This window comes from Papilio machaon, chromosome 26, assembly GCF_912999745.1.
Source record: "Papilio machaon chromosome 26, ilPapMach1.1, whole genome shotgun sequence".
Taxonomy (NCBI): Eukaryota; Metazoa; Arthropoda; class Insecta; order Lepidoptera; family Papilionidae; genus Papilio; species Papilio machaon.
This window is the reverse complement of record NC_060011.1, coordinates 4,886,390-4,948,093: the sequence shown is the minus strand read 5'-3', so window position 1 is coordinate 4,948,093 and position 61,704 is coordinate 4,886,390. Positions and strand designations below refer to the sequence as shown.

Here is a 61,704-nt window from a genome sequence, read left to right as displayed (position 1 = left end):
TGTTGACAAATATGGCAACATTAAGCGTTGTCAAAGACGGAATGCATAATCTTTGGACGGTCGAACCACGGACCAAAAAGCTGTGCTTTATTTTTTTCAAATAAAATAAATCCAATGGACAGTTGTTTGTTATTCCTATTTTGTAAAATGTTATTATTCAAAGATAATGCTAAAACAAATGTTTGTTTCGTAGCTTTGCAGATTTTTGGAGGGAGTGTAAGACGCCAATAATTATTTATATTGTTAATTATTCTTTTGATAGTTTACGAGACATAAAGAAACATGGATTTGATACGTAATATAAGATGATTACACTGTAACACTGATTTCAAAAGCCTATAATTAAATGACAACAAGAAATAGTAACCTTAGAGGAATTACTAACACGTAATACCTCTATGAAAGTAACGCTACATGCTACAACAAAATAACGAAAAAATATTTTACTACACTACATCTAGTAATTGAAAATACAATCTAAATAAAAGTCTTCATAGAAAAATTTGAAATACTTTTAAACAAAATAAAAACAAAATTAAACTTTAGAAAACCTGGTTATGTACGTTATAACTTTTTAACTTTGAAAATTAAGTAAAAATGTGAGTCAAAATTTAATATTTGAATATAAATTAACATTAAAGTTATTTAAAAATGTTTCACACTGTATTTCACAAAATCACATATTAATCTAAATAAATACTTAATACCCAACTTTTTTCTCAAATTCATTTGATTATAATAAATAATAGATACTGCAAATATTTCTTTTCTTTGCCATTTCTCTTAATTGACTGTGCAAAATGGCTGTTATCAATAAGGCCGAAATTCGCAACATTTCTTTTCCTCCCTAGTTGTGTACACTTCTTTTCTATAAAATGCATACCTATATTTTTGTAAGTAAATAAATAACCAATAATACAAGGTACGAAATATGAAAAATAAATGTAACAATACTTATCTATAGATATGAGCTAAGTTGGCGTTAGTCTCGGGTTTCGCGGGCACTGCATGAGATGGCGCTGCCAGGGGAGGTCCCGCGCGAGTACATTTGTTAAGCAATAGGGACACTTCCATTCATCCAAGCCCAGTGCTAGATAAATTAGTAAGAAACAAGTTTTTAATTACTAAAGAATCTTTAAGAAGCGGCATTTTATAAATCATATCATTTCATTATGTTTACCTCAATTGAAATTAAAAAATTTATTTACGCTAAAACGGGCTTTGTTTACGCAATATTGAACGAACTCAAGCTTAGGACAAAATTCAACATTGTTTAAAATACAACGACTTTGCTGCTAATAGATTTTTTTTCGAAAGGAAAAATAAAAACAGCAAACGCTTTATAAAATTCACTGCTTGTTTATACATAATTAGATTCCTGTGCATAAAAATATCTACGTTTTCTGATATAATGATTCAAATAATCATTATTTATGTCGCATATTACAATAAACAGTATTCAAATATAATTATTAAATGCTTAAACTGCGGTGCAGAAAAATATAGCCCGGTGTTGATTCCTACTTCCAGACCCTTTGGCGAGGCCCATTTCAAGAAGAGTGATTACTGGGCCGGATTCTCGTGAAGCCTCGTAACATGAGTGTAGCCGTTTTAATTAATATTATCTTGAGAAAGTTTAAACATAAATTAGGACTTACGTATACAGTTGGCGTGGTATTCACTCTCGTCAGTGCGCAGCGCAGCGCCGCACTTCTGGCACGCCTTCCACAGTCCTTCGCTCAGAGAACATTCTTCTGTAACGAAACAAATACACTAGTTTTACCACGACCCCAGTCAAAACAGTGATGTGGTCTAACGATGGTGCGTGTTAATGTACTAAATACTCTATGTTTGAAGTCACCCATCATAACGGACTCCGATAACTGCTTCCAATACTTAACTGTACGTATTAATAAAGATTAAAAAGTTTTAGACGTAAACTCTACACCGGTAACCTCTAAACTATGGCACCATGTTCGGAGCAGATCTAGCTACATCTTTCAATGGTAGGTTCTACACGAGTCTGTCCATTTAAGATACGCAGAGGTCAGTTAGCTATTTTAGAAAAGTAAAGCGGCCGCTTCTTAGATTGCCGTCTTATACTATTAAAAAATTACGTTGGAAGGTTCACCTAAGAGATGTGGGTGCAGTCCGCGAGCCTCCAGTGCCAAGCGGCAGTGCGGACAGCGCGCCAGCAGCACACAACGCCGCCAGTAGTGCGCCTCCAGCGCCGCAGCGCGCACTCGTCGCCCGCACCACGTACACGTTGTACTGCAACACGAAGAAGGAAGATGAACACGAAAACTGATTAAGAAATGTTTCACTCCCGTTATCTATAACATCATTTTTATGACGTGATAATAGACTATCGTATACCACAAAAATATTGATAGATTCTAACTTGCAGACAGGCTCCGGCGTGGTCTCATTGCTGGCGTTAACGCCGACTCCCTCGTAGTCCTCGTATTGAGGCTCGTTGATCATCTGCTGTCTTCTTCCTGTAATAAACATACTCACTAGTAAGAAGACAATAAAATAAACAGTAGGAGACTTTTCATTAACTACAACTCTTTCGTTATTCCGGAAGTTTATCATGTCAAAATCTTGAAGATTTTCAAAAAGGTCAGTGAAATTTCTTAGTGAATTCATACCTGGACTGTAATAACCACTTTCGTCCATTTGACTGCTCTCTTCCAAATGTAAATTCCTAAACCCAGCGACTAACTTTGGGGAATCCAATCCATTATCTCTAAAGAACTCCGCTTTGATCTTCGGAGAATCTAGACTCCTGCAATCTGAATCCGATCTCATATCATTCCTAGACATTTGTGGAGAATCCATAGGTAAAGAGTCCAGACTTCTATCGTTTTTGGTTGTCTTTGGTGAACCTATGGTCGGGGAATCCCGATAGTCGATGTGTAGAGGTTCATAGACTGTGACCGGTCTTTCTTTTAGCTCCGGTTTCGAAGGATCGTGGTCGTAATGGATCATAGAGTGGCGGTTCTCGGTGTTACGATTTGTTCGACGATATATCACTTCTTCGGATTGATTTTCTTGGAAATGTACCTGAAAAAAGATAAATGGGAGCAAATAATAATGGACCTTGTACAAGACGAATTGATATGGTCGATGTTGCGGGAGTCTATTTTTACACGATGTCTTTATACTTAAAATCATAGTACAATTTGACAACTAAGGTCATACTAGTCAAAGACAAATACCTTTTCATTGCCGACTGTTGAGGATCTGGGTGAGTGTTTCGGACTAACAGCGCTGTCCAATCTGAGCTTATTATAACCCGGATAATTTGAAAAGTCTTTTGCAGTTCGACTAGGTGTGTATTTTTTAGTAGGCGATTTCTTCAGACTACTCTTTGTCCGTGATGTAGTCAAACTGCCGCTTAAGCTGGACGGAGCTAGCGTCGCGCCGCTGGCACTCGACTTGAGGCTGTACGATGAGGCGCCGATTGATGACGTCATTAGGGACGACGTCATGCCGGATGGCGTCATCCCGGAGGCGGTTGTGCTCGAGCGAGTGGATTGAGTAACACTTGCTGTTTCGTGGCTGACGTCGGCCACAGACTGGTCCGTACCGTTGAGAAGTTGCTCTTCTGTAGGTGCTTGGTTGAGCATTTTCTGTTACAAATGATATATGCATTGTAGTTTCAGATTTTCTATTCAATATTTGTTTTTATAATTGGTCTACAGCCGACCTGCATGTCAATCCTATCAAACTGCTGGAAGAGATGCCTATAGATGAGATTCCGACGTGTGACCGCGTCGTCGGGGGGCAGCTGTGCGCGCACAACGCGTGGCGACCGCGTATACGCCGCGAGCAGTATCCGCTCTGCCGCCGCGCGCACCGAGCCCGCTGCGTGTTGAGCACCCGCCGCGCCGCACTCCGCGAGACGACGGACTGTTAGACCACTGGAAAATGATTTAACAATAAAGTAAGAACGGCTAAAATCGCGTTTTTTAGTCTGGTGTAGGATCAGCTAGTTTCGGGCTCATCAACGTCCGGACACCGGACATCAGGAAACCTTTAACAGATGGCTTTCAACTTAGTAGTTGTAAATAATAATATTTGTTGCCGTTTTTCAACAAATTCATGTCCTAATTTCATTTTTGTCGCGGACGAAAGAGAAAGCGTGCCAGTGGCCTCGCCATCATGCGTTGCAGGAACGCAGGGGTTACTGCAGAACGCATTTGCTGGGTATGCTCCCTATCGGGGAGAGAATATGACGTAACTACACTGTCCCTCCCGGGGCGCAGAGTATGCATAAAACATACCCCTCTGAAAAACAGCATATCATCTTACACTGCAGTAAAAAAATCAAAGGTGTTATACTATATTTGAATTTTTTCGTGGTTACTGAAATAAATTAAGTTAACAAAAGCTGACAAATGTTCTTCTAATGGCTAATGTTTTGCTTTTAGAGAAGTTAATATAAATCAAAGTATGAGTAATAATGATTCAACTTTCCATAACTAGATAAAGTCGCCTACGTGTTATTTCACAGCCAACGTTATCACTTGTTTTGTGAATAAAATTCTGATCTAATGGTTTAATTTATAATATTGATATAACGGGGATATAGCTCAGTGGTAGAGCAATCGACTGCAGATCGATAGGCCCCCGGTTCAAATCCGGGTGTCCCCTGAAATTTTCTTTTTTCCTCCTTCCACAATCGTGGCCAAATAATAATTAAATGCCAGCTTTGTCTATATAACATTACATTTTTTACTCTAAATTATTGTTTATTTTCATTTACATTATAAAAAAAGCCTTTTATTTGATCAAAATTCAAACGAAAGAGCATAATGTGACGAAACATGATAATAAACTAAGGGTCTATTTTGCTAACGTAATAAGTAGAAATTAGATGTTTTCTTTATCTCTGTTAAACTCACCTGTTCTTGTCTGTAGATATCCCGTGGCTAAGGATGAGTTGTTCGAGGATCTGCAGGCGGGAGAGCGCGAGACGTGGATGCATAGACGCCGCCACAGGCCGTACTAGCTGCTGCGGGATGATGTGCAAACTCCTGTGGGATTGTACACGTGTAAAAATAAATAAAACGAGAGTGAATGTCGCTAATAATTCTTGCCTTTTCTTTCTATTATCTTGTTCATAAGACTGGTGTTATACGACTTAAAAAATAAGGAAATCACGTTAGCTCCCCCTGGCTCTTCTTTTCTATCTCACTTTCTTACAGAGTAATGCACCCTCTAAAATTGGTTATAATTTTTATTTTTATTTTGTTTTACTAACATTTTATGTAATATTCCAAGTAAATTCAAGGCTTTTGTTTGGATAAAGATTACGTGAATAGTTCAATTGCGTGATTCGAACATTCAACCACGTGATCGGAAATCCGTACCTTTAACCATTTTGCTACGCGAGGCGCTGCGATATAATACTAATTACAGATAATGTCTGTAAAATGTATCATTAGCTGGCATTCATGTTACTGGCACGTGCTTGTCACAGATGCAATGTGGATATATTTGCAAGTTACTTGCATGCCCGTTACTTTCAAGACAACAACATTCGAAGTTCGCTTTAGTAGCGTCTCCGTCCACAAAATTAAATGTCGTGCCATCCACTTGCATTCCAGTGACAGGCATGCCAGTTAGCGTTGCAAGTAGCTTGCATGCAAGTGTGCCAGTTACAGGCTATTAATCGCGGCTTTCATTTAGAATGTGCAGCGAATCCTTATACAATATCTAATTTGGATGTACTACGAGTTTGAAATTGAACGTTTCCGTCAGTGAAGGGATAAAGTGTACCTGACTTGCGGGCACTCGGCGACTGTGAGCACAGTGTGCTGCGCGGTGGAGTGCACGCGGGGTGCGGGGTCGCCACAAGCGCGTAGCAGCTCCGGCAGTAATTTGTCGATACAGCGACCCACCTCTGCTGCACACACCCTGTAACACTTCCTAAGTCTATACTAGTTAAGGGTAAGACAACTAAAATTGATGACCTGCAGAACAGCGCATGATTCACATGTGTGGAAGATCATTGAACAAACTCGCAAATCAGCTTGCAACTCATCAGCTCACAGAGTTATGGTACATCGCGATGACCTGAGCTGTAAATTTATTTGTTGAGCCACAGCTCAACGGTCCAAATCTGTATAATGACGAATGAATTTGACTTTTGGCTCCAGTATTTCCACAAGTAATGTCCATAATTTGCTACTTGGGTTTGTTATAAATGCAATAATAATTAAGAGACGTGGTACAATCTTATTTATATAAGTAAAATCTTTACACATTACCTATCTGGAACAAATTCTTTAAACAGTGCAATAACGACTTCATTGGCCAGACTGTAGACAGAGAAGACTTTGTCTCTCAGCGCCCTCTGTAACAGAGTAGCGGCCGCACGCGCAGTTTTATTTGGCGACGTCTTACTACTGCCATCAGATGGCGCGGTTAGTTCTGCACGCAGACGTGCCAATCCTTCTTCTTTGTCTAGATAGTTCTTTGAATAGAATTTTTCAACCTGAGAAAGATATTATGACTAAGTACTTAACATGATTTACAGTGGATTAGTTTAATTAAAGTTATTTAGTTTTTACCAGTGGATAGCCGAATATAATAATGGGCAAGGCAGCTTGTTTTCTCTCTCGCTCAGTGAGGCGGTGTGTGTGTCGCGGGGGCGCGCTGCCTGCGCTGCCTTCTTCCTCTCGCGCCTCTCTCGCTTCCCGCAGGAACTCGTTGGTGTGAGAACTGTCAGACATACTTCACGTGGATTGAGTTTTATTATGTTAGGTTATGTTTGGATGTGTTAAGTTAGAGCCCAGATATTCGCTGATTATTTCGTAGATCACTAATTTAAAAACAGTTAAATAAGGAAGTTTCTAATTGAAATATGAAACTGTATTTATGATATTCTGTATTTAGATACAGAATATAAACTATCACTACAGGATTAATAATTATCTTTTATTTCTGCAATATTCGTCATAATATAGTACACTAAACATGGAACGGATACAGAATATAACTATGTAATTCTGTAGGTTTTCTGGTAAAATATTTTTTACCAAAGCTGCAACAGAATTCTACAAGCAACTGTACACAAAGAGAAGCGAAACAATATCGGCGAGCGAAAAGAATGATGATAATGATGACAAAGAAGAAATACCAAGAATTTTAGAAGCTGAAGTTGCTATAGCGATCCGAACGCAAAAAAATGACAAAGCGCTTGGAGATGATAAAATTTCAAACGAATTACTAAAAAACACATCACCCGCGATCATCAAAGTCTTAACCTCCCTATTCAACGAGATTATAAACAATAAGCAAATTCCCGTTCAATGGACAAAGTCTACCATAATCCTGCTACATAAAAAAGGGGACAAAAGGGACATCAACAATTATAGACCAATATCCCTTATGTCAAATATATACAAAGTGTTCTCAAAAGTCATTCTTGGAAGAATATCCCAAACCCTAGAAGCTAACCAACCTAGAGAACAGGCAGGTTTTCGCTCCGACTATTCTACTATAGACCATATCCATGTTGTAAAACAGATCATAGAGAAATGTAACGAATATGGCCAGAACTACTACTTAGCATTCGTCGATTACGGTAAGGCCTTCGATTCCCTGAGTCATAGTTACATCTGGAAGACGCTAATTAGTCAAGGTATAGAGGACAAATACATAAACATTATAAAAGAAATATATAAAAATTCAACAGCAAAAATACAACTTGAGCGGTTTCGGAGAAGAATTTAAAATCGAAAGAGGAGTAAAACAAGGAGACCTAAAATATTTACTGCTGTACTCGAAAACATATTCCAAAACATCAACTGGGACATGTTTGGCATAAACATTAACGGAACGAAATTGAACCATCTTAGATTCGCAGACGACATAGTCCTATTTGCTGAGACATCAGAGACACTAAAAACGATGCTGCAACAACTAGACCACGAAAGCAGAAAAGCAGGCTTATCTATGAATCCAATGAAGACAAAATTAATGACAAACGCAGAAAAAGAGAACATAGAACTAAGACATGAAATAATAGAATATGTTGAAGAATACATATATCTAAGGCAAATTATATCGACAAAAAATCAATACTCAAAAGAAATAGACAGAAGAATAAGTAATGCCTGGAAACGCTATTGGTCTCTGAAAGAAATCGTTAAAAACAGGTCTATGCCGATATCAATCAAAACCAAAATATATAATACATGCGTTCTCCCATGCCTTACATACGGATGTCAAACTTGGCCTTCCACAGTCAAAAACAACTTAAAACTTGCAAACTGTCAACGGCATATGGAACGAAGCATGCTTAATATAAAGCTACAAGACAGATGGAGAAATGTAACAATAAGAAAAAAAACAAAGGTAAACGACGTCTCCAAAAAAATTAAAAAAATTAAGTGGAATTGGACAGGGCAATATCATTAGGACAAACAAAAGAAAATGGACTAAAGACATCATAGATTGGTATCCCAGAGAAGGGAAAAGGCAAAGAGGACGACAAATAAAAAGATGGGAAGATGACCTCCCAAAAGGATGGAGAAGATTAGCGCGCGATAGAGAGGTGTGGAAGAAACTAGGGGAGGCCTATGTCGAAGGACATCCTGACACGCAACTGGATGCGGAATACTAAAACTGTCCAAATATTGTTATACAAATTCTATGTGTAAAGTATTCTTAGAATGTAAGTTATAAATATTGTAAAGTGTAACTGTCAGTGAATAAAGGCTTTATCTATCTATCTATCTAATTATCTAGGTTTTCTGGTAAAATATTTTATAGCCAAAATAGTTGTAGTCCAAACTCACTGTCGTAGTGCGGGCAGCAAACGTTCCTCGTAAGCCTCGAACGTGGACCTCGGACCCGCGCTCTTATTTCTACGTCTTACTAACGTACCTTTGAAATTGAGAAAAAAATACTTTAAATTATACCTTAATATTTATAAAAAGTTTTTTTTTTCTTAATAGGCTTTTGATAAATCTTAGCTACGAAAACATAAAGCGGTGTTTCCTTCTAGTTCACTTTCTAAAATGTGTTAAAAGAAATTACCATTAGCAGCATTAGGAGTGATACTTCTACGTGGGCTATCAGTCTCTTTTCTTAATTCTTCTTCTTCTTTCTTCTGTATTTCTAACTTATCTTCTATTGGTGCAGGAGGAGGTTGTGCGACTAACTGTATCTCTTCTTGAATTATTTTTACGGGTGACTGAAAAAAGCAAATTAATCTTCAAAAGAAATTCTGTGAAGCGTTTTAGTACTATTAACATAGAAATAGCCCAGCGTTATTTTCATACTTTTTAACTAAGTCCTTGGACAATTACTTCTTTTAAAAAACTTATATAACTATTTGATTTTACTGGATTCTGATTTGTGGATCTTGTGACAGAATTGTTTTTTTTATCGTCAGAGGGCCGCTTTTGAAGTTTAGAGAAGTTTGTGGGACTATACTATTTCAAATAAACGTTGCCTAGAACATTAAAGTATACTCACACTAGGAACATTAATATCTTCGTCTTCCACACCGTTAACAAACTCCTGCATGACGGGCTCAGTGTCGTTGTCTACGGGTGGCACAGGGGAGGGTATGTCTAGGCTGAGTGTGCCCGCTGCCACTGAAGGTGACAGGTGGTGTGAGAAGTCGTATGCCTGGGGCATTGACGAGTCGTTACGAGAGTCTGGCTGGAGAATGTAAATAAAGAACGATTAATAAGTGAATAAGAAAGAGGTACATGATTTAATTAAAACTTTATTTCAAACAACTATAGGATGCAAAGCAAATTACTAGAATTATAAGGGCAAGGAATGGAGTCAATTATTTATCAATGATTTTTTAATTATAAATACAAAAGAATCTGATATTGATTTTGGCCGTTTAATAGGTAAATCTATACTAATATTAGCAATCTAATCGATCTACTAACACCATCCTCTTCAAAGAGCCTACAAAGCTGGGGATCCTCTTTAACTCCGACTAAGGCATCAGCAATCCTGTCCCTCATTCTGCGCGCCAGTTCGAAGTCATCCCGAGCTGCAGCGGTGCGTTTTCTCAGCCTCCAGCGACCTATTCTAATTCCTGCGGCTGCCAGCGCCGATGACGCGGACTTCAGACGTCTGGCGTACTCGAAACGTTCCTCTGAAGATAAAGCAACATGTGGAATACCACGACCACAAAGAAGATACGTATCAAGTAAAATTATTTTCGCATTTCGTCTAGTGAGTGTATGTGCCAGAAGTTAATTCCTCTTCTTTCGTACTCTTTTTCTAATATTGTATTTCTGTACGTTTCTTTGATTTTTTTATTATTAAGTAGCTACATTCTCCTAAATTAGTATAGCATTTTTAACTTTTAACAGATTCGTAAACTAATGTTCACATTTTAATTCTACACTCACCAGCTACGGCATTTTTCTTCTTCTCATCAAGATTTCTGACCAGATCAGCTATCTCGTTATCGACGTACATAACAAAGGCTAGATCGTCATACGGAGAGTACGTTGGCTCGGATTTGGGTGTGGCTGGAGTTGTTTTACCTTCGTCATCTATTTCAATACCGAGGACATTCACTGCCATAAGAGCCACCTGTTATAGGTAAGTAGTACAAGTTCAGTACCACAATCGAAAACACTGAGGTGAAAAAAAAATCATTAAATATTCGTTTGTTCCTTCGCGCCAATAAATAAATATCATGGCCTACCTGATCGTTGTCGTTCGCTGGTGGATGTGGACCTGACAGGCGGAGTTTCACGAAACGCGCGATGGTAGGTTCTGGAAGGGCAGCGGATCTATAAAGGAAAATAATTTTGGCATACTAACTGACGTATTAAATCCACATAAACGAGACCATTAATCAACTCTGTTAAGTGTGCCTCGGTGATTTAATCTGTCTCACTGTCTCTCCCTATAGTACCTGAGCTCCCTGGTGCGTGCTTGTGGCGCAGGCCTGGCGAGCGTTACGCGGCCGACGCTTGTGTAGGTGGCCCCGCACGGTGTCGCCGCGCCTTCCGAAACCAGCCCACCTGACACCAGCACTTCCACACATGCAGCTGGACATTAGAAACAATAACAACATTAATATTGTGCGTTTCATCTTTTGAATATTTCACACATTGAATTTTACATTAGACTGTCGCTTTTGACCAAAAACAAGTGACTTACGCTATCAATTCTTTTGAAAAAAAAACGAAATTTTTGGCACAATGTTGATGAAGAGCAATATATTGCTATCTGCGTATTACAATAGAGATTAATGTCAGAAGTTATGATATATTGTGTTTATATACGTATGAGCTGATGGTGCGCCAGTAGCTGAAGCTTGTGTACGCTGGTCACGCTGGCGAGGCGCAGCAGCAATTCGTGCGGTGGTGCGCCAGCACTTCGCCAGCCGCGCGCCGCCGGGCCTTGCGCGTTCAGCTCGCATGCCGGGTAGCAGCTGTCCTCACCTAACACATTATAACCAAGTAAGAAGTACGTAAAAGTGTGAATATTGACACCAACGAGGAGAAATGGATCTAACTGTACGTCGTTTGATATTTTATAATTCAAATTAGACCGTACCGACACTTCCGCGGACCCAGCCTGTCTGCGACGGTATGAATTTAAAATCGAACGAATAACGGACGATCAAATTATGCCCATTCGTAATAGACTGTTACAAAGTTTGATGCCTATCAAAATTTTTTCAATCCAGAAAGTGTATTGGTAGTTATTTGTTTCTTTATTTCCACTAATGCTATGTACAATATAATCTTATTATTTTATTTTGGTTGATATACTCCAAATTTGTGAACCTATCTAAGTAATGCACTCTGATAGTGCTTTTCTGTATTTATTAATGAGGAAATTATCAAAAGATACTTTGTAAATTCTTATTTAACGGGAACATTTGCCTGCTTCCTCTAAAAAAACATTCATTTCGTACTCAATCGCATGTAATGAAAGAATGAAGTTTTAATTGCATGGTTTACGTTTCTGTGATGATTGCCGACTTCAATTAAAGTGCTCGACTCGCCGTCTGCACCTAACTTTGTACATAAACAGATTGACTGCAATGCGGCAAAAGGAAGTTGAAAAGTTAAAAATTAATCAAAAATTTGCAAATGAAAATTTATTATCATTTGTTTAGTCGGAATTCAAGTATTCGGAGATATGATAGTCAAGATTATCATTTCTTTAGTAGAAATTCAAGTATTCGAAGATATGACTTAAATAACTTTTCAAGTATTTTTAACTTATTCCATCCAACTAAAAAAAAAGTGAAAAAGTTTAACAGATATCAAAATCAGTTGAACAGACATAAAATAATAAAAAAAAAACTTGAGAGGTGTCAAGGGACACCCGGATGGAACGAAGATCCTTTCGATTAATTAGTGAAGGAACCAATGTTTATTCTATGAATAAAAAACTTAAGTCTTCACAAGAAGTACATTTTATTTCTATGAATTTTTGTTATATATTGTCACGTCGTTGCCATGGCGATATAGCAAAAAGTGTCGTGACAACTTTTTATAAGAATTTTTTTCCGTCTAGCCCCCTTTCACAACGCGCGATAAGGAACTTCGTTCCAAAAAAATACTTACAATGAAACAAAACAAAACATTTGTTATTTATGATAGAAATAAGATTATTGGAACTAAAATGATCAATTAAACATCGGTAGCTAGAACAGAACTAGCCACGACCGAAACAAACCTATTGAACATAGCTATTGAATTATTCAAGCGAATCGATCGAGACACGGCGGCTAGACTGTCTGGCTCCGTTCTCAGCATTATGAATCTTTTATCTTTATATCCAACTATATCTTTTGTCCAAAGACAAACATTTCTTATCTTTACGCTTGCTGTTACGACTCAATAGCCTTGTCTTATTTCCACAAATGTATAACATAACTTGTCTTAAGAATTTAGAATTTAGAGGATTAAGGTTTCCTTTAATAGTTCTACTTAAAATGAAAAACAACAATCCTCGGAATTGGATTAGGTGTCGAGACGCAAAATGTAAAAGATAACTTAACGATATGTCGTCGTTGTAGACTTTTAGAAACGTTAGAATTTTGGTGCCCTTGATACCATGCCACGGCACTTTACTCCTAGACACATAGTTTGTCTAACTGTCAATGAATAAGCGAGAGTCCAATGGAGCGCAATATTCTTCTCACTTTTAGAGGTTTCTTTCTAACCCGAGTTTCACGCTTACGGCCGTCGTCCGTCGAGTCCGGACAATGACTCTCGCTTATAGAGGTTCGACCTTATATCTGTCTCAGGAAATATCATATATAGAAAACATTTCGATTACTTCTTCGCTATAATTAGCGAGCTGGCGGCGCACTTTGGACGCCCTCTGCCCCACTACGGGGACATAGGACATTAAATCAAGTCAAGTACTATAAGAGTACAGCCTATTCCTGTAAACAACTTTATATTATTCTGGCTTCGCTCCAAATAGTCTCATTGAAATTCTGAATTAATTCACGGTTTCGAAACTCGTGTTTTTTAAGATTAACCTCAAAAAATTGTATCAATAAAACTTTCGAATTACGGCCTCTTTAAACACCAAGAATCAAATCAATAACCTTGGTATTAAATTATTCACAGAGAGAACGTACTTCTTTATCTTATATTTATTTTACACGATGCTAGCCTACCTTTCTTTTACATACTTATATTTGTACACATTTCCTTTTTTCCTTTTATTTTTTACCATATCCACGCGGCATATATTTACAGGAAGCTTTTTTTGGAAGAAGAAAAATTATATTTGCCTAAATATTGAAATTATAAAAGAGTACAAAAATACTTGTTTTATAAAATACTGCCTATTATTTATTGATATTAAATTTAATACTGGTTAAGTACCTGTGTATTTTTTAAATTAACTGGCTGTTTGAAAATATTTATTTGGAAGGTTTTACTTTGTCTTCTAATAAGTAAGTCTAGGTTGTAAACATCTATTATTTATCAGCTTTTACTTGATAAAAATATTAAAGCTTAGTATTTAAAAACAATAAAAATAATTATAACTAAATATTTATATTTAGAATACTTACTTGTTGCGTAAACGATATGAAAGGGAATGCGTTTAGGCATTATCTGATCACTACCTTCCGGCGTCATGTAATATCTTTATATTCACTTCCATTTTCTAACAAATTAATTTATTGTTTAAAAACAAAAAGATTAAAACACGACAAATTAAAACACATTCTTGTAACACTAAATGTGAAGTTAACTACATTTTCTAATATAATTGTTGTTATAAATAAAATATCTAATAAGAAATGATGTTGAGAGTTGAAACGATAGTGTCGTCTGGGGGCTGGGGATGTTTAACGCGCAGTCGGTCTGTGGGCGGTATCAAGAAAATCAATAGCCGTTACCAGGCGCTCGTCGCTGCCCTTCCTCGCTCGGGAACGTTTTTCCTTTATAGCGCCATCTATTGTCCAATAGCGGAACAAATGTCTGATAAAATTCAACTCTTCTATTTATCTGACTTCTTACTAATATTATAAATGCGAATGTTTAAATGGATGGATGTATGTTTGAAGATATCTCCGGAACGGCTGAACAAATCTTGATGAAATTTGTCACACATGTAGAGCATAGTCCCATAGTAAAGTTTTTTTTTATTTCCGCGTCGACGGAGTCTCGGGCGACAGCTAGTAAATAAATGAAATAAGTTTGTATAAGGAAAAGGGAAAAAGTAGGGATAGAAAGAAATGGTCAATTTTTATGAATTCCTTTAATAATAATCTATTATATCCTGCAGAAATCAGCCTGTGTGGTTGCAACGATCCAGTCCAAGAATAAGGTGACACGTGTGTTGACAGCGGGAGAGCCTGACGCACAGAAAGTGCCGTAACTGACGAGACCAACGCCGTATAGAAGACCGTTAGACGGGTCTGTGTATAGGAGAGGACCACCGGAGTCATCCTGAGAACAAACATCTTTATAAATCATCAGCTCACTATACGGCCTCGGAGCCTACTCCAAGTTAGGGGTGACTAGGACATAGTTAACGCTGACCAAGTACGGACTGACTTCACACATATCATTGAATTTCTTCTCAGATATGTGCAGCGTCACGATGTTTTCCTTCATTGTAAGAACGTCGGATAAATGTACATATGTAAATCGAAAAATACATTGGTACATGACGAGATTCGAACCCAGGACCTGCAGATTGCAAGTCAAGTGCTTAACCCCTGAGCTACCGACACACTTTATAAATAAATAGTTTTAACTTATTTCGTTTGATAAATACTAGGAGAGGCTCTTACTCTAGGAGAATGGTACTAGGATAAGGCCCTACTTCCAATAACTCTTTATGGGCTCAGTCAGTTAGTATAGTTTTTGATACCTGACAAGAGTCCTTGCCGGGCGTGTAAGTGCACATCTGTCGTGGTGTGAGCAGAGGCTCGGAGCGGCGGCAGGTCGTCTGACTGATCACATCCAGGTCCACCTTCTGCAGCACGTTGGAGGTCGGCCCGCCGGGGAACAGCGTGCCCCAACCTGTACCAATATACGTGTAACTATAAGACGACTCGTCCTTAATCCAGAAGAGCAGAAATTACTAATTACAATTCGGTGTAGTCCTGACATGCCTTGCGTTTTTCATATTCGAATATTGTGATGCGATTATTGACACGCGATTCAATATTTCTGGCATGTCACTTATAACATAAATAATATTGCACTACGAAAAAAAAGTTACAAGTTTGTACGTTCTCAATATAATCTCAGTCAAAATTGTTCTATGACACTTCTAAGAACTTATTACACTTTTTTTTTAGAAAAATGCCACTTTGATACTTAAAGTGTTAATCTTAGATCTAGTAGTAAGTACAATATATTGTGAATATTAAATTAATATATAAAAAAACTTATATGTTTCAATTGAGGGCGCTGCAATGCCATCGAGAAGATCTAAGCCGAAACATAGTTTTCTCAAAACAAAGAGTACGTTTGACATCTTCGAAATTTTGTTGTATAATTAAGCAAAATAAAGCAAACGATGAAACAATTTAACTGTAAATTATAAAATATTAAAAGATAGTACCTAGAACGGTAACTTTGTCTCCAGCAAAATTATTATTTATGAACTTGAATGGCAGACAGACAGGACCCACGCGGTCGCTGAACACTATGTCCTGCTGCAGAGTGAGAATTGCTATATCGTTGTCGTAGTTTGACCTGCAAATATAATAGTCAACATTCATAAACGAAAGAAACACACTACTATAATGAATGGAAGCGATAATAGTAAACGACATGGATATATTTTACTAATATTATAAATGCGAATGTTTAAATGAATTTATATTTGTTAGAATGTATCTTGAAAACGGCTCAACGTAACTCGCTGAATTTTGGTATAGATCATAGTTTAGATTTAGAAGAACACATAGTCTACTGCACGGACGGCCGATGAGGCCGCAAAGTACTGGAATGGCGGCCACGTACAGGTCGACGCAGCATGGGCAGGCCCCCCGCAAGATGGACCGATGATGATCTGGTCAAGGTTGCGGGAGTACCATGGATGCGGGTTGCACAGAACCTATCATTGTGGCGATCTTTGGGGGAGGCCTATGCCCAGTAGTGGGCGAAACGAGGCTGAATGGATGGATGGATGGATAGTCTACTAGTTTGACTTTTTTAACTTTAATCGAACATAGTCGCGGGCGACAACTATTATTTAAATGAACAATAAAAGTAAACTATATTCAATAAGCGAGACAGATAAATATTTAATTGAATCAAAGAAATAAAGTTATTTATTGAAAGAAACACATAATTTTTGAATGAATGAAAGAAAATAAATTCTACAATGATATAAACTTACAAATTGTATAACGGATGTATCCTGATGTCAACGACCCTGAAGCCCTGCGTGGCTGGCGAGTCTCCTGGAATGTAGCAAATGTATCACAGGCTTCGTCTTATCATTAAGTAAACAAGTGTAGTGTAGCTGTAGTATGATTTCAAATGTCTTTTACAATTATAATTCAACCGTTCACATTCAACTAACATTTCAGCTGTTAGCTGTTAGCATAGACATCTAGCAATAATTACGTATACTTATCTATATATATAAAAGAAAGTCGTGTTAGTTACACTATTTATAACTCAAGAACGGCTGAATCGATTTGACTGAAAATTGGTGGGCAGGTAGCTTAGAACCAGGAAACGGACATAGGATAGTTTTTACCCCGTTTTCTATTTTTTATTCCGCGCGGACGGAGTCGCGGGTAAAAGCTAGTTGAAGATAAATGATACCTTAATTCCTCAATAGAGATAACAAATTCAGGGACTTTAACTTCTAGTACTTGTTATTACCCACCAGTATTAACGTCATGTTCTCCGACAACAACAGCAATATCATTGACAGTTCTTCTGATGACGCAGTGAGCTGCTGTCAGCACATGCCGGGCGCTGATGATGACTCCTCCGCATTTAATCTGTCTGATGTCAGCATACACCACACCAGCCATCATGGGGAACTCGTTCACGCCTGTTTCCTGACCTCCCACTATACGGTTCTGGAAGTCGGATCTGTGTTAAGTCTAGACCTGGACTAGATTTAAATTAGAAACTAGTAGAGCAGGGCTTAGATTTATCATAGGATGGAGATAAGAAGATGCTGTTGTATAATTGCCGAGTTCTAAGTAGATGTGTTTAAATCAGCTCTAAAACGGTTCAAAAATTTAGGGTCACATACGATTGCACTGTTGAGCTGCAGCTCAACAACTAAATTATCAGGTAACAGCTCATCATGATGTACTATAACTATGTGAGCAGATAAGCTGTTAGCTACCTGATGACAGTTCTCAGCTGAAAATGCAAATTATAGCTCTATGCAGGTACAAATTGTAATGAGCTGCCAGCCGGTTCATTGATCTACTTCACACGTTTGAACCGTGCGCTGATTTACAGGTCATCAATTTTAGTCGAGGTACCCAAGTGTATGGTTACATTTAAACTGCAGTTCGTCGTAGGATCATGTTTGGTCATCTTACCGACTTCTTGTACCCGCAGCGGCAAGGTGTAGGTGTTACCGCGGCTCGCTGTGCTGTCAGCTGACAGTAGAAACGTCCTCCAGGACTATAGTACGACGATATCAAACCTATTTATAGAAATAATAAAATTTATTAGGTGTTAAATTCTCGTTTGGATTTATATTTTTTTTTTTTATAAGAGAAGGGGGCAAACGAGCAGCGGGAACACCAAGGTGTTCATCGACGCCCATGGACATCTGCAATACCAGAGGAATCGCAGATGCGTTGCCGGCCTTTGAGAAGATGATACGCTCGCTTCTTGAAGGACCCTAAGTCGTAGCGGTTTGGAAATACCGCCGAGGACAGACCATTCCACAACGCGGCGGTACGCGGTAGAAAGCTACGCGAAAACCGCACGGTTGTCGATTAAGTCCTAGAGTAAAGTGGATAAGTATAAATTTAATAAATATAAAATTGAAATCTTTAAAGAGACTTTTTGTATACAATCCGGATTATTTTATTTGTAATCTTTCAATCGTTATTTCCGGACCACTTTTATTATTTTATATGTAACTATTTAACGTTTATAATCTCTTATCAAGTGATTTTTATAAAATTGTTATCGTTTGGAATAAACCAAATTAATCGCGATTTTAATTACAGATTAATAAAGCGGCATAATCATAAAGAAAATCAAGCAATTAATAATTTTATTTGTTGACATGTTTTTAATTTAAAAGATAAATTTAATATTGGATCCGGTCAGTTATTTGCGAAATACAATTTCTACGTATGTTAATGGATTCAATAACAATATGAGATTTCAATCTCACTAATATTATAAATGCGACAGTTTAAATGGATGGATGGATGTTTCAAAGGTATATGCAGATCGGCTAAACGGATCTTGATGAAATTTGGCACAGATGAAGAACGTAGGATGAAGTTTTTTATGTTTCGCGTACGGAGTCGCAGGATAAAGATAGTATGATGATAAATAACCTACCGATTGACAATCTCTGTGCGACTGAAGTGACGCTGAGAGTTCCTCGACCGCAGTAGTACTCTGAAGAAGACAGCTGAGGGTCTCCAGTTCTTGATATCAGCAGGCGGTCCATTGAACACATGTTGCTCTACAAATAGGCCTAATACATTAACAAATAATATTGCTATATCTGTTTTTTCCTTTGAGAGAGAGAGAGATGAAAACATATTTTTGTACTTGGGCTTCGGTAGTGTGAATTTTGCTGCATTTTTTGCACAAGGAGATTTTGTCGCTCCATTGAGAGCAATTTGTATTTTCAGACTCAAATATCTGTAGATTTGTATTCTATTCTGGAATATCCAGTTATCCATAATTTACCTGGGGCAGATTAACTTCGGGGCAGTCGAGTCTGCAGTTGTACCCAGCGGGGCAGATACCGATCCACCGGCACTGTACCCCCGGTGTGTAGTTGCGGGGATAGCCCGGACTGTACACGTAGTACACGCGGTTTGCTTGCACCTGTTATAAGATTTATATGTAGGAGATGTAGCAAATAAAGAAAATTAACACCTTCACTGCCACTGACTGGTTTTTATTTTTCAGATAAAAAAAATATAAATTACAATAAATTGTAAATTTTATTATATTTTTTTAAATAGAATTATGAAAATTTACTTCACACTTACATTTTGTGTAAAATCACAATTAGGATTTTGCGCCCAGCCGTAATTTATAACAGCAAGTAGAAAACATAACGTTGTTAATATCATCTGAAAAATGAGTAATTTTATAAGTTTCTTTTTATTTATTTTATGAAATATAAACGTTTCCAACGGAAACCGTAACTAATTCCAGGATCAAAAGTAGCCTATGTGTTCTTTCAGACTATGGTTTTATCTCGATATGTTGAGCCGTTTTCGAGATACCTTCTAACAAACATCCATCCATCCATCTAAACATTCACATCTTACTAATATGATAAGTGCGAATGTTTAGATGGATGGATGTTTGAAGGTATCTCCGGAACGGCTCCACGGATCTTGATGAAATTTGGCACAGATGTAGAACATAGTTTGAAAGAACACATAGGTAATTAAGTTTTTTTTATTTCCGCGCCGACGGAGTCTTGGGCGACAGCTAGTTATTTTATAAAACAACTACATATGTCAGAAGCTTGCCTTGGACTATTTTGGATAGAAATAACTAAATATAGACAGGACAAACATAAAAAGAAATACACAAGACAGATAATTGTCGAATATGAAACTTAACTGTTTAAAGAGGCACCTTTAGGGATAACCACCCGATAAGTCTTAAAAGTGACTGAATAAAAAAATAAATATTTTTTTTAAGAAATCTACACTGATCAGTATCAATCAACCGATTAAAATACTAATCTAATGATATTATTATACTTGCTTTGATAAGAGTTAGAAAGCGTTTATTTTGTTTTTAATTTCCCAAATCAGTGTATTATTAGCTTACAAATTCAATTCTTTGTATTTACATATATCTATGGAAATAAAAATTATTTGATTTATGTGTTTAAAATGTACTAGTAGAGAATTTTAAATATGTAGTAATTATTTGTTTTTTACTCAACAGTGGTAAATTTATTTAAAAATTTAAATTAAAAAATCCTGTAATATCATGGGCACATTACTTTTTACAAATAAAATATTAAGAGTCTTTTTGTTAATGAATATCTCTAGGACGTAGTTGAAATAAATGGGCGGGAAGTAGTGTTGCAAGACGTCCGAATAAAGCCGGACATAGGAAGGCTTTTTGATTGCGTGTCCAGCCAAAATAAACGGTTGTCCGGCTTTTGTTAGGCTTCTTACATTTCCCAAACGAGAGTGTACCTATTAATACTGAGACAAAATCCTAAATAATATAGGGTGTCACACCTTTCTATGCAAATGTCCGGCCAAACTGGCAGGTCTGTCCGGCTAGTAGGTTTGGCGACTTGGCAATCCTAGCGGGGAGTAAGTAAATGTCATTGTGGCTTTTTATGAAAAGAAAATGTGCCGAAACTATTATTATGTATAAGCGTTTTTATGTGTGCGCGCACGCACACTGATATATCTATTGCAATTGACCAAAAATTTAGTTTTTCGTAGGATAATTTTTCGATTTTGATTTGGTTTTTATTTTCTTTTTTATTTCTTAAATATGATCAGTATCGGGGATAGGTAAAGCTATATTTATTTCTGGTAATTAAAAATGTATTTTTTATACATTTTTAAACAACATTTAGGTCCTAAGTTGGCATACTTAGCACTTGTAATTCCCGTGTTAAGAAACTAGAAAGACAAAATAGTACAGTAGTTAAATTAAAATCTCTCGTGTTATCTTTGGCATGATTATTTTCTGAAATTCATTTTTTAACCCAAGTTGAGATGTACTGAGTTATTTATTACAATAGTGAGCTAGTTTTAAATCTTGATAAGTAGGTACATGTTCGTCATATTAGCACAAATACTTTACTTGTGCGCTAGGTCATTAACATACCGATGTTTACTGACACAGTTGGACGAATTGTTTTAAACGATTATTAAAAAAGTATTTAAGAATATAAATCAGTCAGTTATAATAACTACAAATAGGTTGGTTATACAATAGAGACACAAAAATAACGCTCCATAGACTAGTTTAATTTTGAAAAGCAAGCTATAAAATTAAAAATAAAGTTTTTTTTATATATTACAAGGTGGCAAACGAGCAAGCGGCCACATAATTCGCCGAAATGGCGAAGCGACCGTTGCCCATAGACATTCGCCATTACAGATGCGTTGCCTACCCCCAATCGACGAAGGAGGAGACGCACAAAAAGAAAATATTTAACCTTCCTATGCATCTCCTCCTCCATCAAATCCACATCCCCTTCCCATCCCTTCCTTATAAGAAAAGAGTGGGAAGGGAAAGAGGACTAAAAATAGGCCTCCGGCACCACACAGAAGACAGATTTGTCATCAGACAAAACGCAGAATTACTTCCACTTAACGCCTGTCTTCTGTGTGTTTGTGGTATTTCACCAGGCGAGCTGGCCAAATCGTGCAACGAATGTTGTTGTTGCTGGCGTCTACCACGGTTAAAAAATAATATCATCAAAGTGCAATCAACTATTTCTATTATTTTTAATGTAGTTAATTTATTTTTTTACCTTGATTAACTGATGTAAAACTCGTTAGTAACAATTTTATAAACAAAACTTACTATTTACTTAAAACGAAAAGCACCAAAACTCTTAACTTTTCCAAAAAAAAAAAACTCGAATTGAAATTAAAACTGACGTTCTGTCAGTTTTCCCGCCAAGACGCGGTAAGCGGGTGACATTTACGCGTCGTGTGAAACATTTGCGGAGCTATTAATTGTTTTAAATGCTTCATTAACACATCAAATGCTGATAAGAGAATAGCGGGCGACTACAATCACTGCTGAAAAGGTTTACATGATAAGGAAAACGTTTACAACCCGCCCGCATGGATGACGTCAATTCAAATTTTATGATTACATCTCGGTTCAATAGTAAATTCTATTACCATGATTATTATTAATTATAAATATATTTATATTTGCTCCAATTTAAATAATGTTTCTTACTAATATTATAATTGCAAAAGTTTATATGAATGGATGTTTGTTAGAAGGTATCTCCGGAACGGCTGCATATATCTCAATATTTTGTATAGATGTAGAGTACAGTTTGGAAGAACACATAGGCTACTAATTATTTTTTTTTAATCCCACGCGGACGGAGTCGCGGGCGACACCTAGTAAATAATACTTATAAACACTACAGACATATGTTAACAAAGTTTATAGTAGTAAAAAGAGTTTTCGAATGAAAGTATTGATGGTCTTTGCAGAAAAATTTTGGCACCCTAACGGAGTGTTCAAAGTATGAGTTTTTGCAGCGCCTCTGTCGGGCCTAAAAGTAACTAAGAAACTTCGAGTACGAAGTTAATTTTGACGTACGGTGGGCTTTGACGTTCAACCAAGATGTTAATATGTTTCGTAAATTTCTTTCTCATGATTGGGGAGAAAAACTGAAAGCTCAACGTAGATGGCGCCAACGGTGGGTTTTCTGCTGTCATCTGCAAAAAAATTATACGTCGTTATTGTTAAGAATTTTATGCGGTGGCCAGTGTATGTCACGGTATGTGGCCTGGCGGAGAGATACCGTTTGGACGAGGAGTGGAGTAATGTGTGTTAACCTTTATTCGCTTTTCAAAAGCATTTTTAATTTTATAATAGTCAGACTATAAAATTATAAAATACCAGTCACAATTTAAAAAACATAACCTCAAAGAACAGCACTTGAATGCAGAGGAAACGAGCATTGGCTTGTCACTTTATTACATTGACAACTTTACAGGAGAGGCTCTCAAAGTTACAACCATATAGGAAAATAGGCCGCATAGTGCCTTTTACTTCACCAAAAATGTACACCTGTAAATGTGTATTTTGTTCAGTGCATGTTGTTAACTAAACAAAGAGGTAGCTTTTAACATAAAAAACTAAAAATCATGAATTTGTTACTTTGATCCATAAACATAGGACCCATCGACGTACAAAGTAACTCGATCATACCGACATCTATTGAGGAAAAAAGGCAGTTTTTGTAATTAAGTGACAAAATATTAAACCACGTTTGATAGTCAACCAGCCGGAGATAAGGAACAGCAGCTCGTCTAACAATGCTGTATATAAACTTAAAATAAAAGATAAGATATTTTCTTAGAATTGTGAATCACGGTTATTTGACATTTAAGTATGAGGTAATGATTTGATTACTTACCTTGTTTTTAAAAGTTAGTATTCACATGTTGGAAAACGTATATCTCAATGGTGAAATTATAAGTATCATAAATAATAATTAAAAACAATATTCATAAAATTAGAGATTATTAAGTAAAATGTTGTCAACGTTCTAATCTATATATACTTGATTTAATTATAGTTATATCTTATACCTTAAGTGTTGCAAAACTCTTTAGTACGATAATATATTTATATACAAAAGCTTTGAATTTACTTTGTAGCGAAAACCACTAAAACATTTGACATTTATAAAAAAAAGGAAATTAAAAAAAAACTTTCTATCTGTTTTCGCGCCAAGATACGGTTAGCTGACATTGACGTGTGAAGCCAAGGCGTCGTTATGTTTTTTAAACTTCATTAAGGCATCAAATGCTGATAAGAGAACAACATAATTAATAGTACAATTATTTAAGTTTTACATATTAGTGTTCTGAACGATGCTACCAATTTTTAACTTTTTGCTAATTATTTTCTCTTATATACATAGATGAAAGCTTTTGAAATCTATTTATTTTTTTATTAGACATCAACCAGTCACCTAATAGATAAGTAAAAAACATTTCTCTGTCCTTACTCACGTAGGGTCTGCGCTCCAGTTTTCGTGCTCCATATCTATCTTCCGTCATCTCAATTGTCACTTCCTTCATCATGTTGGTTAAGTATTTACAAACTTAATGTAAATAAAGATAAATAAAAACAAGAAAATTTTCTTAGAATTTGAAACCAACTATTATTTGATAATGAAGTAGAATAAGGTTACAGTTGATTACTTACCTTGTTTTTGAAAGTTAGATAATGTTGAAATACATACATACTTTAGAAATAAATAACAGGTAACATAAATTCAAGATAAAAAACTAAACCTATTATAAGTAAGGTTTCCACTGGTGAAACAAATTAACAAAAACATAATGTGGATGAAATTATGATTTTAGACTGTCTTTATTTTTAGAAAAAAAAAATGGCAATGGCAAGCGGCCACCCGAGTTCGCTGAAATAGCCAAGCGACCTCTACCTATAGACATCCGAAATGACAGATGAACTGCCTTAATCGACTGAGGACGGCAGGCACAGAAAGTGGATATTTCCCCTTCCTATGTATTTGTTTTTGTAGGACTTGATACCCGCAACTTTTCGAAAATTAAAATATTTATGGGTGCAGGTTTTATTCGCAATATTTTGTGAATTCTTAAAAAAATCATTTATTTTATTTTTTAAGGCAAGTCTAAAAAAACACCAGGGCTATAGCATTACTATTATCATTTTACTTCATTCAAACTTAGTGTGAGATTTCACTGTTAAATCAACAAAACAATAATGTGATTTTGTTTCAGTTTTTAGCCGACTTCAAAAAGAAGGAGGTTATCAATTCGACTGTATTTTTTTTTTTTTTTTTTTTTTTATGTGTGTTACCGCGAAACTCCGCCCCTGGTGGTCCGATTTTGATGAAAAATATTTTAATCGAAAGGAAGTGCTTGCAGGTGGGTCCCATTTTTTTGTTTTTTTTTTTAAATAACTAGAAGACTAGTAGATTTTGAATATAGCTTCAAAATTTGTTGCGAACATTAGGGACATTTTTGCTTTCAGCGCTTACGTAGGCTAAACTATAGGACCTACATAAAAATGATGTATGGCGAATTGAAGCTCTTTAAATGTGCTAAATAAAAGTCCGCGATAGCATATATCTATCTTTTATAGTTTTCTCACAATAACCATTTTTATCTTCAGAAACATCAATTAAATTCATGCCCTATTTCCGACGCTATTATTCGAGTTCAGTATTAACCCTTATGTAAATAAACATGTTCATTATCAAGAGAATTTAATGTAGATTATATTTGCAATTGAAACTATATCATTCTGTCTAATAGTTTAGGAGATATCGTAAGAATAAAATTACGCGGAAACGAAAAATGCTACACGAAAAGCACAATTTTGCTTTCTGGGCTTACGTAGGTCAAACTATATGACTTACATAAAAATGATGTATGGAGTAATTATACATCCTTAAATTTGCTAAATAAACGTCTTCGGTGGCATATATCTATCATCTATGGATGTCTCACAAAAACCATGTTATTGTGAACAAACTTCGATTAAAATGCACACGAAAAACAGCGTCGTAAGCTTACGGCGCTATTATATTATATTCGATATGAATCCTTATCCAAATAAATATGTTTGATGGCTAGAGTATTAAATGCAGATTACGTTAGCCTTTAAACTATGTAATTCTGATCAATAGTTTGGGAGATATTAAATAATTAAAAACTACGCGCATTCGAAAAATGCTAGTGCGGCGCGCGGCTGGACAAAATTAAAGGCAGGCTACGATGTATTAGTTCGGTAATTTTCAATTTGTATACCGATTTTGATAATTATTTCATTGTTTAAAGGATAAGTGGTTATCTGCTGCATTCTAAATTAGTTTTTGAATTGAAGTACACACATATCAAATAGGAAAGTCCTTTTCTTTATTTGTCTTATTTATGTCTTTATATGTATTAAGGAAATTTGTAATTGAACTTCAAATTCACTAAAAATTGTGAAATAAAACAAAAATTTTAAGAAAAAAAAATAGCCGACTTCAAAAAAAAACAATCGCAAACAAAATGCACTCAAAAGTTACCTAAAAAAACCAATTTCAAACAAAATGCACTCAAAAGTAACCTAAAAAAACCAATTTCAAACAAAATGCACTCAAAAGTAACATAAAAAAAAATTCAAACAAAATGCACTAAAAAGAAACAAAATAATGTCATGAAAACTCTCTAAACTCTAGTAGTTAGTAGTAGGGGCTCAGTTTTCCGCAACTCCACGACAAGCGCGTATTTTGGGTGTCTCTAAACTCTAAAGAAAGTTCTCTTCTTTCTTGTAACATGTCTATATTGTATAATTATTGTTATTTTGGAGTCGGTTTCGGCCTAAGTAGGGACATAAACGTAAGTATGTCTAATACATCTCAAATATAAAATTTCATATATTTACTTCGGCCGACACCGACTGCGAAATAACAATAATTATACAATATAGACATGTTACAAGAAAGAAGAGAACTTTCTTTAGAGTTTAGAGACACCCAAAATACGCGCTTGTCGTGGAGTTGCGGAAAACTGAGCCCCTACTACTAACTACTAGAGTTTAGAGAGTTTTCATGACATTATTTTGTTTCTTTTTAGTGCATTTTGTTTGAATTTTTTTTTATGTTACTTTTGAGTGCATTTTGTTTGAAATTGGTTTTTTTAGGTTACTTTTGTTTCAAGCAGATTGTGAGAGATGACAATATATTAGTAACGAATGTCTCGCCAGTGGAAACCGACTTAAAACGTTTACTAGATACATCGTATCTTAATTTCACCCACATGCATGTTGTGTGGCCTTAGATTTATTTTATCATTGACTTATTTTAGTCATGTATGTCGACAAATAATTGTTAACTTCGCTATTTCATAATATGACTAGTCATATTGTAAATTGACACCAAAATAAAAAAAGTACATGCTTTTATTTAGTTTCACTTTTCCCGATTTTTGTCTTCAAATCTTGCAAATTAAATTTGATTCACTTCCCAGTTACTGAATGAGGTGAAATTTTGCATACATCTGTAAATAGCGTTACAATACAATAATATGATGACATGGTGCTGATCTGATGATGGAGTTTGAAGGTGGCTATAGGAACTTCACAATGAAATGAAAAAACCTCAACGAGACTCGTGTGAGTGGTCTTGTCGTGCAGTTTGTCCTTTTTTAGCCGACTTCAAAATTATGTTAAAATGTGTGTCTAAGTAGGGACATAAACGTAAGTATGTCTAATACATCTCAAATATAAAATGTATAATATTATATTTTCTTTGGCCGACACCGACTGCGAAATAACAATAATTATACAATATAGACATGTTACAAGAAAGAAGAGAACTTTCTTTAAAAGGTTTTCATGACATTATTTTGTTTCTTTGCACTTTGTTCAAAATGCACTAAATTTTGTTTGAAATTGTTTTTTATGTTACTTTTGAGTGCATTTTGTTTGAAATTGTTTTTTATGTTACTTTTGAGTGCATTTTGTTTGAAATGGTTTTTTTACGTTACTTTTGAATGCATTTTTTCTTATTTGTTATATTACTGTTGAAATTAGAATTCGGGGTAAAATAAAACAACGACAAAATATTAATGAATTTATTAAAATTTAAACTACATTGTTCTATTGGAATTACTTTTTACTAGTTACTATAATTTTACTACAATAATATTATCTTACACAAGTACCATGATTATTTTTATTAAACTGGAAAGTTCATACTCTGTAAAGTTCTAATTTATGTAAATTATACATAAAAACTTATTTAACGTAGTAATAAAAATTATTTTAAATAGTAACACTACAATATCTTACATGAGACATTTGAGATTATGCCGCATATAAAAATTTGAGGACATAAGTCATTATTATTAGCTCACTATACGTCCCTACTGTAGGGCTCGGAGCCCACCCCAAGTTAGGGGTGATTAGGTCATAGTCAACGTTGGCCCAGTGTGGGTTGACTTCACACATATCTTTGAATTTCTTCTCAGATATGTGCAGGTTGCATCACAATGTTTTCCTTCATCGTAAGAACGTCAGATAAATGTACATATGGAAATCGAGAATTGAAAAACGCATTGGTACATGTCGGGTTTGAACCCAGGACCTGCATATTACGAGTCAAGTGTTTAACCCCTGAGTTCCATAATTGTCAGAGGACATAAGCATAAGTACTCAAACTTTATTTTTAATTAAAGTTCACAATCGACTTCGTCAACGCAGAAAAAAAAAAGTATCCTGAAACTTTCCCGCGTGCATCAGCTACTTTCCCGTCAAAGTCCCGTCAAAATCGATCCATCCGTTCCCGAGATTACCGGTAACAAACGCAGCTTACAGATGGACAATTTTTATTTCTATATTTCATAAAGACACTGCAATTTTTAATATTATTTATAGATTATGTGTTGCTCTATAAAAACTTTTGTCTATTTCTTTTTCTTTTCATCCTCTTGAAATTATATTCTTGAGACAAATTCTATATCAAATCTATAATATCCAATTTATATCTAGAACAAACTGATGTCAGAAATCCCTAACAAAAAAACAAGAAATCTCAAGAATTCTCAACAAGAAATTACCATATTTGAACTTACGACATTGAAATTAAAAAAAAAACATTTTATAATACTTTTTACGTCACTATACGCATTTTAATAAACTTTTCGTATTGTTCTATATCTTATAACTTTCTAGAATAATTGGTCTATCAAATGCAATATGCATTTACGAAATTCCTTTCATAGTTTCTAAGATTATAGCGTACAAACATTTCCATAGTAATTCTAACATCATTTGTTACCTTTCCTTTTTTCTTTATCTTGATAATATCCTCCGGAACTGGGAACTAATTTTACAGTTGGTTTCATATCTTTCTTATCCTTTTCTTTAGTGGAAGAACTATCGGAAGATGAATTCGAGACGATTCCTTGCAAACGATGGGCATTGGTTTGACTTAATCTGTAGTAAAATAGCTTTTTTTAAGTCAAAAAAACTTTTAGACCACTTTTTCACTAGCGATTTTCTGGACGTTTTTAACTTGACTTGGCGACTGATCACTTACCTAACTTCTTCGACATCAGCCACCTTATCAATAAGGCTGCGTATGATGCCCTCCTTGTGCTGCAGCGCGAGGGCCGCTCGCTCCAGCTCACGGCGGTGCTCAACCTGCGCAGCGGCAGCACGCCGCTCCTGCTGTACTATGCGACGTTCTAGTTCTTCTAATGATGTGTAGGCGCGAGATTTAACTGCCTACGTCGGAAAAATCCGATAATGTATCAAATTTTGCATTTAACTTTGATTGAAAAACTTTCTCTTTTTTTGTATTATCCACTTGATTTTGTTGCTTTTAGAAAAATTTTCATTTCATTTTGGTATGAAAATAAAAAAATTGTATATTTTAGGTTAGATACTAAATTCAGCTCTAAACATCTAACTAAACTTAACGAAAGATGTCATTATTAAGGGAGTGGTGATTGAAATTTGAAATGATGACGACGATTTTGTACATCCTCACATAGACAAATAAAGACAGGGAGATAATATAACTAACAAAAGTAACAACAAATCCTTACTAATATTATAAATTAGCTTTTACACGCGACTCCGTCCGCGCGGAATAAAAAATAGAAAACGGGGTAAAAATTATCCTATGTCCGTTTCCTTGTTCTAAGCTACCTGCTCACCAATTTTCAGTCAAATCGATTCAGCCGTTCTTGAGTTATAAATAGTGTAACTAACACGACTTTCTTTTATATGTATAGATAGATTCGAATTTAACTATGTTTCGCTTTCACGTCAAAACTACTAAACCGATTTAAAAAAAATTTAATACATAGTCTAAACCCTGACACCTTTGTCAGGGTCCTATGTCCTATGTTCCAACATAGGTCCTATGTCCCCAACCCACCTATGTCCCACCTATGTCTTTACATAGGCTACTTTCTAACGACTAAAAAGAATGAAAGTAATATGAAGGTATTATTGGAGCTAGAAACTTCAAAATTATTTTTGTAGGTTATCAATTCAGTGTAACTAAATACAACATCCAAAGACAAGATATAAATACCTTTATCTCAGTTTTTATAGTATCGAGAGCGTGCAGCGCTTGCTGCAGCGGCTCGTTGTGTTGTGAGCGCTTGCTGCGCTTACTTCGTGCGCGGCGCACGCGCATCGCGCTCGCTGCGGCGGTGCGCGCGCGGTCACGGAATATCACCGCCGCACGACGGTAAAGTCTGATTAAAATTTATATACTGAATGGAAAAACTAGAACGGAATACCACAGATTTCTTTCTAGAAAATGAGACAGTTTTACCCAACTAAAGAACTTATTAATAGGTCACATTTGACACTACATTCAAAACTAACAACGTAACCTTGTAACGGCGGGCTTTTTTGAAGTTACAATAGTAGAATTGCTTACATTTAAAAAAAACGATTAAATCGATGGCTCCTACGAATAACGACCAATGTGCAAATTAACAACTTTACAGGAGAGGCTCTCAAAATTTCAACCATATAGGAAAATAGGCCGCAAAGGCCTCTTTACTTCAGCAAAAAGATAACCATTTACACCTGTAAATGTGTATTTATGTTTAGTGCATGTTATTAAATAAACAAAGAGGTATCTTTTAATACAAAAAAGTAAAAATAATCAATTTGTTACGTTGGCTATATATGTTTCAAGTTAAAATAGATTCATTCACTTGGATCGATGTTTATAATCATTTCAACTCACTATGAAGCTAAAATTAACACTAAGGTCAACATATAAATCTTCCTCTAGAACCGAAACAAAGTAACTTTAAGTTAAAGTTGATTAAACTGGAAGCTAGATGACTTCAAAGTTTTACCTTACATCAAACATCTCGAAAATTATTTAATAAATTTGATTTATATATAAAGTACTAGCTTTTACCCGCGACTTCGTCCGCGCGGAATAAAAAAATGTACTCAAGATAAAAAAGTTCCCATGCCCGTCTCCTAGTTCTAAGCTACCTCCCCATCAATTTTCAGCTAAATCAGTTAGACCGATCTTGAGTTATAAATAGTGTAACTAACACGATTTTCTTTTATATAAGATAGATTAGTTTTATGATAAAATTACGAAATTTGTTTTTTGAAATAATGTGAGATTCATATAAATAAATCACCTGACATTCTTCAAAGCGGTTCTGAGTTCTTCCTTCACCGCTTCGTGCTCCTGACACATCTTGTTGTACTTCTCTTCTGTAGTACGAACATCTTCTTGCATCTTCTTCACTAGCTCAGATTTACGTTCGTTCTCCATTGAATACTGGTGTTTTAGTTCTTCTAGTAAACTGCGAATATATTAAAGCATCATTAAAAAGGCCAAAAATTAATAATAGTAGGAGAGCCCACGAGGCTAAATGGGGATTTACTCGAGCATCGTAGAGACCTATTGGGATGCAAAGCTTAGATGATAAGAAGAAAAAAATGTTATATGATATATACCTTTACATCAGTGGGGGAAGCGGCTATAGATTTTTAAAAATGTAAAAAAAAAAAAATTTATCGAGCGCGTCAGATTTTCTAAGGGCGTGTTAAGTGCACCAAAAAAAGCTCTTATTCACTAATCTGACGATTTCGATGGGACGCAAACTCGCGGTCATTTTTATAATGTGCAAAAAAATTCGCCATTTTGAAATACTCAAGCGCGTCAGATTAAGATATATATGGTTTATCTTTATGTTCTAAACGTACTGTCTCATAATCTGACGATTATGTAGAGGGATTCGCCTGATTTGACAAAAAAAAAATTAGAAAAACGGTTCGGCCTTATACATGGGCCCCATGTTTTGTGGAGGTACTTAACCGGGTACAAGGTATCCCCCTGTATATTAATCTGCCGTGCTTTAGGAAATCCCGAAATCCCCGCTTGGGCTCCCCTACTATAACTACGCTACTTAGTGAGTGATAACACATCTAAATAAAGTGATACTATTGACTTCTAAATTAATCTAAGACCTTTTAACTGTGATAAGTCACGCATGTTGGCAATTTCTATAATCTAGGTATTGTTGTTTTCACGAAAAACAGGTGTATAAATTATATATAATGTTAGCACTGCACTTTGTAAATAAAACACTGTTGAACAACTTAAACTCAATTTATTTAATCTTTGCTTAACATAATGTCTAGAAGATAATTCGAAACGATACTGCGTTAACAAAATAGGTCAGCGACATCTACCGAGCAGTTGCGTAAATAAACATAAAAAATAATTGATCGCCGCGTGTAAAACAATACAGCGCCATCTAGTGAGCGAATCGATTTTATTCTTATTTTACATATTTGGACATACCGCCCACCAAGAACTTGTTCTTTACATATAATATACACAAAGCTATACAATAATAATTGGAAATGCTGACCAAAGAAAAGACAATCAGTTAAACTACAAAATAACCACTAGAAAAAAAAACAAAAAAACTACTATTTAATTGTTAAAGTACTTCGGTAATCAACATAACATATGAAATACAAACAAAAAAAAGGAAACAAAAATAATTTCTATACAATAAGTTGGCCGCCCACCGTGAAATACTAACAAATAATAAAGTACAAAATTGCTAAAATGAACATCTATACAATATTAATATACATCACTATTCAATACCAACTTCTGACTTTGGAAGAAAACATAATTTATTACAAGGTCTCTTTACGATACCATTGGTCGTTTTTATGGTTACCACCCGAGTAATATTATCCTTGCCTGTATGTTTTTGTATAATCCTTCCCAGTATCCATTTTGCCGGAGGCAGGTTCTGATCGTGTATAATAACAACGTCATCAATTTCTGGCTCAATTCTTTTTGTGATCCATTTATATCTCTGGTTCAAGGTGATTAGATATTCCGCTGACCATCGTTTCCAAAAATCGTTCACCATCTTTTGAGTTAGTTTCCATCGTTGAAGACCGGTAATGATGTTATTGCTAGAGTAATCTCGATCTGGAATAATAATCAAAGGCTCCCCAACAAGAAAATGTCCCGGAGTCAACGGTAAAGGATCGTCGGGACTATCGCTTAATTGACTTAGAGGCCTAGAATTTAGGCAGGCCTCTATCTGAGTTAAGACGGTAGCCAGCTCTTCAAAGGTGAGGGTGCTATCGCCCAAAATTCTTTTTAGATGAGCCTTGGTGGAACGCACACCTGCCTCCCAAAGTCCGCCAAAATTAGGAGCCAGTGGAGGTATATAATGCCAAGTCGTACTTTCACTAGCCAATAAAGTACCAATCTCTTTCGGCAATTCTGAAGTGGCTCTGTTAAACATATTTTTCAACTCCTTATCGGCACCGACAAAATTGGTGCCGTTATCACTGTATAAATTTTTACAGTGTCCTCTTCTGGACACAAATCTACGGAAGGCGGCAATGAAACCATCTGCAGTTAAACTTGAAACGGCTTCCAAATGAATAGCACGGGTAACCATGCAGATGAAAATACAAATGTACCCCTTATAGGTCTTTGAACCGCGCCCTGGCGAGAATCTAATCCTAATGAACCCAGTAAAATCCACACCAGACGACTTGAATGCTCTCTCCGGCTTAACTCTAACAGATGGGAGTTGACCCATGAATGGGTTTCTCTTTTGTCCTGAGTATCTGACGCAAGTTACGCAATCTCTATAACACTTTTTAACGTAATCCCTAGCTCTCAATATCCAATATTTGGATCTCAAATAATTAAGCATTACCAATGGACCTCCATGCAGTGTTTTTAAATGTGCATCATAAATAACCAATCGTGTGAGATGACTTGCACCAGGCAATATGATAGAATGTTTCTTATCAAAACATTCTTGAGACTGTTGGATGCGACCACCGACTCTTAGCACCCCATTTTCATCAAAAATGGGGCAAAGCGTATGAAGTTTGCTAGATTTAGACACGGATCCGGTAGACTTTAACTGTTTGATTTCTTCCTTAAAATGTAAATTCTGAACGTCTCGGACACAAATCGTCAAAATATCATCCATCTCTTTCGGTGTAATATTATCTCTAAGCCTTCTATCTTCTTTAGGTATTTTCCAACGTGACACTCTTTTACAATACGATAATACTCGCAATAGATTTGGTAACCTCGAAAATCTTCTCCATATAAATTCTTCATCTAATTGAATGACAGTAGTCATAGCCTTAACGGGTCTCTGTTCCTCCTCGGTCGTAAAGTCTTTCTGAACAGGGAATTCAATATTGTCCTCATCTTTTAACCATTCAGGACCATGCCACCATAACATATTTTCCTTAAGGTCTTCTGCTGGCAAACCGCGCGAAGCACAATCTGCCGGATTGAACCTAGTGCCCACGTGATTCCACTGATCACGGTCCATCATAGTTAAAATCTCAGAAACGCGATTACTAACAAATGTTGTCCATCGGCTTGGTTCACCACGAAGCCACGCTAGCACCACCGTGGAGTCAGACCAAGCATATAGGTTCTCTTTACTAACCTTCAGAACTTGTGATACTTCGGAAATTAATTGAGCTGCCAGAAGAGCTGCACAAAGCTCCAAGCGGGGAATCGACACTTCCTTCTCAACTGGCGCAACACGGGTTCTAGCTGTAACCAAATTCACATTGTAATTGCCCTTTTCATCCCTAGCCTTAACATATACAGCTGCAGCGTAAGCTGTTTGTGAGGCATCGGCAAATGCATGCAACTCGACGTGATTGCCGCGCTTTACTTGCAACCACCTCGGTATGATTATGTCTTTGACCTTAACCAAACTTCTTTTAAATTCAAGCCATTCCTTTAACAGATTTTGTGTGACTTCATCATCCCAAGACAAACCTGACTTCCACAATTTCTGCATGTAAACCTTAGCAGTAACAACTACAGGTGCGATCCATCCTAAAGGATCGTACAGCCTCGCTATTTCTGACAATATCTTCCTTTTAGTGATGGGGCACTCGGTTTCAGGCAATTTATGTATATATTCGAATCTATCCGTGTTCTTGTTCCAGCTTATACCCAAAACCTTGACCATATCATTTTCTTTAAAAACCAACGATGAATCCGCCCTTTGCTTATCTGTTTTAATGTATTTAAGTAATTTCTCACTATTTGTGCACCATTTCTGTAGATTGAATCCTCCAGCCTTCATTACTTTATTCAATTGCTCATAAATCTCAATGACTTCATCTTCTGTTTCTCCTCCCGATAATAAGTCATCCATATAAAAATCTTCTAGTATTATTTTTGCCGCTATTGGATACTTCAATTGTTCATCCTTGGCTAATTGTTGTAGACATTTTACTGCTAAATATGGTGCACACGACGTACCGAAAGTGAGTCTTACCAATTTATAGCATTCTAATTCCTGGTTTGGGTCGAACCTCCACAAAATTCTTTGGCTATCAGTATCCTCATCTCGCACTCGAATCTGCCTGTACATTTGTTCAATGTCTGCCACCACACAGTATGGATGTAATCTCCATCTCATCAGAATGTGTCTTAGATCCTGTTGAAGCTTAGGACCTATAATGAAACAATCGTTTAAAGACACATTGTTAGAGGCCTTGCAAGACGCATCAAAGACACACCTCACTTTGGTTGTATCTTTATCTTCCCGCACAACAGCGTGATGTGGGAGGTAAAAAACTTTCTTAGACTTGTCGTCCGTAACTTTAACCATGTGGCTCTGATTTATGTAATCTGCTATTACCTTTTTGTATTCATCATATAACCTTGGATTTCTTAATAATTTCTTTTCTAATGATATAAATCTTCGTAGTGCTGTCTCCTTCGATTTGCCCCTAAAACACTGTGGATCATCGTCTTTATACGGCAACGTTACTACATACCTCCCGTTTTCATCTCTTGTTATAGTCTTCTCAAAAATTTCTTCACAAATTATCTCATCTTTCGTCATACGCTTTTCTATACTCTCTGATCCTCTCTCTATCTCCCAGAATTTGCTTAACTGTTGATCTTCTTTCACTTGTAGATGTAGACTTATGATTCTTGGATTTGATTGCTTGGCCGTCTTAACTCTTCCTGATAAAATCCAACCAAACTGTGTATTCTGTGCAATAGGACCACAGTCGGTTGGGTGTCGTTTTAGGCCCTCTAATATAATTTCGCTCAAAACGTCAACGCCTAGAATAATATCAACTCTGCTCGGTTCTCCAAAACGCGGATCTGCCAGTGATAAATTCTCGATTTCTGGCCAATCCGTGATGAACGTTGAATTATTTGGTATAAAAGATGTGAGAGTGCTCAACACATAGGCATTAACTGATATCGTAAATGAATTATGACGTGATTCTACTTGAAATGACACCATGCTCTGAGTGCGCGTCTCTCCGTCGCCCACTCCAGATATCACACCATTAACTGAAGATCGTTTTAGACCCAAGGCTTGAACTGTAGCTTCATTAATAAATGATGCCTCGGAGCCTTGGTCAACGAGTGCTCGTACTATTTGAGAATATCCGGTGTCTGATTTGATCTTAACTACAGCTGTAGCTAGTAATACCTCACTTTGCGTCTCATGTGCAAAATGAGTTGAAATCTTAATATCTCTCTCAGTATTTTTAGATAACTCACTAAGCTCCTTCGACTCGGCAGGAGCCTGATTCTGATATTCTTGTTTTCTATCCAGATGTAACAGACTGTGGTGGCGTTTACCACAGCGTCGACAGCATGTTGATTGACGGCAAAACCTAACCGAATGATTATGTGCCAAACAATTGAAGCACAATCTCTTTAATCGTACAAACTCGGATCTCTCTTCTGGGCTTTGCTCGCCAAATTTTTTACATTGAAATAGAATATGTGGTCCAGAACACATAGTGCAGGCTATATTTTGCGAAGTAGCTCCACGTTTCTCAATAGTGGAATGGAATGACTTGTGCTTTACTATTGCTTTAGGTAGATTTACCATTTCCAACGTTCTGAAGCGTGTCTCCAAAAACTTAGTTAGATCTAACCAGGTGGGTAGTGAATTTGATTCAGATTGACTAACGTGTATCTCCCACTGCTTCCGGGACTCAGGATCTAACTTAGACACAACTAAATAATTGACGATGACATCCCAATGGTCCACATTAATTTTTAAATTCTTCAATGATTTCAAACATGCAGTGGTAGTATCTAACAGTTGCTTTAAGCCTACTGCTGAATCTGAAGGGATATTTCGCTGATAAAATAACTTCTTCATTATTTCATTGGTATTATATCGTAAGTTATTGTATCGCTGGATCAACAGTTTCCACGCTTCAGCATAATTTGTTTCTATCGTCGTCAAGTTTTTGAGCAGATTTGCAGGTTCTCCCGACAAGCTACTCTTTAAGTAGTGCAATTTTTGAACACCACTTAAACTTGTATTCTCGTGAATAAGCGAGACAAACATGTCATAAAAGGTTTGCCATTCATCGTATGCTCCTGAGAATGAAGGCAAATTGATTTGAGGTAATCTCACTTCACAAGTTGATGCAGATGTCTCTGCGATAGCACCACATTGCCTTGATGTCGATGGAGAAATTGCACGTAAATCTTCTTTCATTTTAACTTTATATTCTAAGTAGACTTCTTCAAATGCATCAATAGTGTCGTTTTTAAAATAATATAATTTCTTCCTATCGTCAGCTGAGACTTGAGATATTATTTCTGTGTGTTGATTAATGAATGTTGTGTATAAATTTTCTAATTGTTCGAGTCTTGCTTCTATATAAGCTAGTGTAATCCGCTCCTTGGGAGACTTTTTGTAATTCTGAAACGCCTTCTGCAGACGCTGCCATTGGTCTTCTTGCTTCACAAGAAGTGGGTCCATTTTGAATTATTTTTGAAAATTTGCAAGTCCCAGTATAGCCCAACTTAAAAATTTTCCAAGTCCTTTAAGATCAAAATTTTTGTAAGTGTCAGTGTAATACAACACAAAATTTTACAAGTCCTTTAACACCGAAATTTTCTAAGTCCCAGTATCACACAACACAGAAATTTTTACAAGTCCTTTAACACCGAAATTTTCTAAGTCCCAGTATCACACAACACAGAAATTTTTACAAGTCCAAATCACTATTCCAATATTCTAAGTCTAAGTCTTTAACACCTTTTCACTTGAAACACTAATAATTTTTCTAAGTCCAATTTAACTTTAAAATTTTTCTAAGTCCTAAACACTTTAACAGTCACTTCACTTTACTCACGATTTTACAAGTCCAATCTTCAACTCCAATGTTCCAATGTTCCCGGGTTTCGGCACCAGATGTTAGCACTGCACTTTGTAAATAAAACACTGTTGAACAACTTAAACTCAATTTATTTAATCTTTGCTTAACATAATGTCTAGAAGATAATTCGAAACGATACTGCGTTAACAAAATAGGTCAGCGACATCTACCGAGCAGTTGCGTAAATAAACATAAAAAATAATTGATCGCCGCGTGTAAAACAATACAGCGCCATCTAGTGAGCGAATCGATTTTATTCTTATTTTACATATTTGGACATATAATATAGGTATAATACTAGTGTCGCCCGTGACTCCGTCCGCGCGCAGTAAAAAAAAACTTAATAGGGGTATGAAAAATAGATAGTAGCCGATTCTCAGACCAACTGAATACGCATATAAAATTTGGTAAAAATCGGTAAAGCTGTTTCGGAGGAGTACAGTAACTAACATTGTGACATAGAAATCTATATATATAAAAGAAAGTCGTGTTAGTTACACTATTTATAACTCAAGATCGGTCGAACTGATTTAGCTGAAAATTGATGGGGAGGTAGCTTAGAACTAGGAGACGGACATAAGAACTTTTTTATATTGTGTACATTTATTCCGCGCGGACGGAGTCGCGGGTAAAAGCTAGTTTTATATATAAGATATATATGTAATTATATTGTAGAAACACAAATGTCAACATACCGTTTGCAATGATCCAGCCTCCGTTCATGTAAGTCAGCGGGCACTGTGCGCGCGCGCATCGCGTCCAGCTGTGATATCTTACCAGCAGAGAGCTCCAGTGCGCTCTTCACTGCGAAGTACTCGCGATGTACTGTCTCGTAGTCGCGTATCATTGCACCCACTGACATACAAATTTATCTTACTAATATTATAAATACGAATGTTTGGATGTATGGATGGATGGATATATGGATGGATTTTTGAAAGTATCTTCAAAACGGCTAAACAGATCGTGCTGAAATTTGGCATACATATACAACGTAGTCTGGAAGAACATAAGCTACTCTTTAAGTTTTTTTTTTTTTAATTTCGCGCGGACGGTTTCGCGGGCGACAAATAGTATTGATGTAATACAAAATACTAAATTAACATTATACTATATTACTAGCTGTCGCCCGTGACTCCATCCACAGGTAATTAAAATAAAAAAAAATAATTAGTAGACTATGTTCTACATCTGTGACAAATTTCATCAAGATCAATTTAGGTGTTCTGAAGATACCTTTAAACAAACATCCATCCATTCATCTAAATTCTAAACATTCGCATTTATAATATTAGTAAGATAACAACAATCCTAAAACGATTGACAACGGTAGGAAATAATTTTATAGATGGCAATACTGCATCTTGAAAACTACCCAACTTTCTGTCAAATTTTACATGTTTGTCAAACTATTTGATAAAAGTACGATATTGTTTAATTATTTCTACAATATTTGAAATGTTTGACGAATAGCTTTACCAAATAACTTCGTCAAATATGACGTGAAGTGACGTCATGTTGATTTTTTTAGTGTTGCCATATCGTTATTTATAAACATATCATAGATTAAATATATGTATAAAGAAACTGTTATTTATTTAAATATAATAATGAAAATATCTTTTTTTTAAAATAAGAGCTCAAAATAAACTTACTTTTATCTTCATACAATTCATAAACCTCTTTCAATTTGGATTCAGCTCGTTCCGCTCTTTCTTGTAAAGTGGCCTTTTCTATATCTGCCGTCTCCCTCTCTACTACCAGTTTCTTATAACTCTGTCTCACTTGTGACAGTTCGTTCTCTAACAAAGTCACTTTCTCACTTAATGCTTTGTTTTCAATTACAATTTGTTTAGATTTCTTGTTAATATTTTCAAATTGTTTCTCATAGTCATTTATAAGATTATCTTTTTCTTGTAAATTCTCTTGATATGCATCAAATAATGGCGCTGGAAAGAAACCAGTAAAAAATATTTCAAGACGGGGAAATCTATCTATCTATATATATATATATATATATAAAAGAAAGTCGTGTTAGTTACACTATTTATAACTCAAGAACGGCTGAATCGATTTGACTGAAAATTGGTGGGCAGGTAGCTTAGAACCAGGAAACGGACATAGGATAATTTTTACCACGTTTTCTATTTTTTATTCCGCGCGGACGGAGTCGCGGGTAAAAGCTAGTTTATAATACAACATTGTATTATTACGAAAGTTATTGTTATTAATAGTTTTAAAAACTTTCAAATAGCGTATTTTTTTTAATTACTGTTATGGATTTCTTAAGAAATGATCAAGAAGGGGGTGACAGAGATGATGACAGACAGATTCATTAAGAGGACGGAAACCTGGTGCACCGACCCTACCTAAGTGGGACAAGGTCAAGGAGATGATGATGATGAATTTCTTAAGAAAGTCTATTTTTATATCTTAAAAAGGCCACTTGAATTCGCCTAAATAGCGAAGCGACAGCTGCCCATAGACATCCGCAATTGCAGATACGTTGCCTAATTTTAATCGACAAAGGAGGGGACGCACAGAAATAGAATATTTACCCTTCCTACGCGACCCCTCCTCATTCTAATCCCCATACCTTTCCTTAAAAAAAAGAGGAATAAAATTTTGTGGATTTTTTCCATTTTACAAATTTTAATTACGTCATACAAAATCTAAACTAAGGGTGACCTTATTGATAAATTAACGACTCTGAATGTGCAGTAGAACTAGTGTTATACCTAAAGCCTGTGCGCTAAGTAATCCTGATAGATCAACAACTCTTGTGTGAGGCTCTTCATTATAGTCCTTTTTCGTTGCTTCTTCGGTATTTGTAGTTTCTAAACAAAAAAATGTAACTATTAAAAATAAAAAAATATTTTTTAGATGTTTGAAAAGGACTTTATGTAAAGAAAAAAGGGGTGGGGGGGATTTTAGGTATTTCAGGTAACAACTATTGAATCTAATATAGTGAAAAACTGAAATAATCTTACTAATATTATAAATGCGAATGTTTAGATGGATATTTAATTGAAGGTATCTCCAGAACGGTTCAACGGATCTAGATTAAATTTGGCACAGATTTAGAACTTTTTTTAGTTAGTCAGCTATTCAAGTATAAAGATTATTTGGACACTAGATTTAACGACTTTTTTCCACTTTTGTAATTAAATTGATTTCCACTGCGAAAAAATTCTTAATAAAAATATTCTCAGAATATTTTAATTATTTCTTCTTATCAGTGGAAACGCACTTTTATTATTACCTCGTCTCTGTCCTAAAGTGCTGATAATAGAGTCTATACAGTCATATTTGTCTGTACTTTTGTCTGTTTTCAATGTTGCTACATTGCTTCGTATCTTCTCTTGGTAACGAGCTAATTGTACGTTGAGTCTGAAAATTAATAAATTAATTGCTGATTTAGTATCTTTTTTTAGGATATAGACAAAAAAACCGTCTTTAAGATTAGAAGTTCAATAATAATAAAAAAGTGTGCCAAACTTCCTATTTTTTTTTCCTATAAATAAATAAAGCTAAGACCACAACATTTTTAACAAGAAGATTATGTTTTTCATCTTTCTAATATTATAAATACGAATATTTGAATGTATGGATGTTTGTTTGAAGTTATCTCCGGAACGTCTGAACATATCTTGATGAAATTTGGCACAGATGTAGAACACAGTCTGGAAGAACAAATATTTATCAAGATTTATTTTTAATTCCACGCGAACGGAGCCGCGGGCGACAGTTAGCCATTATATATATACTGGTAAGTATACATACAATCTGTTATAACTTAAACTTAAACATGATCTAGAAATAAAAAATGTTTCAATTCATATTTTTTTATAACATTAAGTTATGTGAATGTTTCGTCAGTGAGAACGTGACACAAACCTGTATAATACATCTTTGAGCGCTTGCATATCTTTCTGCAGTCTAGAGTTGAGTTCTCTTGCTTGGTTCAATACAATCTGACGACTGCTGCAACTCATGCAGACTTCAACAAGTGGTATTGCTGTTGTTGGTTCAGAGTGATCTGGTAGAACAGATTAACTGTTAACTGGTCTACCAATAGCTTTTTTATATTATTAGGTGGGAACGAGCGTGCAGCCACCAGAAATCGCCGATAAAACGAAACAGCCGCTGCCCATAGACATCCGCAATTGCAAATGCCTACCTACGGAGGAGAGGACACACAGGGAAAGGATATTTTCCCTTCATATGCATTCTGTCCTCCGTCAATTCAACTTTCCATCCTTTCCTTATAAGAAAAGGGTGAGAACGGAAACAGGACTAAAATTAGTCCTCCGGCACCACACTCATCAGAAGAAAGGATGAACTAATTTCACTTGAGGCCTGTCTTCTTTGTGGTTGTGGTATTTTATCAGGCGAGGCCAATTCGTGCAACAGATGTTGATGGCCTCTACCACTTTTAAAAGAGCAACGCTTGTAGAAAGGTTTATGTGTGTTTTTTTTTTAATTTAAATAGGGATTACAATATATGTTACACAGTGTTTATAATTAGAAAGCAAACCAAAAAAATATGGAAAATTCCAAAATGCAAAAAAAAAAAAAATTATGGTGGAACGTTATGTAAAGTTTTTTTTTTAATTCAGTCAAGAAAAAAGCTAGATTATTTTACTAAATTAACCAGGTAAAAGATTTAAAAACTATTAATAAACAACAATTTCGCAAGAAATTTAAAGTGGCAATTATATTTATACTTAAAATAAGTCCTTTAAATTAACTTTAATTTGATAAAAAGATTACTGACCTTTATCGGGTAAATCAAACTGTCTCACTCTCTCCTGCAAACTCTTACACTTGTCTTCTAAGTCTGCATTCTTCTCCCTTTCTTCTTTTATCACAATTTTACATTCTTCTGCATATTTCAATAATGTTGCATGTTCACATTTCAGTCGTTCATTTTCACTGGCGAATAGTTTATTGTATTCTAAAATCGTTTTCAATTTATCTTTTAGTTTTGCTATATGTGCATCTTTTTCTGATATCTGAAAATTATATATCTATATATATAAAAGAAAGTCGTGTTAGTTACACTATTTATAACTCAAGATCGGTCGAACTGATTTAGCTGAAAATTAATGGGGAGGTAGCTTAGAACTAGGAGACGGACATAGGAATTTTTTTATCTTGTGTGCATTTTTTTTATTCCGCGCGGACGAAGTCGCGGGTAAAAGCTAGTTAATAATATACTGGATAATATGTATTTCATCCAACCTATGATGTATACAAATGTTTGGATGGATGGATGTTTGTTAGAAGATGTATGCAAAACCACTAAACAGATCTTGGCACAGATGTAGAACATAGTCTGGAAGAACACATAAGCAACGAATTAAGTTTTTTTCTAATTCTCCGACGGACGGAATCGCAGGCAAGAGCTAGTTATAAATATTGAATTAAGCAAATCTTACTCATATTATAAATGCTATTGTGGAAGGATGGATGTTTGTATGAAGGTATCTTCAGAACGGCTCAACAGATCTTGATGAAATTTAGTACATTTGTGGAACATAGTCTGGAAGAACACATAGGCAACTTATTATGTTTTTTTTTATCCGCGCGGACGGAGTCGCAGGCAACAGCTAGTTTCAAATAAAATAACGGAAATTACTTATTACATTACAAATCAATGTTATAAACACTTTTTTAAGAGTACCCTCCAATCTTAACCATAAAACTGGCTTGTCTTTTACCAGGAGAAAGTTAAGTTTAAAAAAAAATAAGAAAGAATTTTACATATTATCACCTATATGGATAGATAATAGACATAAAAGAATAATGTACATTCTTCCGATGTGATAAAAACTATATCATACTAGCTGTAGCCAGAGACTCCGTCCGAGCAGAATTAAAAAGACCTAATAAGTAGCATATGTGTTCTTCCAGACAATGTTCTAAATTTCATCAATACCTGTTGAGCCGTTCCGGAGATACCTTCAAACTTCGATCCATCTAAGACTAAATCTAATATATAAAATTCTCGTGTCACAGTTTTCGTTCCCGTACTCCTCCGAAACGGCTTGACCGATTCTCATGAAATTTTGTGAGCATATTCAGTAGGTCTGAGAATCGGCCAACATCTATTTCCCCCCCCCATTTAGTTTTTTTTAACTGCGTGCGGACGGAGTCGCGGGCGACAGCTAGTAAGGTATAAAACTTACTGAAACAATATTTTCTTCACATCTGTCCATAAGAGCGGTAATTAGCCGTTCATATTTCTTACTCAGTTTCTTCTTCTTTAGTAATTGTTTTCCTTCTTTATTAGTATCAGCCACCCCTCCATGTATGTTGCGTTTCCGTGGAGGTTTCACTGGTCTCTCTATCAGAAAAATATTATTAATATAAATATTTCTATTGTTTTTATTTTTATTTCTTGTCACTGTTCATGTGCACCCTAACAATTTGGTTTACTTAGCTTAATTTCTACCCAAAGGTTGTCTGACAGAGATCGCTGCTTAGCAATAAGACCACGTTTTGTGAAAATCCTGATGTACTTTCTTTTTTGTAACTCCATGATAGTGCACAATAAAGTGTATTTTTATTAGAGAAAGCAAATAAACCAGTATATAAGTTGGCATGTCCGGTAGAAGAGTGAGTGAGTAGAGTGCCAAAATAAATGCCATATAGTAAAAAAGATAAAGAAACAGTGGTCATTTTGACATTTGACTATTGTTTTAAATAATATATTAGAACACATTTTTAAATGATATTAAAAAAAATTTTAATAAATCGCTTTCAATATCCCTAATAATTATGTTATTAATATTATAGATCCAAATGTTTATATGGATGGATGTTTGTTTGAAGGTATTTCCAGGGCAGCTGAACAGATCTTGACGAAATTTGAAATATATGTGGTACATAGTCTGGAAGAACACATAGACTACTAATTTTGTTATTTTTAACTCCGTTCGGACAAAGTCACAGGCTATTGTTAGTTAATAGTAAAATAGTTACTAATTAAAAGAGGGTATGATTATAATTAGTGACCAAGTCTATGCATGTTGTGAATCTGTAATCTCTGCCTAACCTTAGGTCATGGATGTAAGTATGGTGATTTAAAAAAGTCCCGAAATCTTACTAACCGATCATATCTCTCGGATCTTCATATAAAGGATTATCATTAAACTCATCTATATCTTTTTGATGCATTTTAGATTCGGTTCTCTTCATCACAGCATTCAAAATATCAAGACGTAAGCTGTTCCGTTTTTCGGCTTCTGTTATGTAAAAATGTCGGTGATTTTGTGTAAAGTTACCCGTGAATGTTAATTTCTTTGGACTTTTCTTAATTAAGTTTCTCTTATTTACATGACTGTAGGTTGTCACCTGAAAATATACATATAAGTAAATGTATTTATGTTTGTTCTGTTTCTGTTTCTCTGTAACCTGTGCATAATAATAATAATAATAATAAGCCTTTATTTAACATGCCAAACTACAGTGATAACATTTTTTTTTTTTTTTTTTTGTATGAATAAGAGGTTGTCATGTCCCCTGCTGGGTATAGGCCTCCTCCATGTTTCTCCACTTGTCTCTGTCTGCAGCTGTTCTCATCCAAGCTTTTCCCGCTATTTTCACTATGTCGTCTGTCCATCGGGCTTTGGGTCTTCCTCTTTTTCTCTTGCCTCTTCCTGGACCAGACCATAGCGTCACTTGCTTCGTCCACCTGGCATCATCGGAGCGCATCACGTGTCCCGCCCATTTCCATTTTAGGCGCTGCGCCTGCTGTACTGCATCTATTAACTTCGTTCTTTGTCTGATGGTACGACTATTGAGTTTTTGTCTTATTTTGATATTCAGAATGCTTCTTTCCATAGCTCGTTGACAGGAACGTATTTTCATAATAGTATTACGGTCAAGGATCCATGTTTGGGCGCCGTACAACAAACTCGGAAGTATGGTCGAGTCTAAGACTTTTTTCTTTATTTTGAGAGATAATTTCGACTTCAGTATTTCTTTTAATGACCAGAACTTTTTCCACGCTATTTTTATTCGTCTATCAATTTCGTCTTTGTGTCTCGTATTCTTTATAGATATTTGTTTTCCGAGATATACATAATTTTCAACGTATTCAATAGGCATTTGGTTTACTGTAATAGGGTTTTTCGGGCCGTTGGTAGTTATTTTTGTCTTAGATGTATTAAGATGTAGGCCGACGTTTTTGCTAGCGTTGCTTAGCTCTGTCAGTATTTCTTCTAATGTGTTAGATGTGTTTGCAAAAAGAACTACGTCATCTGCAAATCTTAAGTTGCTTAGGTATTTCCCATCTATGTTAATTCCTTTTCGATTCCATTTTAAGTCACTCATTATATTCTGTAGGACAGCTATAAAGATCCTCGGAGATAGTGGGTCTCCTTGTTTTACTCCTTTGTAGATCTTAAATTCCGAGCCTAATCGGTCCAGTTTTACTCGGCTTGTGCTTTTTCTGTATATGTCTTTGATTATATTGATGTATATATTAGGTACGTTCTGCTTACTTAGTGCTTCCCAGATGCTCTCGTGTGAAATAGAATCGAAGGCTTTCGTGTAGTCAACATATGCGATATACAGTACTTCGTTGAACTCGAGGTATTTTTCAATGACTTGTTCCAGGGCATGGATATGATCCATAGTAGAATATCCTTGCCTGAAGCCCGCCTGTTCTGCTGGTTGACACTTCTCTATTGTGGGCTGTATTCGTTTTTCTAAACACGTTGAGAACAGTTTGTATACTGCTGGAAGTAGACTGATGGGCCGATAGTTATTTATATCAGTGGGGTCTCCCTTTTTATGCAAAAGAATTATTTGTGACCTTGCCCAAGTTTCAGGTATTTCTTGTGTTTCAAGTATTTTGTTGAATAGAGTGGTGAGAGGGTCAGCGAGTAGGTGCCCGCCAAGTTTTATTGCTTCATTAGGGATATTATCCGGTCCTGGACTTTTTTCGTTTTTTAATTTCTTGATGTTTTTTATTATTTCATTGAACGTGAAGTGAGGTACTAGCGATTGTGTGTCTTCTTCTTGTGTTTGTTTACTGATATTTGGTTCGTGTGCAATATCTTTCCTTCCATATAATGTCTTATAGAAATCTGTAGCCGTGTTTAATATGTCTGTCCTTGTTTGTTTTGTAGATTTTTTCTGCCCTTTCAGCGTTGGCATCCATGTTTTCTCTAAATTCAGTTGCTTGTAGGCTTTCTTTTGGCTTCCACTGCTTGTTAACTGTCTTTCAATAACTTTCATTCTGTAATTTTCGTAAGTAGTGTGTACATATTTAACTAAACTTCAAGTACAACATAATATTATGTGATTATTTTAAATAAAGGGTTATTAAAAAATATACTCGTATTATTTGGGAAATATAACATAGACACATATTATAACATCATTTTATGACACAAGTTGTGGCAGAATATATTAATTCCATATATTTTTCTTATAAATTAATTATTAGAATTATATTTCATTTCAAAATTTTGAAATGTACTTAACTTACTACTTACTTTTGGAGAGAATTGTATATAATCATCATCCATTGTCAACTGATAGTTAGTTTTTGTGCTAGAACGTTGAAATTCGTAGCCATTTCGTTGTATCAAAAAATATGCAATAGTTCACCCTTTTTACACATACAATTCTCGTTCTCTAAATAGAATGGACCGGTTTATTAAAGTGTAAAACAAACTCGATTGTACTAGGTAAAATTAGGTCAAATCAGAGCAAGTAACTGTTCAATAAATGAAAATAAGATTTGAACTATCGATAAAACTTCGCAAAAGGAGTACAACTTTTATAAAACTAATATGTAACTAAATAAGCCAATATACTCGGACTTTAACTTTGTTTTAATTTGCAAACGGAACTAAATTAGCTATATTATTTTTGTTTACTCTTTTTATTAGTTTTCTTTTTTGCACTTTGAAAATAACATTGTTTTTGACGTAGTTGCCATGGAAACCAAGCGAGTCCGTATATTGTACGACCCGATAATGCACGGCCCAATAATTCATGTACAAACAAACCTTTGTTTGTACATGAATTATTGGGCCGTACATTATCAGGTCGTGCATTATCGTGGCTGTGCATTATCCAGACCGTACCGATATTGTACAGCCACGATAATGTACGACCTGATAATTGGCGACCACTGGTCACGGAATATTAGGCCGTGCTTTACTTATACACGAATTATTTGGCTGTACATTAACGGTACGGGGGTGATATTGCACGGCCCGATAATTCATGACCACTTCCCTGATTGGTCAGCTCACCTGGTCTCTTATTGGTCAACAGATTATTCTGTCATTTATGGTTTGTGCCTCGTTTAGATTGGGATGAAGAAAAGAAATTTTGTTGCCACTATAACAAAAAATGTAACACAAATTATAACAAATACTTAAAAAATAATAAATTTGATTTAACGCAGTTTGATAGAATTTGGTTAGGAATTACACACTGTAAATTACTTAAATAATGTTTATTATTAAACTAATAAATTGATTGAACAACAACGTAAAATAATAAAATTAAAATTCTATCTCGTGCACATATTTTCTCTACTGTTTTAAATATATCTTCCTTATAGAATCAACCTAATAGTGCAACAACCTCTTTCGATCCTCAAGAAGATCCCATTCACAACACTCCACCTCAATTTAAGACTGCACTAAATTTCTGAAGCAAGAATACCAATCTTTTAACAGACATATCGATGTAATAAATAAACGGCACACCAAATATATTGATCTTATTTCATTAAAAATTACAGTGACAATGTCAACGTAACAATTTCTAAATATAAAAATTATGAAAAATGCAAAGGTTGAAATAACACCACATCACCACCTTTAGGATCGCCGAAGAGAAGTAGCTTCATCGTTTCACACAACTTCATTACCTCCTGCAGGTTCTGAATTTTCCCGAGAAGAGTTCTCCGTCTACTGTTCTACGAGGATGTTTAAAGAATCTTTCATGCGGAAGCATTAATGATGGTGCATAATAATGATCTGATGGAACTGCTGGTAAAACATCCTCCCAATGACCTACGTCACGATTCCACAGACGAACCAAACACACAAGGATTCGACACTTCTTTAGACGACAGTTTCTAATATATGGTGAGGTTAATGTAGAGAAGTAACCACTGAACTCCAGTTGAAAGACATCTGAGAGTTTGAGAAAATTGTACGACCTTATCGGTCTTCACGTCGAGGGAGGACGTTGATGTTACTGGCGAGAGACGTGAGACAATGAATGATAATGACAAAAGAAAGGAAGAAAATCATATTGAAATAATTAAATAAAATTACTATGACGACTTGGTTGTTTATTTTGATTATTGTTAAAAGGAACATGTTGTAAAAGTTTAAAATAAAGTTTTCGTTTGCATTATCGAAGATTATAGTGTGCCCAAGCAGTCCGTCTTTGAGTGAAGACGATGCTTTATCGCGGCAACAGCAACTCGAATTTTTCGCCGTATTTAGCATTAGAATTTTAGTACACATCTTATGTGAATACCGTCAGGGGAAATGCAGCAAAGGAATTAATCGACGAGTAAACTAAACAATCGGCAGTGTATATGCGCCAATTGCAGCTATGCACATGAAGAAGTCTCGATAGTTTAATGTTTATATGGTTTAAAATTAAAAGTTAAGCACAATTCAATTTTTTGGTCGACCGATAGTCAGTCGCTGTAGTGTGCTTACTTCAATATTTAATTTAATTTGTAATCTTAACTTTACTAACATAGTTATAAGTATTATTTTACTAACAATGTATGGACTTATTATGGTCTGAATTAAATGATTTTTATTTATTTATTTTATTTAATACATGCTTATTCACATTATGTGCCGATTAGACTATTGTGCGAATAAGTCTCTTGTCTGCGGAGGCTTTTAGATTCACTTAATACGATAATCAAATATTTCTTTTTTGTTCTGATGGAATTTTTAAAAACTTTATACTGTTTGTGTGGCAACACTATTTTCAAACCCAACCGAACCGCCAATCTAACCGCGGTCTGTCATTTCGTTTCTAAAGTGCTTGGCTGGATTATCCACACTCGTGCTTTTTATTCAAATTTAAAATTCAAGAACTGCGATTTCGACACAACGTTTTTTATATTCACCTAAATACTATAAATTTTGGATTTTTTTAGTAATGGCTGAGCAGCAAGCTGTCCCCGATCCCCGTCACCCTGAGGCTCCCAGGCCACCTGGAGCTCCTCTTGTAGTTTCCCTACAAAGGGAACTCGAGGTGGTTTTCTCGGGATGATAACTTTTATGTGGTCAGTCGCTCGAGGGGGGCCTCGACAATCATGAGGTGCGCCAGCGACCGGTGTCCAGCGCACTGGATACTGCGGGATGGGATTTATTACTCTAAGTAATTCAAAAACTGCGATTTCGACACTCAACGTTTAAAGCTGGACCGACGATTGGGCAGCACAATCATTCCCCTACTCCCTGGGTGCTTAATTGGTGAGATAACAAAAATACCTTCTTTGTTTTTATTAGTGTATGACCTTTAGGCTGAGTTGCAGGCTTGTTTTATTATTCATAAAGAATACTGTAAGTAATATTGTAAAAAGCCAACTACAACTAAAAGTCACTTGTTTTGTTGTAAATTTCATGCTTATGTGCAAAGTTTGTATATGCACTTTTGCTTGACAGTATATGTAATAAAATATTTTGGATATTTTGTTCTGAGACAGCCCTGCCCATGTTATATTTTTTGGTCCTTTTCTGTGGGAATGGATTTTCCCGGTTTAAAAGTAATTACTCAAGGTTATTAAATAACCCTCTCTTTTTTCAGCAATACAATGTTCCAGGAACTAAAGAGGAGGGATAACTAACAACTTTCCCAATAAAAAAATATTCAAAAAAAATAAAATCATATTCTATAACTGCATATGAATAAACTGTTAATGTAGTAAGGAGATAATTGTTTTCATTATCACTATGTAAATGTTTCTTTGATATAGTTTTTTGTTATCATACATATGTTTTATATATTAACCTTTGATTTGTAAAGTTTTCTCTATTAGGTTGTATTGTATAAATCACAATACTTTATTAAAAAATTTAAAGTATGTGTTAATTTTTTACTTTGTTTCCCAGGATCTACATATGGAATCCCGTTCTGTAAAATGTTATTTATTGAATAAAGCAATAAAAGATTGAAAATAACCTCGCTTTTTGTTACTCATTACAAGTCTTACAACGTTCCGGTGCGTTTCTTGGAGATCCCGGAACCTTCTTGTTTTGCACTCGAGTCTGGCCACCGAGGGGGTTTTAGTGGGTCGAACCCCACATGCCCCTGCCTTTAGAAAGCTTAGTAACGACAAAATAACTGTCACAGAAAGCTGTTACTCTTGGCCATCCTGTTACAAAGTCCTCCCATCATATCATTTTATGCGATGGCTAGAGCCAACCGGTGAATTGATAATTTAGTAAATTGCTCTGTGGGGTTATTTGCTATAATGGGTATGGGGGCTTGAAAAAATGTTAGTACATATCTGAAAACGCATTTCAAATTATTTTTTCCAAAAATTAAGGCAAACATACAATTGAACGTAACGCGTCCTACCACGAATGCTCACGCGTTTACAAATGTTAAGATTAATCCTTACCCATTGTATGAATATAAACTGGTTAATTTTTTTGGAGGCTAAAGTTATTGATTTTACAAAAAGCTTAGCTGAGTAGAGTTAGCCCATTTTAACACCTTTTTATATGACTCATCTTAATGAGCTCTCATAGCAAGTGTGCATCCAACAAAAATTTTAAATTGAACTGAACTGGAATTTGTTGACAGTCAATTTTTGAATTAACTGTAGATGTGTTGAATTATGTTTCTACCAAAATGTCCCCAAGGATATATAACCCACCCCTCTATATAACCAAGAAATATAGTTATGAAAAACAGGTAAAATTATTCACAATTATGGCGCCAAACGTCAGGAAAATTATTGTAAGCTTGTAACAACAATTGAGCTTACAAATAGCAACTTAAGTTTGTTTATATAAATGATTTTGGTAAATTAACCTCGCAAACAAAATAAAAAAATAACTCCTCTTCGGGCTTCTCTCTACTTAAAATTTTGACTGAAACTTTTTACCGTCGGCCGCCTGCAATTTAGGGAAAACGAAATATGTAGATTGTATTGTTTTGATTGTAATTGATTTTCCTGGAGTTGTTATATAAATATACACTCAATAGAAACTAAAATAAATTAATATCATCATCTAAATCTTATCTTGATTTGAATTGCTTTATCAAAACATTTTAATAAGTTGAATGTTATGTAAAATCGCTATATTACAAAATATAGAATAAAATAATGTATTATAAAATTAACTGGTAACCAATTTATTTATTTATTTATTTATTTATTCGGAGAATTAACAGACACAAGTTTATGTAATAGTTACATGCGTACAATCTAATATATAAGTACATAAAAACTTATATCCTAAAACATTCTCACTGAGACATACATAATTATAAAAGAAGCTACAAAAAAGTAAGAATACATACTAAGTGTAAAGTGACAAGTAATAATAATATGTAAACAGTCCAATCTAACATATTCTGCCCGGTAACAAAGCCACGTTACGATGAAAACAGTAAATTATATATTTACAAGTGTATAAGATGCAAGGGTAATTTAACTACTTAATTTAATAGTATATACTTAATTACTTAACCTTACTACTAAGTGTCATAAGCCCATTACAGATAGTAATAAATTGAATTGTAAGTATACCTACGTTACACATAGATACATTTATCTTAGCCCACAATAGCATTTATTTCTTTTTTAAATTTATATAAGCTGTTGCCGAAAAGGTTTGTAGAACCAAATTTTATATTATATGATTTACATATTCTTTGTAGAGGAGCTCGCTCGCCGGCGTTAGTGGAGCACGAAACTGTGTCCAGTAACGCCGTCGATCGCGTTCGTCTAGCGGGGGTTCTGAAACAAATTTCTGCCAACAAGGCAGGGCAGTTATACTTAGCATTACATATGTTGTACAATATAGTAGCATCTATTTGTTGCCTTCTATTTTTAAGTGTAGTTATACTGAATTTTTCTTGAAGTTTTTTATATGATAAAGGTTTTCCAAACAAGCGAAGATGCACCGCACAAAGAAATTTTCTCTGTATTCTTTCTAGTCTTTCTATGTAGGTATTATAATGTGGGTTCCACACTACTGATGCGTATTCTAATTGAGATCTAATTAAAGTTTTGTACAAAATAAGATAGCTTGAGAGCTTTTTAAATGGTTTGGTAATGCGCAATACAAAACCCATCATTCTATATGCTTTTTTGATAGTATTTTCAATGTGATGATCTAATATTAATTTTTCGTCGATATAAACTCCAAGGTCTTTTACTAATTTTACCTTCTTTAACAGTATATTACCCAATTTATATGTATTTACAATGTTCTTTTTATTTCTAGTAATAGATATTTGCATGCACTTATCATAGGCTAAATATAGTTTATTGTTTTTACAATACTGTTCCAGACGATCCAAATCTTCTTGTATCAATATACAATCATTGAAGTTTTTGACAGTTTTATATATTTTAAGATCGTCAGCGAACAACAAAAAAGACGCATGTTTGAAACAGCTCGAGATATCATTCACAAAAATAATGTACATTAAAGGACCGAGTATGGAACCTTGTATAACACCAGATGTAACTTCTGCCTCATTGGACATATAGCCGTTTATAGTAACTTTTTGTATTCTATGGTCCAGGTATGATATAAACCACCTTAACAAATTCCCCTTAATACCATTATAAGATAACTTTTGCAAAAGAAGTTTATGGTCTACTTTGTCAAAAGCTTTTTGAAAATCGGTGTATATTACGTCGACTTGGTTTCTACTATCCATAGACTTGAACAAAAAATTGCTATATAAAAGTAAATTTGTTGTTGTTGATTTGTTTTTAACAAACCCGTGTTGTTCCTCGATTATGTGTTTTTCTATATGTGGATAAATTACATTGTGTATCAAACATTCAAAAACTTTAGGCAAACATGATTGACCAGATACAGGACGATAATTGGTAACATAAGCTTTCGGCCCCGACTTATGAATAGGTGTGACATGAGCCATTTTCCATCGATCCGGGAAAATTCCCTCCGTCAAACTTTTATTAAATAATAAGTACAATGGATACGATATCACGGCCCTAATGTTTTTAATAAATATAGGTGGAATTTTGTCTGGACCTGGCCCTTTATTGACATCTAATTTTTCTAGTTGTTTTGCGATTATTTCCTCGGTTAACAATATATTGGTAATATTACTTGCGCTTATGTGTTCACTTTCCATATTTAGTTCCTCTGCATTTATACTAACTTTTTTTTCAAACACTGAATTGAAAAAATCCGAAAACAGATTAGCCACATCTTGTGGATTATCGGCAGATTTGTCTCCAAAAAACATTTTATTCGGATAGCAATCATCTGACTTACGCTGAGATGATACAAAACCCCAGAATGATTTCATATTTTCTAATAACAAATTTTCTGTAGAATTGGTGTAGCACTTGAAGTCTGTTTTTAGTAATAATTTACAACGCGCCCTGAGTAAACTATATTCGCGATAATCTGCCGATAATCCATAAATTTTCCACTTGCGCCATACTTTTTCTTTACGTTTTAGTGTCTTTTTCAGTGCTGATGAGAACCATACAGGATACAGAGTTTTTCCTTTAATCTTAAGTGGGACATGGACATCAATTATCTCAAATAATAGATCATAAAACGTATTAACAGCTGTGTTAGTGTCCAAGTTACCTAGTTTTGACTGCCAATCAATTTGCTTTAAAGCGTTAATTATTTCTGGGTAATTTGCTTTCCGAAAATTATATGTCGAAAGTGAGTTTTTTTTCATTACATGGGGAGACCTTTTTCTTTTGCTAAAGAACTGTACGGAGGGGTGATAATTGTCAATTTTTGTTAAAGGAATAGCTGTTTCAATATGTGAAATGAAACCTGAAGTACAAAACAACAAGTCTAAAAGTTTATTATTCGAGTTTAATATATGGTTGTATTGATACAAACCTAACATTTCACATGTTTCAATTAGCGATATACTTTCCTCATTCAGACCTGATATAATCGGTTTTAAAGCTTTGTCGATATCCTGAGTCCAACCAATGTCGGGCAAATTGAAATCACCTACAATACATACTTCAGTTTTTTGTTTAGTAAACTTATTACAAATACTTTCTAGATTTTCCAGATATAATTTATACAACCTAGTTCCAGATTTTGGGGGTAAATAAACAGCGTTTAAAAGAACTTCGTTTTCAGGAGTGGTTAACAAAATATAAATCTCCTCCCATGGATATTCTCTGCTAACTAGGCAGCTTGACTGAATACTTTTCTTAACAGCTATCAATACTCCCCCTCCGTCAGTTTTGGTTGATTTATTTAGATCCCTATCAGCCCGATATACGTTGTACCTGGTGTCGACAATCTCTGTGTCAAATATGCCTGGCCTTAGCCACGTTTCAGTGAGAATCAGAACGTCAAAATCTGAATTTAGTATATTCAAACGTAACTCACTAAGTTTCGATCTTAACCCTCGGCAATTTTGGTAGTAAAATGAAAGTGTATCATGTATCATTTGTGATAGAACAACTATGTATGAATTTGTACACACAATGTATAATATATTTATGGGCATGAGTTAGACATAGAATTACACACATGAAATTTAATTGGGCTTTCGACGTTAGATTATTTAAAATTATATAGGTTGCGTAAAGCTTTATCAACGTAAAGAGTACACAATGAAGAACGGTGAGATAAGAATGTCGATGTAGTCACAACTTCTCTAAATCATCCCCTTGCCGAATCGCAATCACCTTCGATTGATCATTCTTGCGGAGCAGTATGGTTGCATTTTTTATCCACACGTATTTGTAGTCTTTAGCGACTGCCACTTCTCTGACTTTAGAGAACAAAATCTTATTTTTGAGGGTAAGGTGTTCGTTAACGTATATTCGCTGTGATGAGTCACCTCCAGAGGCATAAGTAGTGGGTTCGCCTGGCTTCAAAGACGTAGTTGCTTTACGTAGTTTCTCAAGAGTAAGGTTTTTCCTAATCCTTGCTGCCGCTATGACCTCGCTTTTAAGGCGCCTAGACGTTAGTTGTACTATAATATTTTTGGGACGATTAGTCGAGTTGTTATTGTGAGCAACACGGTGGCAATCTCGAACGCGGTCTTCCGTGATTGGAACTCCCAACAAAACGCCAATTGTCCCCACAATGTGTAATAAATTTTCGTTTTTGCTCTCCGGTATATTTTGTATTTCGATGTTACATAAGCGTGACTTCTGTTCAGAATCATCGACCTGTCTCTTCAAGAACAATAACTCTTCACTAATTTTCTCCTTATTTTCTGATAATTGGACTATATCTGATTCTAGCTTGGTAACTTTTTTATTTAAGGCACCTACTTCAGACTCCAATTCCACGATCTTCGTTCCCCACAAGCACACTGTTGACGTCAGGTTTTTAAGTTGTTCAGTAAAATCCGCTCTAAGGGATTCAATATTGGCATTTATGGTAGAAAAACTGAGATCAAAGTGGGCCTTTAGTTGGTCAACATCAATATTTACAATTGAGCGCGGTTGGTGTGTATTGTCTATTAATAAAGGCGGCATTGGGGGACTTTTGCCGGATGCGGATTTGCTCGGGCCACTTTTACATGGCACACACTTCCATTTTGGTTTATTCATCGGTAGTATTTTGTTTAGATCTTTCTCTGATAAGCCACCACAAGAGTAGTGCATCGAAACTCGGCAACTTGCACATTTAAGTACTTCCTCCGCCTTCAAAACATTACACTTTGCGCATTCCATTATTAGTTTACTTCTTATTTTAGAATAGTGGGTAACAGCTTATTTACCTGCCGACAGTCGCAAGTTGATATCAGTGATCAGCGGCTTGTTCGCGGCGGAAAGGTCGTAAGCGCCGTGTAAATTACGTCGCTTACGCGTTTTTGTCGAACACTCGCGGAATCACCAGTAGATTGATTGAAATATAACTTTAAATTCACTTTTACTTAGATTTAACGAATCCAAATTCCTAAACTATTATGAATTATTATGTGTCTCAATATTAGTGGTTGATCAATGACAATTTAACACCAAAACTATTGCAGATTCACTTATAAATAATTATTTACTTGGAGCACAGATCGAACGTGCAAGTAGCTATGACGTTTGCAATATTATAAATAAGAAAAATTTGATTAATTGTTTGGTTGCTTTATAAGGACTACAAAACTACTGGACTAATTTGAAATTTCTCTCACTATTAAAATTCCATATTATCGCTGAATAAAATCATAAAAACTCGAGCATATCCAAAGTGAGAACTCTATTTCAAGAAACATATGATTTTAGAAACATATTAAAAAGACAAGGGAATACAAAATACATAATCATATCATCAATTTAGAAAATAGGAAGTACTATGGATGTCATACTGTAAAATTCATTCATTCAAAAATACACCGTTATTGCTTCTAAATTAATAATACTAAATAAAATAAAATAGTATGCAAATATCATGTGGACATTTATTGTCCAGTAATTTTTAAAACCTATGGATGATGTACTAAATTAATTTAATTTATTTTAAATTTTCACCGTCGAAAAGGGCGCGAGATTTGAAATTTTTCGCAATACAAAAACATCAACTAAACTAGTAAAGTAGTCTAAACGAAGCATAATCATAGAGAATTAAACGCTCCTGATTGGCTAGTAGGATTCTGACAGCTGAGTGGCCGCCATGTTGGCTTCCAATTATCAGGCCGTACATTATTGGGCTGTGCATTATCAGTCCGTGCAAGATATTGTACGGCCAAATAATGTACGACCCAATAATTCGTGTACACCTACTTTCTATGGGACACGAATTATCAGGTCGTACATTATTTGGCTGTACAATATCGGCCCGTGCCGATAATGCTCGCCCCAATAATGTACGCCCTGATAATGCACGGCCTGATAATTCATGTACAAACAAACCATTGTTTGTACATGAATTATTGGGCCGTACATTATCAGGTCGTGCATTATCGTGGCTGTACATTATTGCCTCCCAACCAAGCAATCAATGTTTTGGGTTACCATTTTTATTGATTATGGAGTGGAAAAATTACGTAAGGCGTCATATGGCGTCAAAATGTTATTCCATTTCATTATGTGAATAATATGAATTATTCTCATAATGAGATGAACAACAGAATTCAAACTAATTGTGTTAGGAAGACAAAATGCAAATTATGTATTCTGGGTTATGACAACATTTATAAACAAGTAAACAATGGTTCTTACCAGCTCACACCGCTGCCATAGTGTTATAAAATCCCGCGAGATGGCAGTTTCGATAGAAAGCGCTAATGTACGGCGAAATAAAAATGTTCCCGGTTCACGTGGTTTTATTGATTTTTGAAGACATTCAAAGTTAGTCGCATAATGACAAACGAGAGCGTGCGCGGAAACAGCTGAGCGAAAACAGCGACAGTGTGGCGTAATCGTGAACTAGAAGGCAGTCGCATCATGTCTACCTGCCGGTTCGGTGTATAATGCGCGGTGTATTTGATAACCTATAACACAGTTGTCACTCCGTCCTTTCGAATTTGGAACCTTTTTAGTTAATAATCCCATTAAATTAAGTTTACGAATAGTGTTATTTAGTGGTCTAATAGCGTTTACAAATTAAAGTTACGCGTTATCGTATCTTCAGTGAGTTTTGTACGTTTATCGATTTTTTTTATTTTACAATGAGCGTTACGTTTTGTTTACTTTTTATTTTTATGTGAATCTATCGTAAATAATATGGTGTGCATAATTCGACGCTAGTGTTGTGCCGTGTTTCGATTCAATTATGTGCGAGAGTTCGCGCAAGACTGCTTGTTTTGGATGACAAAAACATGGAATTCGAGAACGATTTCAGCTTGAAAGAATGGGCGAAGGACAAGCCTTTGTCCATTCTGCAACTGGATCCGGCAGACCGTGCCGTTTTGAGAATAGCAGGTTAGTTGTGGTGAAGCTTGGTGTATTGTGCCGCATATTTTTTTTATGTAACATCTCACATTCCTAGCATTGTAACACCTATAATCAGGGCACCTTATCTACTTTGATAGTGATGATAGTTAAGATTAATAACATAATAAACATGTTAATTAAAACTATTATTGCGAAATACCTATCAGGTTTTTATTTTAGTGAAGAACTGTGGATAATTATTAAAATAACCTTGGTTTTCACTTTCGTTCGATTGATAATGATTGTCGGTACGAAATAGCCTATTTACGCTATAGTAAGTCGTATTTTTCTTTTTTTTTTAATTGCGTCGCCGTATACTGGCTGAGTGAGCCGGTTTTAGTCCATGTAAGAACCAACCCTTTTATATACCACGTCCGTACTTCCCACGATTCTATTGCGTAGATGGGTTTATCTATTTTTATTATGTTTTATTAATAATCGCTTATAAACCTATTATGCATATAACATCCTGTAAACGTAATCGACTAGTTAGCATAGTTAATTTAACATTGTAAAGTGGTTTTATCGTAATAAACAATTGAATTTTCCCAGTTATCTTACTAATATCATAAATACGAAAGTTTAGATGGATGTATGTTTGTTAGAAGGTAACTCCGTAACGGCTGAATGGATCTTAAAGAAATTTGACATAGCTGTAGAACATAGCCTGGAAAAACACACAGGCTACTAGTTAAGTTTTTTTATTCCGCTCGAACAGAGTCTGTGGCGACAGCTAGTTTACTAATAAATACAACGATGTAAAAAATGGAAAACTATAAAATGGGATTAGGATAGGTATAAAACAAATATGATGTTTTATCTATGACCGCATGAAAATAAGTCATAGATTAAAAATTATATGAGTAACTTATCTATGAAACATAAAACGTGAATCGTGTTCACAATAAATGGCTGGTTCGTGGTAAATTTGTAAATATTGTGGTGGGTTTTCGCGCACGCTATCCGTGATAATTGATTCAACTTAGCCCGTATAATACCACGCGAATGTAGATCCTTATAAACACTTGTATAATATACATTTTATGTAATAAACTATACGATGGATAGTTTTGTTTATCTTTTTTTAGGTTACTTTTACCGTTTTACTGGATAAAACGGTAAAAGTAACCTAAAAAAAGATAAAACTCTCTTGAGCTCTGTATTGTTTAAAGAATTATTAGAAAACAAACATTCAAATTCTCAGGTATGCTTTAAAACTGTATTATTCGAAATCTTTAGTTTTATTTTTCGTGATACATAATTGTCTCAGAATCGGATAATCTCAGGTACCTTCATATACCTTTGGCCGTTGGTTCTGTCAAATGAAGTTTACTGAACCCACCTTCCTGTCACAGTCTATAAAAACACAGTTGTCCCATCCGTGACAAATAGTTCATTGATAACTTTCACTGTTAGGTAACCCCGTGTTATAATTAGAGTGGAGACAATCGACAAGGTCGAGTGATCGTTCATTGCATTTATTTATGCGAAGACAAGTCGCATGAAGCTAACTGTTGTGTTTACTACACTGTGGCTAGTATTTTTTATAGTAGTAGAAGAAGCGGCTACTTAAATTCGTCGAAATAATGAAGTGACCGCTGCCCATAGACATAAGAATTTGCAGATCTTTTGCCTGACTTTAATCTACAGAGGTAGGATATTTCTCCTTCCTATGCGTCCTCTTCTGCATGTGTCACTTCGTCAAATAATAACTTCATAAAGGTTACGGGACGGGCGGCATCAACGTCGCACCTGCGAATGACGTCTCAGGTCAAATGCGCAGCTGTTAAAATATTCACATTTCGTTTTAGTCAAATTAGTAAGCAAGTTGGTTGATGTAAATTTGAATTATTTCAAGTTGTAAAATCGGTTTACTTGATGTAAAGTAAATTTGAAAATAGAAATACGAGCCAGTTCCCTTGGTATTTCGGATGTCCAACAGCGTCGTTGATAACATCGGTCTTCCATCCACTCGTTTGCCATCTTGTCTTACATAAATAAAGGTGACTACGGATTAAAATA

General features: G+C 35.4%; 3 protein-coding genes and 1 non-coding gene across 5 annotated transcripts; 1 reads left to right on the top strand and 3 right to left on the bottom strand.

Moving 5' to 3' along the window:
• Positions 1 to 945: 945 nt before the first annotated feature.
• LOC106711912 (centrosomal protein of 104 kDa) lies at positions 946 to 14,196 on the bottom strand. The gene is made up of 20 exons (XM_045684471.1): positions 14,051 to 14,196; positions 11,286 to 11,444; positions 10,913 to 11,048; positions 10,700 to 10,787; positions 10,398 to 10,584; positions 9,927 to 10,138; positions 9,496 to 9,684; positions 9,055 to 9,211; positions 8,814 to 8,901; positions 6,582 to 6,732; positions 6,279 to 6,505; positions 5,788 to 5,925; positions 4,911 to 5,042; positions 3,713 to 3,926; positions 3,222 to 3,635; positions 2,652 to 3,066; positions 2,402 to 2,498; positions 2,132 to 2,271; positions 1,659 to 1,754; positions 946 to 1,090 (listed from the first exon to the last, which is right to left on the bottom strand). The coding sequence occupies exons 1-20, from the start codon at positions 14,115 to 14,117 to the stop codon at positions 972 to 974; spliced, it is 3,426 nt and encodes a 1,141-aa protein (XP_045540427.1). The 5' UTR covers positions 14,118 to 14,196; the 3' UTR covers positions 946 to 971.
• On the top strand, positions 4,588 to 4,659 carry Trnac-gca. The gene has a single exon. It is a non-coding gene; the product is annotated as a tRNA-Cys (tRNA).
• A 547-nt stretch (positions 14,197 to 14,743) lies between the features above and the next one.
• LOC106711913 (venom serine protease) lies at positions 14,744 to 22,230 on the bottom strand. 2 transcript variants are annotated; one of them, XM_045684461.1, is made up of 10 exons: positions 22,144 to 22,230; positions 19,667 to 19,750; positions 19,359 to 19,499; positions 19,002 to 19,128; positions 18,017 to 18,123; positions 17,341 to 17,539; positions 16,843 to 16,906; positions 16,060 to 16,193; positions 15,361 to 15,512; positions 14,744 to 14,933 (listed from the first exon to the last, which is right to left on the bottom strand). In XM_045684461.1, exons 2-10 carry the CDS (start codon positions 19,748 to 19,750, stop codon positions 14,757 to 14,759), a joined length of 1,185 nt encoding a protein of 394 aa, XP_045540417.1. In that variant the 5' UTR covers positions 22,144 to 22,230; the 3' UTR covers positions 14,744 to 14,756. The 2 variants fall into 2 exon arrangements, with proteins under 2 accessions (XP_045540417.1, XP_045540418.1); XM_045684462.1 differs by lacking the exon at positions 22,144 to 22,230 and adding an exon at positions 20,253 to 20,300.
• Positions 22,231 to 29,156: 6,926 nt separating this feature from the next.
• On the bottom strand, positions 29,157 to 48,264 carry LOC106711914 (protein Cep89 homolog). The gene is made up of 13 exons (XM_045684458.1): positions 48,095 to 48,264; positions 45,701 to 45,944; positions 44,777 to 44,934; positions 43,363 to 43,600; positions 42,483 to 42,624; positions 41,848 to 41,975; positions 41,324 to 41,422; positions 40,241 to 40,534; positions 39,281 to 39,440; positions 31,538 to 31,705; positions 30,454 to 30,619; positions 29,449 to 29,636; positions 29,157 to 29,345 (listed from the first exon to the last, which is right to left on the bottom strand). The coding sequence occupies exons 1-13, from the start codon at positions 48,125 to 48,127 to the stop codon at positions 29,177 to 29,179; spliced, it is 2,187 nt and encodes a 728-aa protein (XP_045540414.1). The 5' UTR covers positions 48,128 to 48,264; the 3' UTR covers positions 29,157 to 29,176.
• Between the last annotated feature and the right edge of the window lie 13,440 nt (positions 48,265 to 61,704).

Coding starts and splice junctions, on each gene's coding strand:
- LOC106711912 (XM_045684471.1), bottom strand. CDS start 14,117: ATGACGCCGGAAGGTAGTGATCAGATAATGCCTAAACGCATTCCCTTT. Junction 9,685..9,926: donor GGCTCTTTGAAGAGGATGGT/GTTAGTAGATCG, acceptor TACATTCTCCAG/CCAGACTCTCGTAACGACTC. Junction 5,926..6,278: donor AAAGAATTTGTTCCAGATAG/GTAATGTGTAAA, acceptor GAAGTGTTACAG/GGTGTGTGCAGCAGAGGTGG.
- LOC106711913 (XM_045684461.1), bottom strand. CDS start 19,750: ATGATATTAACAACGTTATGTTTTCTACTTGCTGTTATAAATTACGGC. Junction 19,500..19,666: donor ATTGTGATTTTACACAAAAT/GTAAGTGTGAAG, acceptor ATCTTATAACAG/GTGCAAGCAAACCGCGTGTA. Junction 16,194..16,842: donor ATACATCCGTTATACAATTT/GTAAGTTTATAT, acceptor TTATATTTGCAG/GTCAAACTACGACAACGATA.
- LOC106711914 (XM_045684458.1), bottom strand. CDS start 48,127: ATGGATGATGATTATATACAATTCTCTCCAAAA. Junction 43,601..44,776: donor GTGAAGAAAATATTGTTTCA/GTAAGTTTTATA, acceptor TATAATTTTCAG/ATATCAGAAAAAGATGCACA. Junction 29,637..30,453: donor CTATAAAAACTGAGATAAAG/GTATTTATATCT, acceptor TTTCCGACGTAG/GCAGTTAAATCTCGCGCCTA.